Raw genomic sequence first — 72,089 nt, forward strand, 5'->3', positions numbered from 1 at the left:
AAAAGATTAATTCAGGTTTTTGGTGCTTATTGGGGTTCAATTGATCTTAAGTGATTATCATATGTTAACCACGAAAGGATACAAAGAAAGGCAGAAGAAAATAAACAGAGAAACAAAGAAGTCCCTACTCTCCAAGATCAGGGACAATGGGAAACAACATGCAAATAACTATATAAAAAAAAAAAAGACATATGCAGGAATATCAGAGATGATAAACAGAGAGAAAGACTGAGCATTAAGGGGGATTAGGAAGGGTTTTTTGTAGGGGGTGGGTTTTAGATAGGACTTACACTGACAGCCTTGGATCAATTTGATGAGCTCCCCCAATCAACCTGGTGGGCATTAAGGCATAAGGTTGGAGGCACTGGAAAGGCTCCTGACCAGGGAGGCAGCACCTTGCTGAAAGGACCCAGAAAGCTGACAGGTTACAAGATACTAAGTGGAGGGGGGAGAGGGAAGAGAATTTGAAGAAAACCTTGTTGAAAAAACTGTCCCCTGCAAGAATTCCTGAGTTGGAATATCTAGCGCCTACTTTCTTCCTCCAGGAAGATTCTGGAGAAGATGATCACCAATTAGATCACCCTGCTGCCGATGGGCAAAAGCTATAGGGCTGGGGGAGGGGGGCGAAGAGAGACCTGGACTTTAGCAATTCAGCAGATTACTCAGACCTTGCAGGTCCATAGGAAGCTACCCCCAACATATGTTCACCTTCCTAGGAAAGTCATGGATTAGTTGAATGCTTTTTGTGTTTCTGTATCTGCTCATGAATCCTTTGCATCTTAGGCATTTTTAGGAAAGGGTGTGTGAGAAATAATGGCTTTCCCATGCTCTATAACCATATTGTACATGAAATGTTCTTTGGGGAGTTGGGGACCTCGTTAGTCCCATTAGGGCAAACCTAGACATGAGCTGTACCTGAGCTTTATTTCAGAGGTTTCATGAGGATATTTTGAAGATTTCCTCAAACTAAAATTCCAGGATGGGGTCGATGAAACCAAGAAGGAGAACTGACCCGATGCGATTAGGTCCTCAAGATAAGATTGGGTTGCTGTGAGACCAGAACCTTTTTAGGAGGTGCCAGGATATGTTACACAAATGGGCTTCCCCTTAAGACAGTTACAATGACAAGGGCTCCCCTTTACAAAACAGATAAACTAGGCTGTAGTTATCCACATTCCCAAAGAATTCGTTAGAAAAGGAGTCGCAAGGTTTGTCATGGCAAGTTACCGTTACACATTTAAAACATAATTTAGTTAGCAAGCGTCTGGAATATGTCCTTTGCATAAAGCAAAAGAAAAGAAAAGAAAACAAACCTGTATTTGCATATGGTATAATTTTAGGAATATTTTTTAAAAAATCTAGTTATTTTTTGATTGTGTAAACAGCACTTTGTATAATGAAAATGTTGCATGCAATATTTTACCCAAAGAGAACTACTTTCTTTTTTGCTTGGATAAGCAATCAAAATTCAAAGACTTGGAAGCACTCAGAGCACCATAACAACCTATTTGTGTTTTAAATTTTGGTGCCTGTTCTACTTCTTGTGAAAAACCATTTTTATTAAAGATGTATAATTTCCGTAGTCCACTTAAAAACCCAAACCAGTTTAAAAATCAATTTAATATGATTTAAGTCTGAATTTGTGAAGACTGAAAACATAAAATATAGTTGTTAAGAAGGGGGCGGAATTTTGTCTTTTAGAAAGTTGTAGGAGCTAATTGACTCTAAAGCTGATGAGTCTTTCTAACTATTTCCTTTTATTCCCCTTCCACCTAGAATCATAAAAGGCTAAAACCAGAGGAATCTGGGACATCTAGTCCTACCTTATTGTTTTCTTTCTTTTACAGATGAGGAGATTGAGGCATGAAGAAGTTGACTTGTTGAAGGTCGCATAAATAGTTAGTGGCAGAGCCCTGGCTTCTGGCTTCCAGCCTAGAGCATTTTCTTCTTCTGCTGCTTTATTCCTCTCTTTTCTAATCAAGACCTGGAATGATACCTGGTTGGGGAATGTAGTACTTAGAAGCCACCATTTACTATAGGGTGAAGAGCTGCAAGGGATCCTGGAGATCATTTACAACAACCCTCTCATTTTATAGAAGAGCTTATTGAGGCCCAGGTAACTGCAGAGACTTGCTCAAAATCACCCAGTATTGTCAGAGCTAGGATTTAAACCCATAGACAAGGGAGAATCAGAGGAATGGAGTTGGAGAGAAAAGGTTCAAAACTCTTAAATGGTTATCTGAGTCCCCAGAGTGATAGGAATGTTGTGAAAGTTGGCCCTGTAACATGTCCTTTGATTCTCAGTGCCAGCACCCCAGGAATGGTTAAGAGTAGATTTCTTCAGTGAGATTACTCTCTCCTTAGTTGAGCTGAGATTTTATTTTGCTCCTGAATGAAAGAGCCCACTTGTCCATGGTCTACACTAATCTATAGTTTACTCCAGATTTCTATTTTACTACTTGCATGGATAAGGATGTTTGCTCACTATCCATGATTGTCTTTTGTGTCCAGTGGGAGGGAACCTAGCTGGCAAGCAGTAAGCCAACCGTTACCCTTTCAATCCAGGATAGCACTGCTCAGGACCAAAGAAAGTGCATTTTATTCTGACCCTTAAAATATAACATTATATCCTTCAATTGCAAATATCTGAAGTGGAGCAGATAGACATAATCTTAGCTCAACAATCCCACTAGAGACAAGAGAGTTTAGTGATGGCCTTTATAGCAGCTTGTTCGTAAGGGGTCTGGAGTTCATTTATTCAGCCAATCAATGTTATATAGCCAGTCAAAAATTCCCAGCTCTTCCAGATAATGAACACTTCCAAACCTACCTTGGAATAGAGTGGACAGGGAATTGAGCCTAAAGGACCAAGCTTGCCTGATTTCCATCTAAATCTACCTGAACAGAGATACAGTTCTCTTATCCTGCCTGTACAGGCATCAAAATGGTCTCGTAAAAGGGGGTCCTTGGTTAATTCCCCTGATTTATAAAAGTCAGCCTCAATCCATAAATCAGTATCCACTCCCAATTGCCCACAAAGGAACAATAAAACTTCCAAAGCTTCCTCTCTCTGGCAATATTTTGCTTGAAAATGCTTTATTTCCTTTCCTGAATAATCTTTAGTACCTTCAATTTACTGTCCCATATCAATATAACCTCAGGGTACTGTTTGAATGAATCCTCTAGGTCCCAGTCTTGGAGGGGGACCAAGGCTTGAACTGAGATGAATGGAAGGAGCCAGCATCGGAGGTATTCTTTTTCCAAACCCTCTCCTTTTCCCGAACGTCATCTGTACTAGTTCAGACTTCTTGGATCAACAAGATTAGGTTAAGGTCAGGACCAGAGGGCTAGCATTTATAATTAATTTATAATTTATATATAAATTATGTAATTTATATGCACAATTTATAAATAATTATAATTAATTCATAATTAATAGATCAACGTTTATTAAGTTCCTACACTGTCCTAGTTTACACTTTGCCCCTCCTTTGAACTCATAGCAACTATTCTCTGTATCATTCATTCGGTACTTACCACATCTTTACTTTTATAATTATAATTATATATAATTATATCTATATAATTATAATTATATAGATGTCTTCTTTCACACAACTACATTGTAAGCTTCTTGACCATAACATTTTTCTTTGTATCCCTCACAGAATTTAGTTTGGCACTCAGTAATTATTTATTGATTGATTTTTTTTTTTAACCAGGGACCAAACCCTAAGCCCAAAGGATGAAGGTCTGAGGCTAAAATGTTAGACATTAAGCAGGGAGTGGGGGAAGATTTGGGGGCCGTTGCATCTTATTTGCACCATCCTATTCTCAGGCTCAGTGGTTGGAGCACTGGGCCTGGAGTCAGAAACACCAGAGTTCAAATTTGACTTCTGACGCTTACTAGCTGTGTGACCCAGGGCAAACCACTTAACCCCTGCCTGCATAAAACTGGAGAAGGAAATGGCAAACCACTCTAGTATCTTTGCCAAGAAAACCTCATGGTCAGTTGGTCCATGGGATCACAAATAAATCAGTTACAACTGAATAGCAAAAACTCTCTAGAAAGGGCTTAGAAGCTTTTCATTTTTATTCTCATAATTGTGAGAGACAATCCTAAACCAATACCTACTTAGAAATACAGTTAGGTCCTGATCAACAAATCCTGTGAAGTAATTACAGGCATTTGAATTCTCACTATTAGATGTTACAATTATGTAAAATATGATCTTTGGTTCCAGCCCAATGGAAGTATGCAGTGTGAATCTGAATAATTCAACCACTTCTCAAGATTCATTATTTGAACTAATGGGATCCTAACTATAAATGAGAAGAACAAAGGCTCCATCCTAGAGACTTGGAGAGCTTGTCTGGAATCCATCCTTCTTCTCAATGCATAAATCTGTTGGACAGCATCTCTAAGAGATGGTCATCCAGGCACTGCTTAAACAATTACAGCCTGGGGAATTCACTGTTTTGTTAAACAGCCTGTTTCATTTTTTGATCGCTTTAATTATTCAGAAGATTCTTAACATTGAGCCAAAACTACCTTCCTGTAAATTCCAACATTTAATTGATCCTAGTTCTTTACTGGGGAATCACACACTGTACATTTAACCCTACTTCTGCACTCATACCCTGTGAATTCTTGAAGACAATTATCAAGCCTAAAGTATATTTCCTCAGTATCATTATCCCTCAGGTTTTTCAACCATTTTACATATGGCAGTTTCTTTTTCTTTTTTTTCTTTTTTTTTTTTGGCTAGGCAATGGAGTTCAGTGACTTGTCCAGGGTCACACAGCTAGTAAGTGTTATGTGTCTGAGGCCACATTTGAACTCAGGTCCTCCTGAATCCAGGGCCAGTCCTCTATCCACTGTTCCACTTAGCTGCCTCTTATCTGGCAGTTTCTAAACTTCTCAGGATCCTCAGCTCCTCTCCTCTGCACCATCTCTAGTTTGCTTGTATCTCTTTTAAAGCATGGCGACCAGAATTGTTTACAATTCTTCAGAGACGTCACTTCTCATCTGGACACTAATTTTTATCAATGTAGTTGAAGATTGCAATAAGTTTTTTGTTGTTCTTGTTTTTGATTTTTGCCAAGTCACACTCCTGGTTCTTACTGAGTTTGTGGTTAACTAAAACCCCCAGCTCTTTCTCATATGAGATGCTATCTTTGTCTGCTCTGCCTTTCTCACCTACAGACCGCCTGGCCTTTGCCACCTGCCCTGATGCTGACCCTTTATATATAATCTTTTTGAGAGCAGGGGCCACTTTGTTTTTTATGTGTATCTTTAGGGTTTAACACAATGCTTATATAATAAGAGTTTAATAAATTTTTTTAATGTGTTTATTCATTCATTTATTCTCTATTTGTGCAATTGATTTAGGTGGGAAAAATTAAGTACAAGACTTGTTATGTTGCTTGAATTTCATTTTGCTAACTTTACCCATCATTCCAGTTTTTTTCTAAATTAGTCGGAATCTCAGTTTTGGCATCCAGCACATTGTCTTTCTGTCTCAGGCCATCTAGAAATATAATAACTATGCATTCTACCTCTCCATCCAAATTATCAATAGAAATACTAAACAGAACAAGAGAGAAGACAAAGGAGTGTGGCATACTCCTGAAGACCTCCAATTGAAAATATATTAAAATAATAAGAGAGGGAGGAATTTAAGAGAGAAATATCTTTAAGATATATAAATTTTGTATTTACAAACATTGTTGGGCTTTTTATAAAGATCTTGTAAATTTGGATTGCCATCTAATTTTTGTTTTTCCCTGGGACTTTTTGTTTTGTTCTTTGCTTTTCTTTGTAACTCTGTAGCTCAGTACAGTGCTTTGTTCACGTGGAAATCATGAGAGACTGTGTCACATGTTTTGGAGAAATCTGAATATACTATATTAAAGTTTTTAACTATTCTACAAATCCAATAAAACTAGCCAAAAAGAAAATGAATTTAGGTTTTTTTTTTTAAAGAGTTCTCCTTTCTAGTTAGAGAAATTGTTTTCATTTCCAGGGTGTCTTTCATGCATAGTATAACTTTTCCTTTTCTTAATATCCTGCACTGCTCTTTTTAACACTCTGAATAATGCATTTGTCTTCTTGTCCTTTATTAGGGATAAAGAGTAGGTACTAGACCTGTTATTTCAGTGTTATAGGGAACTCCCAGGTGAGGAAACTCTTTGACCAATGCAGGTACAAAACCTTCTAGGTAGCTAGGTAGTTAGGGAGACTCATCTTCCTGAGTTCAAATCTAGCCTCAGACACCTACTAGCTGTGTGACTCTGGGCAAGTCACTTAACCCTGTTTGCCTCAGTTTCCTCATATATGAAAAGTGCTGAACAAGGAGATTGCAAATCATCCCAGTATCTTTGCCAAGAAAATCCCAAATGGGGTCACAGTGATGACTGAAAACGACTGAATAACAATGTGTGTCTCAGTTTCCTCAGCTGTAAAATGAAAAAGTTGGAATTGATGACCTCCAAGATCCCTTTCAGTTTTAAATCGATGATCTTCTGCCCCCACGATGAAGTCCCTTCCAACTCAGGAGTCAAATGTAAGAATTCTGCTGGCTCCATCTCTCCTGGGCCTGGCACCAGCAGTAGTTGTTCGTGAAGAGGACCATGTCTTACAAGTAAATTGGATTTAAGTGAGGCAGGGCTATTCAAGGTCACCAACCTCACTTTCCCCGGGAGCCATCTGGGTCCAGGGGCAAGATATAGATCAAGACGACTGGAGATGGCTACCCAAGAAAGAACCCGAGGCTGAGCCCCGCCCACTCCCGGGCCGCGTTCGGTCTCCCTGGTAACCCCAGAAGGGGAGGACAACAGTGCAGAGAAAGGCAGAGGCCGGAACCGACTCTGGGCTGCCAGGTGGGCGTCCTTCAGACCAATTGCAGGTAGATTTGGGCAGCGGCTGTGGAGGATGCCGGGCACAGTGCAAAGGCGGAGATGAATGCGTTCCTTGCTTGGGGTGCGGGGTCCTAGGGCTGAGCAGGTCCGGCCTGCCTGGCATCTGTTTCCCCGCGGGGACTAGCCCAGTGCCTTGAGGTCAGGGACCCCATGGGCAGCGGGAACGTAGTTTACCCGGAAGGGGTGAGCTGGCGATTGAGCCCCACATAGGAAACTGCAAGGACAAGTTAAGCCACCTCTGAGCAGGGAAATGGTCCGCGATGGGTTTGGGGTCAATGCGAATCCTGGAGGACTCCACCTGATTCCTACCTGGGGGACCTAAGGCAAACCTCTTCACCTCTCTTGACCTAGCTTTCCTAGTTTGCAAAATGATGATCCCCGGGATTCCATCCCGATCAATTAAACAAGCATGTAGTAAGTTCCTACATTGTCTTCAAACTTAACCTCAGTCACAATGTTCTCACCTACAAAATGAGACTAGTGATAGTTCACAGGATTGTTGTGAGGATCAAACAAACTAACATGTGAATTACTTGCAAAATGGAAAGGGGTGTGTGTGTATAAAATGTCTTAGCTGGTAACTAACTGTATGACCTTGGTAAAATCACTTATGTTCCTTGGACCTCAGTCTCTTCATCCATGAAATAAGGGGGGTTGGCTTAGAGGGCTTTTGAAGCTCCTTCCAGCTCTAAATCAGTTTTTAAAAGAACTCCAGAGAAGAAAATACATAGCATCTGGAGCTGAAAGACACCTCAGTGGTTATCTAGGCCAAACAGATCATTTTACAGATGAGGACCCAGAAGTGAAGTGACTTTGCCAAAGTCACCCAGGTAGTAAGATTCAGAACATAAACAAGACAGATGAAGTAGCACAGTGTTACAAAGATGGGGGGAGGGGGGGGAGGGAAAGGGAAAAGAGGGGAGAAGATGGGAGGAGAAGGGAAGGCAGAGAAGGGGAGGAGATGAACGGGAATCCAAGAGGACAAGAGGGGAGGGCAGAAGAGTGGAAGGGATAGAAAGGGAGGAAAGAGGAGAGTAGGGGATGCAAAGGGAGGGTGGGGGAAAGGAAGAGGACTAACCTCCAGAAACTTGAATTCTAGTTCCAGAGTCTGTGATTCTTTGTGCCATTACAATTCCGATGCCCTGGGTCTCGGCTTGGGTCGTGAGTGAAAACAATTTGTAGTTACTTGTCCTAGTCAAGTGTCTGAAGGAAGTCAGGGGATATTTCATTCATGAGTAGTATTAAACAGATTGGCAATACTTTGTTCATTTTATAGGGATTGACAGAGGTTACAGGATTTAGAGCAGAAAATTCAACGCCCTCATTTTACAGATAAGGAAACTGATTTAGAGAGCTTGAGCAACACTAGGCCAGACATGAACAACAGAGCAGGGAAGTCAGAAGGTTACAGATCCAGCACTATTTCCTTCATGTGACATTTCTGCCTATGGGTTGGCAGTTGTGATGCACCTAACCCTGATAAATATAAAATCAGGAAAACACTTAAGGAAAACAATGTTAACCTCACAATTCTTAAGAATTTTATAGTCTATGAGGCAACATCTTTGACTGAAAACCTCTGGTCCTTCATAGCAGAAGGGTGGCCCAGGTTTCTCAAAAGCCATCCCAGTGAAAGGCACAGTCTTACAGTTCCTGCCAAGCCTAAAGGGCTTCAACTATGAATCTGGTGATGAACTGTCTGCTCTTAGAGATCCAGTCTCTAACATTCCTAGAAGATCATTACCAAGTTAGATACAAGGTGATGAAATTATAAAAATTTTTTAAAAAATGGCCAGACTAACTCTTGAGAACTTTGTACTAAGAGAGGTTTTGAGCTATATCAGTGGAGGTATTATTAACAGTGCTAAATCACAGATCCTTGATATATTCCCCTGATGCAAGTCATTATACCATATTATATAGGTGAAGAGGTAATAATGGTCTTAAGGTACAGGATGAACATATTGTTTTGGATATGACCAATGTGGGAATTTATCTTGCTTGACTATATTTGTTACAAAGGTTTTGTCTTTGCTTCTCCTCCCCCCACCCATGGGGGAAGATGGGCGAGAGAGAGAAAATAATGCTTATTAATTTAAATTTTTTTTTTCCAAAAAGAGTTTATGAACAGCTGGCCACAGGCTATGGTCTATTCCCTGAAGATGGAGCTAAGTTTAAAAAGACTCATGACCAGAAGGTTGGTCATCAGGTGATGATTTTGGGTGGGGGTGGGAAGGTCAAAGCGACTTATGAAAAGCAACTAAGAAAACTTGGGATCTGTGTTGGTAGGGAGAGTATGGAGTTGACAGATGCCATGGACTACACTTTACCACTCTTCCTTAACATGAGTAATGTGAACAATTATATTTATTAGACGGATGTCAATATTTTGTAATTAAACGGTGCTAACAGAAAAAGCACTGAGTCTGAAATCACAGGACCTGGTTCAAATCCCACCTCTGAGGTTCACTACTTGTGTGACTTTGGGCAAGTCACTTCTTCTCCCTGTGTCTCAGTTTCCTCATCTGTAAAATGAAGGGAGTGGAATAAATGGTCCCTGAGGTACCTTCCAGCTCTAAATTTGTGATCCTAAGAGCAGTTGGAGTAGGTTGAACATATAGAAAGGAATGCCGTGTTGGTGACAACACAATATTAAGGGGCTTATCCTGAAGATATTGGAAAGATGGGTATTAGTAGCCTTTATTAATTCCCCCACCTCCACCATGGGATTCATCTAACTTGTGAATGAGCATCTAGAGATTTTACCCCTGGGAATAATAATTTTCATGGAGCATTTCAATCTTATGCTTCACATTTTGACCAGTAGTCTAGATACTAACTTGCATGCTGACTTTCTGAATATGCTGAACGTGAGAATTTAGAAGAATTTGAAAGAAAAGCTAAGTTAGAATTGTCAAAGTTGTCCTAAAAGCTCCATCTATTCATTTCTCCTAATTCCTCATTAATATAAAATAATTTAACATATGTAAAATGCTTTGCAAATTTTAAAGTGCTATATGGTTGTTGTCCTTTGTTCTTGTCCTCAAAGAGGACCAAAATGACATCACTATGTAGGGGTCAAGGTGCAGTGTGTCTGACTATGGCTGATCAGACCGGTACGAGCTCAGAAGACTCTACTACAGATCAGACACAAATAGTCCGTGTGAATATTTGGAGTGGAGATACGTCCAAATTTGTGCTTGTCTCATGTTTCTTTTAAGCTACTGCAATTCTGCTTTGCTCATAGAGTACATACAGCACTTTCTTTGATGCAAGCATGCCATGCTAGGTGGTCCTTTGCCAGCGTCTCCCTTGTCTCACAATCAATTCCAAAATCCTTCCGAGAGATGGTGAGAGTGTCTTTGTATTGCTCTCGGGTAGATGACCATCTTCCAGATGAAGGATCAGCTTATTAAGGAGGACTCTGGCAAGAATCTTGCCAGCAATGACTAAGAGAGAGACTCCCCCTGTGATTGTCACAGGACAATCTATTTCCTTTTCCTGTATGGAGATGGAGGCATCCTTGAACTCCTGCGGGAATGCTACATAAATGCTATTAGTATTATTAAATGTGATATTAGAGATTGTTGTAGGATTTTTATTTTTTATCTTTTAAAAAGTATCTCTTTCTTTTATACAAGTTCCTTTGGTTTCCCAGCAACTCCTCCCTAGATTACATGCTTTTGTGTCAATTATCATATGTATTTATTGCGTAAGAAATAGAGTAACATGCTTCAAAAGAATTTTATGATAATCACTTATCATTTAAGCAATAGGAAGAAATGATTTTGTCCTTTATGGTCCAAATTTCTGGAAATGTTGTTTCCTCATCAATAAAACTATTTATTAAAAGCTAGTGAGGATGGCGAGTATATAATTGATGCTGTTCTTTTAAAATATTATTGTGGAGAGAAAACTGAAGATGAAGAAATTTTTAAATATAAAATTTAAAACTAGAATTTTTTATTTTACCAGAATGGCTTACAGTCAAGCTGAATGTGTTATAAAGAATATTATTCGAGAAATAGGACAAGAATGTGCACACTATGGAGAAACTGTTTCTGAAACTCTTGTGGCTTTTATGGTAGGAATAAAATTAACATTTTTAGTATTAATATTTTATTCAATTATGCTTTAAAACTTTATATGTTCCTAGATCTTGCTCAGTTTAAAATGTATTAAACAGCGGGGATATGGAGGAGGGATATGAAAGAAAGAAACATCTTGAAAGTATATAAATTATGTATTTACAAACCGATTTTTTAAAAAAGATTTTATGAATTTGGATTGCCATCTAATAATTGTTGCAGGGACTATTTTTGTCATTCTTTATTTTTCCAGTGCTTAGAACAGTGCCTGACCCATAATAAGTGATAAATGACTGTTGATTGGCTAGGTTATGTTCTTTCACAAGAAATTTTACTTATTTTTTTAAATGTTCATTGACTCAGTGTTCGTGTTCCAGTTATCTATGAATAATAAAAACATGAATAAATGAAATATACAAATAACCCACAATCCCAATTTTAGACATGAATTTTTACCCTCTTTCACTACCCAACTTTCCTGAGTTAATATTAATTTAAAGATAGATTATCAGATTTTATTTTTATCCCTTCCTCTTTCTACCTTGTAATAGTATAAATATGGGTAGAGAAGCCATAGTTCTGAATAATATACCAACTGAATAATTAGCCTCTATTTATCAAGAGTCAAATGTTATAACAAGAATAAAGACCAAATTTATACCCTGGTATTCAAGGTACTTCACAACTTATCCCCACACCTACTTTTTCAGCCTTATCTCACACTACTCTCTTATATATACTCTGTGCTCCAGCACTGGATTATTGGATTACTCCTTCTTGTTCCCTGAATACATGTGATAAGCAAAAACAAACAAACAAGAAAAACAAAAATATTCCTTGCTGTCAAGGAGCTGAAAGGCAGGGGAAGGTTAGGGGTAAGGAGTTGGTAGTGGGGGGTTGGGAATTGTGACTTAATCTGAAGAATGAAGGATGGCTAGTCTGGGTACCTACTCAAAATGGAGGTTCCAGGAGAAACTCACCATTGAGAATAGGATGCTGTAGGAACAGAGGGAGAAGGCAAATCAGGCATGTTGGCAAAGTCCACAGAGTGTGTCTTTCTTTGTTCTTGATGTTTCCCTACTGTACAATGCCTATTGTATCCAACCCATTTTTCAAGGTTTCACTCAAATGCCACCATGATGTTATCCTTGATTTTCCATGATTTCTCCCTCATCTGATCTCATTGTACCTTATGACCCTCTTATATGCTTATCATATTCTTACTTGTTTTATATTTATATGTGTACAGGTCTTATCTATCTTAACTAGATTTTACATTCTTTAAGAGCAAGGTTGATATCTTATTTATCTGAGTGTCTCCCCCTCAACTTTCAGTACGTTGCACTTTGTAGGACTTTAATAGACTATGTGTGAATGACAAAACCCCAGTCTCTCAAGAAACATAATAAACAGATTTCATCATAATCATGTCATTTATTAAAGGCTTTTTTGTTATCCTGTAGGTGAAAGCTGTTGTTTTGGATCCAAGCAATGGCTTCAACATGGATCGAAACCTCACAAGATCTGATGTTCAGAAACTTGTTAAGGTGATTATGACTTAAATTCTCAAGTTTGGGGGCATATTCTCATTCTGTCTTACCTTATAAAGATGTTTTACTATTACTTTAATATCAACCTAATAGCATAATGTTAATATCTCTCGACATTCATATAATATTTAATGTTAAAAAATTGTCAAACTAAATTGCATTATGATCTGCTATTCTTTCAATCAATATAATTTTATGATTCAGGTTGATACTGCTTGTTTTCTAAGGGGAAAGCTGAAATCAAAACAAAATAATCATCAAAGTTTAGAAATGAAGTGGATATGCCTGGAAACCAACTTTGGAAACTGAAGAAATAAAGAATCAAGACATCTTTGATTTCTTTCATGTTAACTCTTAATCATTTTGTAAAAACAGATTAGGTGTCTCACCTATGTTTCTAAGATATTATAAATCTGAGTCTGACCTTCATGGGATGTCTGAGAAGCAGGCAGAAAAATTTGTCTAGGTTTTACACAGGAGAAGACTTTTTTCCACTTTCTTCTCAACCAATGGTACCAAAAGAGGGCTGAATACATGCACTCTGCCTGAAGCATATGACATGTGTGCAGAGATGGTGTAGAAGTCAAGGAAGGGGCATTAAGGTGGAGATCTGGAGATTTTGTTGCTAAAGTGATTTGGCTATAGAAATCACAAGATCTGGCATACCCCAGGGCTGATTTCTGTTCATGGAAAAGTAGTTTCTCACATTCTATGGACTGGTAAAATGACTGTGACGGTAGCTGACCAGTTACACAGGAATTCAATGGAGAATGTAATCAAGACATCACAGGAGACTTCTCAGACTCAGGAAGGTGTGTTTTTCCATTCACCTGAGTTGTAAGGGAAGACTTTATAGCCTACTGTAAAAAAAAATAGACACATAAACAAATTAGTGAAATAATTCATTATTCACCAATAATAGAGTCATTTCTTGTTTTCCTTTGTGTTAACATACAACTTAATCTAGAAAGATAAGATCTGAAGTTGTGAACTTTTCTATTTAGAGAAAAATCACATATGTTTCAAAAAGTGTAGTTCAGAGACACTCATGCAATTTTTTTTTCCTCCCTAGATATGTGTTGATAGATTACTGGACAAAAAACATCCATCCCTGGACACAATTAAGATGCAAGTTTACTTTGATATGAATTACACAAATCGAGGTAATGTGTCTGATACCCATTTTTCATAATGTTCTGTTAAACTATATATAATACATTATAGAATTATATTATAGAACAGAATATTGTAAAATAGAATTATAGAATCTAAGAATTGGATGATATTTCGAGAATCATCATGTTCAACTTTGTATATGACCAAAAGTGCTTTTTACAGGATTCCTCCAAAAGTATTGTCCAGATTCTGCTAAAAGACCTCCAGTAAAGGTGAACCCACTACCATCTTGCGTCAGCCCCTCCTAGTTTTGTGAGGAAGCTTTTTCTTCTATCTTATCTTAAATATGCTTCTGTGCACCTTCCACCAACAGCAACTAATTCTTCCCTCTGGGATCAAACTGAGCAATTATAACCACTCTTCTCGATACTGGCCCTTTAAATACTTGGAGGCAATAATGCTCTCCACCCCAAATTCTTCTGCAGGGTAAACGTCCTCAGTTCCTTTAATTGATCCTCACACGGGCGTGCTCTACAGCCCCCTCACCATCTGGGTCACCCTTTTTTGAATGAATTCTAGCTCATCTGTCTTTCCCCAAATGTGATGTTCAGAAACGAACACAAGTATGACATGAGCATTACAGAGGATAGCAGAACAATCACCTCCGTTGTTCTCCACATTATTCTTCCCTTCATGATGTAGCCTAGGCTAGCATTAGCTTGTTTGCTGCCACATCACTATTAACTCACATGGAGCTTGCAGACCACTGAAAAACCTTTAGATCTTTTTCAAAGGAAGGAGGGAGGGAGGGAGAGAAGGAAGGAAGGCAGGCAGGCAAAAAGGAAGGCAAGCAGAGAGGCATTAATAAGTCCTATCCTAAGTGATTTGCAAATATTATCTGATTTGATCCTCACAATACTTAGATACTTTTATCATCTCCTTTTTATACATGAGGAAGATGAACCAGAGGGAAGTTAAATGACTTGCCCAGGATCACACAGGTAGTAAGTGTCTGAAGCCAGATTTGAACTCAGGTCTTTCTGATTCCAGGCTGAGCACTTCATCCACTGAGCCACAGGAATGATTGTCTAGCATTGTTTCCCCTATTCTTACACATCCCTCCTTTGCTCAAATCCAATTCAATTTGTAAGTCATGTTATCACCTTCCTGATGTCATGGTCCTCTTTGACAATGACTACACACAATAGTTCCTCTCTCAAAGGAAGTGCCCCATCCCTATTAGATTCCTTCAAATGTCCAGCGGTCTTTCTTTTCTGTGTCCCATTTTTCTACCCTCCTGGTGAGAATTCCCTTCTATTTCTTTGAATCTTTTTTCTTCATTTTTTTTCCCTTGAACCATTATTTCAATTCTTTCAAGGAACACAATTCTCTCTTATAATCTGAAAAGTAGAAATGTTTTCTTTTGGCCTCTTTCTCCTCAAGAGCACAAAGAACCTAGCATTTTACCCATACATATATATGGCAGAAACTGAAGTAGAGTTTTTTGCAGATCACAGAAAAATTATTCCTGCCCTCCGTTCTCACTGGGACCAAGTGCCTCAGTCATTTGTCTTCTTTCTTATAGCTCTCTTGTCTCATGCTTGTATATAGATGTGGCATCCTGCCTACTTGAGACACATAAACTATGAATGTCATGAAGTGTATCCACCTACTTTCACGGTACCCACTGATATCTAAGTTATCATTTCCTTAGCTATTCATATTCCCTTAGATAATAGGTAGTAGAAACATAATTTCTTTTTCACTTTGTAACAGCTTTAAATCAAAAAAAAATTATTTGGTCTTCTATAAACATTTTCCAATTTGAAGGTATGTAATGATGTGGGAAATATTAACAAAAAGAAACATCAGGTACCTCTTTTAGTGTTAAAAAGTAGTGCTATAATTATAATAATAATGTACTATTAAATGGAATGTCATTATCATGAAATTTTCACTTATGCTTTAATTGAAAATATTCTTTTATCTTTGTGGGCTTTTATTTTGAAAGACTAACGTCACTTCACAAGAATAGAAAATATTCCTTACAAATGAAAATTGTCCCAACAGTGGAAATTCTGATTAAAATATGGCTTAGTGGAAAGAACACTGGTTTGTAAAGGAAATGTTGGGAGAGGAAATGATTGGTTTAGTGGGAAGCACCTGGACTGGGAGTTAATCTCATGAACCTGTTTATAAGATGAAGATTTTGGAGGAAATGATCTCTAAGATTCCTTCCAGCTCTAACATTCTATGATTCTCAGATTTGTGTTCATTTATGTTAGTTAATTTATATTAATTTAATGTATTCCTTGTTTGGATTATTTTCCAATGACTTTATCATTTAAATGATCTAACTGAAGAAAAGTGATCATGGAATAAATCTGGTTACAAATGAGATGTTTCTTTGCATTTGCAAGGTGGTACTATTTAGAATAGCCAAAGAACCAGCTGTTTTTGGTAGCAAGAGTGAAAAGAAGTATGACACAGTTGGATGTTAATAATTTGTGGGTGGTGGTGGTGGTACAGAATTAGATTGTGATTTTAATGGTAGAGAGAAATACTCAAGTGAAAACCCGGTTGGCTAAAGCAGACCAATACTTGCTCTGGAACTTAAAAACTTAGATAATTGCCTGGGGTTTTGAGGGGTAAAGTGATTTGCCTGTAGCTATGTAGCCATTATATACCAAGAGGGGGACTTGAATTCAGGTTTTATGACTCTGAGGCCAGCAGCCATGCTGCTTCCACCTTGTCAATAACTGCCATCATAATGATAGTGTAGGGGACTGAATGCTTAATTTGGGGGCATCATGGTATTATGAGAAAAGTACTTGACTGGGAATCAAGAGATCTGATTTCCAGTCTTGTATATGCCACTGTCTGTGCGACCTTGAACAAATCAGTCACTTCTCCTTTGTTTCCTCATCTGTAAAATGTGAGAATTATAAACTTCCTAGGCCTCAGTTCTCTCATCTTTAAGATGAGAGGTTTTGGATTAAATTGCCTCTGAGGTGCCTTCAAAGTATAGATCTGGGGTGTGCTGGAGCTGACTTATACCTGCAAGAGCTGAGTGTTAAATTTTCAGTGTGAATATTCATACTTTAGAAATTGGCAAATGCTGCAAATTGGGCTTGATTTATTATTTTGTTGATTGCCTAGACTTAAGAAAGTGATAGAGAAAATGTTAATAATGCAGATTAAACTTAAAAATGTGTCATGAGTACAACTTTTTCCCAAAGAGCTAGTTGTTAAACATTTACCAACACACCACTGTCATAATCCTATAATCTCAGGATCTCAGTGATTAAAGAGTTAAAACACATAACCTCTAAAGTCCCTTTTGGCTCTAAAATCCCATATTTCCATGATCTTTGATTCATTTATGATAATAAGTACCATAAATTATGAAGTTGGCCAAAGGCATGATTAGTCATGCCACGGCCTAAGTTTCTTGCCACATATATTGCATGGCTTGGACAAATGACAAAAGTAGAATGATGTGATATTGTATTCTTATTGGTATTCCATGGAGATTGTCTTTTTATTAGAGATTTTATTGTTATTTTATATTATTTGTTATTTGAGTTTTGAGTCTGGTATGCGGGCATCCACCATGTTTTATAGTACAATAAGCCATGAAATTGGAGTCAGAAGACCTGTGTTCAACACTCAACTCAGATGCTTTAGCCATGTGACTTTGAGCTAATTACTTAACTCTTAACTGCACCTCAGTTTCCTCACTTTTAAAATGTGAGTAATAACATTCTACTCAACAGAATAACAATTACCTACTCGATGGAGGGTACTATAAGGAAAGTCTTCTACATGTCATAAAATGCTACACAAATGTGAACCATGATTATCTTGCCAAAATACATCAGTTAAATTGCTGTGAAGAATAATCTGGTAATCACTTCACCTTGACACTATGGTTTGTTTTTATTTTAAGATATAAGGATTAAGAAAACATGATGTTAGTCATGAAGTAAAAATGCCACCCCAAGCCAGTTTCCCCCAAGCAATACTTTTTTTATGTGAAAATAGGAACTAAAATATTAGTCATGTGAAAGATGTTTTCTTTGTCCTTTTCCAGAGGAATTTCTTGACGAACATCATCGAGTGCTAGAATGCAGATTAAGCATTGTTAGCAGAGAAATCACTGATAATAGGGCCCGTTCTCGAGAAGAATTAGAGAGCCTCTACCGGAAGATTGTCAGCTATATATTACTACGTTCGGGTCTTGGATCCCCTACTGATATCAAAGTTGTCAGAGAGGCAACAGGTCAGTAATATAAATCTTTTACATTCCTTGGTGTGGGATGTGGGGGGTAGGGGGGAGTAAGATAATTTTGTCTTTATAATAAGTGCTTAATTGCAGTCTTAGAGATTTAATCCTCTTCTTTATCCACAAAAGAAATAGAGAATAAACAGGAAATGAAAGCTCATCTATTATAGCTCTCTCAGTGTATATCAATTCTAACCCTAAAGAATCATTTCTAAGAAGTAAAATATTGTTATCGATCATTTTCTTAGAGTCATAGATACTAGGTAGATTAAGGTAATATGGATGGGCAAGAGTTGTCTTGTCACCTAAAGTGGGGGAAGGACAACAGTAGTATCCTATTGAGTATTATATTGCCAGGAAATGTGTCCCTGCCTTCCCCCTTCCCCCTGCCACTTCCATTTAGTTAAAGTTATAACATATGGACTAAATTTTGCCTTGCTATCTTACTGGTTCCATGGTTTTATCAAAGTACTCACTTTGATACAAAGTATTCCCTCCTTCACTACAAATTGAAGTCCTTCCATGCTTTTCCATCTTAGATGATTCTTGTTCATGTTTTCCTGTGAATTATCCATAGAGGTTCTACCCAATGTATTGAAGGCCTTCCTTTTGTTCTCTTAATATCTTAATGTAAATATTCTTTTAATAGTTCAGTGTACTCCTTGGGTTATTCATCTGTCATCTCATTACCATTACTTGACTGGGCAACCTCCCTTTCTGATCAGATAAGCCTTAAATAATATCTTTTACTACACTTCTAACATGCAAGTCATCATTGGTAATGTGGCAGCCTGTTTATGTTTGCCATGTATCTTTCCATTGTTATTTTAGGTGTTTGGAGTTTTAATTCCAAGATTCACAATTATATAGCATCACCAAGAGAATATTGAAGTTAGAGAGAAAGGTCTTTATGGAAACAAATGGTTCAGGATCATTTGAAAAAACTTAATAATTTTTCAAATGTGATCCTTCCCAGTCAGCTAATGCTACTTAATTCTGGGCCTGACTCATTGTCTTTCCACAGCATCTGTCTATTATATACACATACATCCATGGATGAACTCCGTGGATTATTTTCTAGCTTTATTCCAAGATCTGAGCAATATAAAAAAGCTGTTTTGTTAGCTTTTGTTTTATTTTTTATAAATCAACTTTGTTTTTCTAGTATGGGTAGTTATATAAACCTCTTATATGTTACTCTGGATTTTGCTGAGGATACCTTATTATTGTTCTGGGACTTGATGCAATAAATTCAATATAAGTGAATAGACTTTTTTGAAGAAATTTGCCATCAATAGGAAATCTATTTGTTCAGATCTCATACAGGACTTCCTCTATTATACCACCTAATGTATATGTAATGTGATATAAATATACATTGGATCATTGAATAATTATCTCCACAGCCACCACATCTGTCATAGTGTCCTGTGTGATTTCAAGGTATACCTTGGTGATATCTTATCTGGGAAGATATCTTTCCAGATATCTGGGTGATATCTTATCTGGTGATATCTTATCTGGGAAGAGTCTTCAAGGCAGTTTTGATCTGCTAATTATTTTAAAGCACCATCTCTTTTCCATCCTTTTGGAATCTTTTCTTTGATTTATCTTGAGAATTAATACTAAGTAACTTTAAAATTGTTTTTCCTGAAGCCCAATTTTTTTTCTGTATCTTTTTGATTAGGTACAACTACTTTTTCTGATTTTATCTTTTTACTTGCCATTAATATTTCTTCCCAAAGTACTTCAGATACTGAGATTGCAGAATCTAAATGTAGAGGTTGCATTATCACCAGTAAAGACAATATATCACTATAAAAATACCAGTGGGTATATTCCATTGCACATTTATTTGTTACCCTCTTATTCTGCCTTCTACAAAAATGTTCTTGAGATTATCTGGCTTAGATGGATTTCATTCCAGTCACTCTGGAGGCTCATTTCTCCTCAACTGCTTTTTACTGTTTTCTGGATTGATACTGCTTGTTGATCTCCTTGATACTCTTCCACCATTCTCCTCTGTAATATTTTAAATGTGGTATTGACATTTTGGTTGTTTTTTTTAATAATACTTCCTTTTCATAGGAAGTGTTATTAAACTTTTATTAACTACCTACAGTATGCAGAGCACTGTGGTAAGAATTAGTAGAGATACAAGGTTAGATAACTATAATAAATGAGATCATATACCCTCTCTTTAAACAAAGAAAAACCTCTAAGCAAAACCAAATGACATAGTAATTTCTTCTGACAATGCATACAGCATTTCATACCAACAGTCTCCTTTGTCCTTCCTGAGGAGAGTGAAGTGTATTGCGTCATCCGTACTTTGCAACCAAGATTGGTTATTTCGCTTAATCTGAATTCTGTTGTCTTTTAGTGTTGTTTCATTTTCATTATTGTAGCTATTGTATATATTATTCTCCTGGTTCTTCTTTCTTTGGATTAGTTCCTACATGTCTTCCCTTGTTTTTTCTGAAGTCTTCCTATTCATCATTTCTTACAGAGTAATAATATACCATTACATTCATATACTGGGCAGCTAGGTGGCTGGGCTGGAGTCAGGAAGACTTATCTTCCTTAGTCCAAATCTGACCTCAGACATTTACTAGCTGTGTGACCCTGGGCAGTCACTTTACCTTGTTTGCCTCAGTTTCCTCATCTGTAAAATGAGCTGAAGAAGATGTTGTCTTTGTTGTTGAGTTGTTTCAGTAGTATCCGCCTCTTTGTGACCATTTGGAGTTTTCTTGTCAGAGATACTAGAGTGGCTTGCCATTACCTTCTCCAGCTCATTTTACAGATGAGGAAACCGAGACAAAGTGACTTTCTCAGGGTTACACAGCTAGCAAGTGTCTGAAACAAGGCTTGAACTCAGATCTTCCTGACTCTAGGCCAGGCACTCTATCCACTATGCCACCTACCTTCCTGGAATTTAACCATTCTCTAACTGAAAAGCACCTACTTTGTTTCTAGTTTTTTGCTACTACAGAAAAAAAAAAGTATTGCACTGAATGTGACCTTTTTTTTTATTTGTTTGTTTTGTTTTATCATTGAACTTCTTGGGGATATATACTCAGTAGTGAGAAATAGCTGGGTGAAAAGATATGATCAGATTACTCACTTTTCTAACATAGTTTCAAATTGTTTTCCAGAATAACTGGGCCTATTCACAGCCTTTTAAACAATATATTAGTAGTGCCTGCTTTGCCACAGTCTATCTGACACTGGATATTTCAGTCTTTTATCATTTTTGCCAATTTGGTGGAGGTAAAGTGATGTGTGGGCATGAGACTTCTGAGTAGTTTACAAGATTTTGGCCTCTTTCGTCTCTTAAGCCCAAGCCAGATTTTATGACAGAAAGGTTTTGTTGGTTTGTTTTTACAATCCTAATTCTTGCATTCAGTTCATCAAACATCAGGGAATATATTGATTAAACTTATAGGGTTCAGGCAAAGTTATTCATATGATTGCTCAAATTTTTTTATCCTTTACAATGAATATTAGCAGATAAGATACAATTCTTTATGGTGGCCTATTTGACATTTGTTAAACATATTAACTATAAAGTGCCTCTTCTTACTTTTGTTTGTACCAGGAAACCAGCTTCACTAAATCTTTTATTTGCCTCTCAAAGAAGAGCCTTTTTTGTTTAGCTGCTATCACTTTATACCCTGTGGTTTCATTTGTAGCTTGAATCAATATTGATAATGATTCCCTTTTTGTAGTAGCATAGCTAGTATATACTAGTATAGTAGTATTTAGTGTAACTCACTTGTCGTGGAAGAATTATTGCTCCTTAAGAATATCAAAGGAATAGGTTAATACTTGCAGACAGCTTTAAGGTTGTCTATCATTCTTATTAACTTACGCTTCCATTTATGCTATTCTGTCACTATCACTGAAGAAGGGGATTGTACAAGAATGAGGAACATTTGTTGTTTTTCTTCATTTTATAGATGACCATGGCTAAAAATACATACATTAACCAGGTAGTGGCCAACCTTCTGATCATGAGCCTTTCTGTGCTTATCTAGGTCACTCATTTCAATTCAACAAACTTTTATTAGCTACCTGCAGTATGCAGAGCATTGTGGTAGGAATTAGTAGAGATGCAAGGTTAGATAAAACTAGTTTCTGCCAAAATGGAGCTTTCAGTCTAATAGGGAAATAAAACACACGGAGGTAACTGTAATGAATGAGATCATATAGCAAGGATAATAAAGAGCTACAAAACAAAATGCTATTGAGCTCTAAGGTAGATAAGGTTGTTAGATGACAAGTGAGATCAAGGAAGGCTTTCTGGAGAAAGTATTTTAGTTGGGCTGATGTGGGTGAGAAAGTGAGGAAGGAGAAGGAAACACATCAAGTCATAAGAAATGGTATTAGCAAGGGCATAGGAAGTAGGAAATCAGATTTTATTTGGGTGACAGAGAGTAATCTAGTTTTTTTTAGAAAATAAAGTATATGTATAAAGGTAATATGAGATAAGGCTGGAAAAATAGAGAGAGAATATTGCTAGATTATAGAGGGCTTTGGGTATCTGATATGGTATGGAGATAAAAACTATCATAAATTGTATGTCATATAAGATGTAGTATGTGGACTATGCTATATGAAATTCCTATTCCAACAATTCTCATATATGGCTGAGATTAAGTAGAATGGGATTCTTGACTGAAATGAAAATCTGGCCAACCAGGGGAAGTAAATGATGATTTCCTGATTTGAACTACTAAAAAACTCTTTCTGCTAAGAGAAGAACATCTGATAAACTTCATGCACTGCAGACATTAATTTTTTAAAAAGAGAAATAAGAAATCACTAGGGAAATTAGTCATATTCTAGGTATGATTTTGACCTCCAGCAAGAAAATGAATAGATCCTTGGAAGAAAGTGGCCAAGTTGTATTAGAACTCATGATCAATGGGGAGGACAAAGGCAAACTTAGATGGATGTGTACTCTAAACTTTAGGATATAGGATTTTAGAAAGTTCAGAGGAAAGATAGCTGTGATTCCATGTCCTGAACCTCTCAGCTCATTTAGACTTGAGTCAGCTCAAGAAAAACAGGAAGTTCTGAAGAATGAAATTCTTTAGCAACTATCAGTGATTCTGATGAGAAAGAGATGAAAAATAAAAAGGTGTCTAAAATATGAGTACGTCTACAAGGAAAGCTTACTGCTAGATTTTTATTTTTAAAAGGACATGTAAAAAAGATGGAAATGAGAGCACCTAGCTGAGGATGAAGACAAAAATTGGCATGGCTCTATAAGCACAATATAAGGAAGGTTTAACTTGCAAAATGCTAGGAAAAAGAAAGTCTATAAAGGGAGGGAGGTATATGGAGGACAAGAAGAACAAGTGACTTATTGCTTGGGGTGGATGAGGAGAATGATCACAAATGAAAATAAAAGGCAAACTTCTCCTTTCTCTTTATCAAGAAGAATGATAATCAGACTGGGCATGATAGAATTAAAACTGTTAAGAGGAAACTGAAAGCCAAAATAAATGAGAAGTTAGTCAAAGAGCACCTCCCTTCCTTAAATGAATTCAAGTCACTTGGCATGGATGAATTCCATTTGAGAAAATTGAAAGATGTCACTCATATAATAATTTCCTCAAATATATTTTTTTCCTTCAGGGATAAGCTTGATCATCACAATTATAGCATTCAGCTTTGACTTTTCTGGTATTGTTACTTACATTGTTTTAGACATTATGTATATTTTCCTGGCTCTGCCTACTTTTCTTCATCAGTTCATTCTTCTAATGCTTCTCTGTAGTCTTTGTATTCATTGTTTCTTACAGTACAATAATATTCCATTACATTCATGTACCATAATTTGTTTAGTCATTTTCCAGTCAATGGGCATCTTCTTTGTTTCCTTTTTTTTAATTCCTGTAACATAATAAACATTGTCTAATGAGACATATTCTCTATGGAAGCTATGTACCATTTTTAATATTTAAAGACTCATACTGTATTTTCACTCTTTGTATAACTTCCTCAACACCTTTTTTGCTGAACTAACATATAGGTAATCTTTGTGGAATCATGGAGAATAAGAGATGAGTCAATGCTGTCTTGATTTTCAGAAGTAGAAAGAAGATGGATTCTTCAAGTTATAAGCCAATAAGCTTAATGTTAATTCCTAGAAAGAATGTTTTTAACAGATTTTTCAAACAGATGATGTGAAAACACTCAGGAAAGGAAGCAGTGATTCCCACAATCCAACATGATTTCATTAAGGACAAAACATGACAGATTAACTTTATTTCTTTTTTTTAATGAGTTTATTTACAAGAGTGGCACATCAGTGTAATACAGCATGCCTGGATTTCAACGATGTAGTTAACAAAGTTTCTTATGAAATTCTTATGAATAAGAGAACTGTAAGCTTATTGATGTAATCGTTAGGTGAATTCAGAAATGGTTGCATGATTGAATCTAAATAATGCTAATTGGTGGATCAAAGTTGACCTGGTCTATGTGTTTCAGTGTTCTATACTTGACCCTAATTTTTTTAAACATTTGCATTGTCTTGGATGAAGACTAATTGGCAAAAATCTGCAAAGGATAGTGGATATGTCAGATGACAAAGTTGGGATCACCTCCAAAAAACCCCTCAAAAATTAAAATGATAGGTCAAATAAGTTTAGATACAATTTAACAGGCAAAAATGTAAAATTCTGAAATTAGCTTTTAAAAATCAAGTAAACATTGTACAATTTTGAAGAGATATGACTCAATAATAGACCAGTCCGTATTAGAAAGAACTAGGAATTTTAGTGCACAGAAAGTTCATTAGGAGACAGGGGTTTGATGTGGCAGCCAAAACAGGTAAAGTGATTCCAGGTGCTGTTAGTAGAAGGCTAGTTAGTGAATAGAAGGAGAATGGTGATTGTTCTCCCACTTCACTAGGCAGACTACATCTGATATACTTTATTCTAGACATCGTATTTTAGGAAGAACATTGACAAACTAAAGTGCAGTCAGAAGAGTAAAGTGAAGAGACTTAAAACTATGCCACCAGAGGACTGGTTTAAGTAGCTAAGAATGTTTAAGCTAGAGAAATGAAAACTTGGGGCAGGAGGCATGATTATGATCTTCAAACATATTTGAAGGGCTGTCCTATGTCATAATAATAATAGTTAGCATTTATATAGCACTTTAAGGTTTGCAAAGCCCTTTATGTTACCTTCTGGGATCCTCACAACAACTTTTAAGGTAGGTACTATTATTATCCCCATTTTATTGATAAGGAAACTGAGGATAAGTGACTTGTCCAGGATCACATAACTAGTAAGTATCTGAAGCAGGATTTGAACTCGGGTCTTTCTTGATTATTCTGCTTGGCACTGGTGGGCAGAACCAGAAAAAAATGGGTAGGTAGATTTCAGCATTTATAAAAAATAAGAAGAAAGAACTTCTTTACAATTGTCTGCTTCAGGAGGTAGTGAGTTCCCTACCATTGAAGGTCCTTAAGCAGGGGATGGATCATCAATTCCCTCCATCAACTGAGAAATAGCTGAACAGTTGTGGTATATGATTGTGATGGAATACTATTGTGCTGAAAGAAATGAAGAGCAGGATGATTTCAGAAAAATCTGGGAAGACTTACATGATCTGATGCAAAGTGAAGTGAGCAGAACCAGAAGAACATTGCATGTAGTAACAGCAGTATTTGTATCATAATCAACTGTGAGTGACCTAACTTTTCTCAGCAATACAAGGTCCAAGACAATTCTGAAGGATTCATGATGAAAAATGCTATCCATTTCACCTCCAGTGAAAGGATTGATAGAGTCTGAATGAAGATTGAAGCATACTTTTTTTTAACTTTATTTTCCTTGTTTTGTTTTGTTGGTCTGTGTTTTCTTTTGCAACATGGCTAATATGGAAATGTGTTTTACATATCAAATTGCTTGCCTTCTCATGGAGCAGAGAGGGAAAGGAGAGGAGAAAATTTGGAGCTCAAAATTTAAAAAACAAAAGTTGAAAATTTTTACAAGTGGAAAAAAATAAATATGAAAATTCTCCCTTAGGAAAAAAAAAGTTCCTTTTCTGTCACCCACTCAGTTAGCCATCTTCTGTAGCAAAGAATGAAAAAGAAAAAGGAAAAAAGTAATTCAGTAAAATTAACCACATTAACTAAATCTGACCAAAATGCATTGTTTTACACTCATGTCTCTCCCCACTTCTACATGAGAATGAGGAAGGTAATTCCCTCACTTTTTTCCCTTTGGAGACAAGTGCTTGGTCATTCTAATTATAGCATTCTATTTTGATTTTTGGTGTTATTATTTACATTGTTATAGTCATTGTGTGTATTTTCCTGGTTCTTCCTGTTTGTCTGTATCAGTTCATTTCTTCTCATGCTTCTCTGTATCCTTCAGATTCATGGTTTCTTATAGCACAGTAATATCCTCTCACATTAATAGGCAGCTAAGTGGAGTAGTGGATAGAGGACTTGACCTGGAGTCAGGAAGACCTGAGTTCAAATCTTGCTTCAGATACTTACTAGGTATGAGACCTTACTAGCTATGGACAAGTCACTTAATCTGTTTGCCTTAATTTCCATAACTGTAAAATGGGGATAAAAATAACATCTTCTGGGGACAGCTAGGTGATGTAGTAGATGGAGCACTGGCCCTGGAGTCAGGAACACCTGAGTTCAAATCCTATCTCAGACCAGACACTTGACCCTTACTAACTGTGTGACCTGGGCAAGTGACTTAACCCCAATTGCCTCACCAAAAAAGGAAAAAAAATCTTCCTCCTAGGTTTGTTGTGAGGATTAAATCAGGTAATATTTATAAGTGCCTGCCATGTAGTAAGTACTATATAAATGCTTGTTGTTATTTTCGTCATCATTGTTTATAAATGTTTATCAATGTTGTTGTTATTTTCATCATCATTATTAGTAACCGCAATTTGTTTAACCATTTTCCAGTCAATGGGCATGTACTTTGTTTCTACAAAAATGTCATTCTAAATATTTAACAAATAAGTAAATAAACAAACAAAAAAATCAATACATTGGCTATGTCTGAAAATGTATGTCATATTCTATTATGGTCTACTATCTCTCTCTTGCAAGAAGGAAGGTGTTCCATTGATTTTCTTTTTTACAAAATTACATCTTTTATTTTTATATCACCTTGTTCACACACACACACACACACACACACACACACCCCAAAGTAACAAATCATCTGACTCTGACAATATATACAACATTCCACATCCCTAGTCACCCACTTGTGCAAAGAAAGGATGGAGGTATATTTTCTCCTTCAACCTTTAGGGCCAAGTTTGATAATTTAAAATTACATAATTTTGATTTTGTTGTTGTTGTTTCCATTTACATTGTCGTAGTTCTTGTGTATATTGTTCTTCTCATTCTCCTTATTTCTCGTTGTATCCAGTTTTATGTTTTCCTCTGTTTCTCAGTATTCTTCATATTAATCATTTCTATGATGCACATTCCATTACATTTATGTACAATAAGTATTTGCTGTCTGCAGATTTTTACTGTTACAAAAAGTCTTACTACAAAAATTTTAGTGTATATGGGACCTTTCTTTCTGTTTTTGACCACCTTGTGATTTGTGCTTCGTAGTGGGATCTCTATGTCAGAGGATATAGACATTTATATCACATTTTCCACATTACTTCAAATTGCTTTCCAGAATGGGTAGGCCATTTCACATCTCCACCAGCAGTTCATTAGTGTGCCTGTCTTTCCACAGTCCCTTCAACACTGATATTTATTGCCATTGATTTTCAGAAGTGCAAATAGTACAATTCATGCCTGTTACATAATAAATATTGTCTGATGAGCCATGGTCTGTCTGGAAATTACATATCATTTTAATATTTAAAGACTCATTATTCTACTATTATTCATGCTATATGACTGTTTCAACACCTTTTAGCTGGAAAAAATAATTTTATTTGGAGTGTATCTTAAATCCACATTTTTCCCATTTCTTTTTCCAATTTGAATTTTTGTGTATGTTTTTTTTTTCCTTTCCTCAGCTGCTCTACAGAGTGTTTTTCCTCAATCTGAACTTGGTACTTTTCTATCCCTTTCCAAGAAGGACAAAGAGCGTCAACTGAAAGAACTCACCATGATTGTCACAGGAATACGGCTATTCAACAAAGACTGTGGAAAGGGAGGAGAAGGCATTGATAATCGTAGGTATAAGGTTAAATTAATTCTATAAACCTATCATGATTTATGTAAATTTTATTGTAAATATCATGATTTTGTAAATTGTTGTAAACAAGATTAAAGTTTATCTTGTTCAGTGGCTAAAATGATGGGATGGCTAGGATAGTTAAAGCTCCTTTTATCTGGTACCCCAAAGTGACTGCCAGACATTTGCCAGGAACCTGCCATTTAAAGAACCTACTTCACTAATGTAAATTAGTCATTTTTGTAGATACACTATTTTAGTGTGCTAATGCCTACTGATTCAACTATTGATCCAATTTCTTTTTAAAATGTCAAATTTACACACAAGCTATTTTCCTTCTCCAGCATGTTCTCTAAAGTTATTTCACAAGATCTTTGTATGGCATCATTGATGGCATAGAGAAATAGAGATACAGAGTGGGTATAGCATAGAATGTATTGCCTGGAATCTAGTAGGTGATTACTAAATGCTAGTTGATTGATTTAAAAATTTCCCATTGAGCATACTGACAATATATATGTAAAGAAGGTGGATTATAGATAAACTAAATGATCCCACTTGAATAAGGCCTCATTTATCTGTTAAAAACTGCGGGAAAGTTAGAAAGCAGTCTGGCAAAAATTAGCTTTAGACTGACATCTCGCACCACACCATTCTTGAAATGGATACATGACCTGGATATAAAAAAGGTCACATTGTAAGCAAAGGAGGAGCAAATATGGAAATACTTTTTGCAGCTATGGATAGGGAAAATCTCTTGGCCAAACAAGGGATAGAGTGAATCATGGGAAACAACTTGGAAAATTTTGATTTCATAAAATTGAAAAGCTATTGCCCAAACAAAACCAATGCAATTAAAATAAGAAGGGGAGCAGTTAATTGGGAAACATCTTGACAGAAGTTTCTCTAATAAAAGTCTGATATCCAAGATATATAGGGAAATGATTCAAATATATAAGAACATATATTATCCCCAATGGGTAGATGGTCAAACTATATGAATAGGTAGTTCTCAAAAAGCAGTCTATTGACATTGTATAAAAATGTTTCAAATCACTAGTAATGAGAGAATTGCAAATCAAAACACCTTTGAAGTTCTGCTCCACGTAACTAGATTGGCAAAAATGACAAAAAAAAAGTGACAGTTTTTAGAAGGCATGTGCAAAGAAAGGTACCCTAATGTACTGCTGATCGAGCTGTGAATTACTCCAACTTTTCTGGAAAGCAATTTGAAACTATACTTCTAAAGCCACTGAATTAATCTGGTATGATGGTAGCCCCACCAGACATGAGTGAAGGGACAAAGAAGCATTTATGAAGCATTTACTATATCCCAAGCACTGTGTTAAAACACTGGGAATAAAAATACAAAAGCAAGTACTTCCCCTTAAGGAAGAAAACAAACATTTATTGAGCACCTACTATGTGCCGGGCACTACTAAGTGCTTTACAGATATCATCTTTTTTGATCATCACAGCAACACTGGGAGGTAGATGCTATTATTATCATTCTTATTTTACAGATGAGGAAACTGAGGCAGATAGAGGTTAAATGATTTGCCCAAGGTCATATAGCTAGTAAGTGTTTGAGACAGAATTTGAACTCAAGTATTCCTGACTCCAGGCCTAGCACACTCTCTAATATACCACCTATTTGCCTTTATGTTCTCACATTCTACATTCTAATGGAGGTGATAGTACATACAGGAAATAGTGGCCAGACAGTCATTTTTTTCTTTGTTTGTTTGGAAACTACAGGAATGGTGAGTAAAACCATGGGGGAGCAGATTAATCCATCTTTTCTGGGGGCAGTAACAGACAGAGTTGTTTTGATTGTGTATCCCAAACCAGAAAGCTGGAGGAGAAAGTGAAGGAGCAAAGGCATGCATGCATTCAGCAGCAAGGTTGCTTGTGTGAAGATTATTGTTGAAGGAAGCGAAGCAAGTACAGAACTGGGCTTAAATGTAGTGGGAGAATTAAGGTGACCACCAATGAGGGCAGGACCTTTTGTGGTTTTCCACTTTGGGGTTATTATTCTGACCATTAGTACTGGTTGTAGTAGGACCTGTGAGACCAATTTTTTTCCAGGTGCTCCATAATTTGTTTGAAAAAATAGATCCAATTTAATGGTTATAAAGAAACTAAGTTTTCCTTTTTTTTCTCCTTTCTTTAATCTGTTAGACTGTTTATGTGTTGCTATTAATCATTTTTTTAACAGTGCCAGCTATTCTGAATGAAGCTATTCCAGCCACCACCCAACATATTGATTCACAACTGCAGACTTCCCAAGAACAGGCGTACAGGTACACAGCGATCTTGGAGAAAGCAACAGAAAACCCACTCCTAATGAAAGATCTTGAGCCCTTAATGATAAAAGAAGCCTTGTTTAATCTGAGACAATATGAGGTTTTCCTTAATATAATTTTGGTGAGTTGTTACAATATCTGGCGTTCTCAAAGTTAACAGTATAATTTGTAGAGTTTAAGCGGGGGTGGGAGGTGAGGGCAATCAGGGTTAAGTGACTTGCCCAGGGTCACACAGCTAATAAGTGTCTGAGGTCATATTTGAACTCAGGTCCTCCTGATTCCAGGGCAGGAGCTGTATCCACTGTGCCACCTAGCTACCCCTAAAACACCAATTATTAAGGGGGCATTTGCAATAGTTATGCTGTGTTTCTATGGACCAAAAATAAATAGGTAAGTTGTAATTGTACTTAATGAAGATATCACCCACTGAACTGAATCTGTATAACTTTAGATTCTTCAAATGTGTCAGTCTCTGTGATCATGGCAAATGTGAGAAAGACTGGTGAAAATTTATTCCCTCTGATGTTTTAGGAACTTATTTATAGGTCCAGGCATTCTGACTAAGGCTAGAAATCTAATTTGAAATTTGATTTACCATTCTAAGTCTTCCCCAAAGCTTAGGCTTTCACAAATGAGTTGATAATCTACTGATATAAGAAATTAAACCCAGTGTATGGTTTATTGGGCTACAGATTTTTAAAGATTTAATTTTAAAAAAAAATTTAATTAACAAAAGTCTCTTTCTCTCCCTGCCATGGCGGGGTGGGGAGGGGAAAGAAGAAAGAAAAGAAATACAAAAACCTTCTAACAAATATGCATAGTCAAGCAAAACAAGTTTCTTCATTGATCGTGTCCAAAAAAAATGTCTCATTCTGCTCCCTGGGACTGCAGATTTACTGACCAAACTCTATTTGAATTGAACTGAACACACTTTTTTCCAGATGAGCTAGCATTCCACAATTGTCCTGGGTAGAGTGGAAAGAACCTCTGCACTTGGACACTCCTAGCTTCCCTGTTTACTAGTTATGTACAGCTACTTCAGGCAAATTCTTCTACCTCTGTGAACCCCAGTAAAACTGGTGCTTATACGTATACTGCTGATCTCACAGTTATTGTCAGCAAAGTGCTTCATAAGCCATGGAGTGCCGCATAAATCTAAACATATACACATGCACACATATACACTCCAAATCAGCCCAGTGACTGTCTTTGTCACAGTGAAGTGTGGAATTATGGAATTACAGAACCTCAGCACTGAAGGGACATCAGCCTCTATCTAAGTTAATCTGTATATGAGCAAACATCCTCCTTATACCATTCCCAACAAAGCCTTCCCTTGGAGACCTGTAGGGAGGGGGATGGCAACCTCTTGAAGGAACACATTCTTTGTTTCATGCTATGAAGTTTTTCATTGTATCTGACAAAAAATGCCTCTCTGTTACTTTTCTCTGTTGCTCCTAGTTCTGTCATCTGGAACCAAGCAAATCAGTTTAATTGCTCTTCCATGGGATAGCTTCAAATACTCGAAGAGATCTCTCAAGTCTTTTCTGTTTTTTATTTTCTTAAATTCCAGCCTAACATCCCAGTTGCTTCCATTGATCTTTATTTCGTATAATCTTTTTGTATGCCTTCTTTTCATTTTACTTCTTTCAGTTATTCTCAATTCAAATTTTCAATGCATATTATTATATATTCAATTATTCAATATATTTTCTCCTTCCCACTTCTCCTCCTCCTCTACTGGGGAAAAAGAAAAAGAAAAACAAAACCATTGTAACAAATATGTGTGGTCAAACAAAACAAATTCCCACATTGGCCATGTCCAAAAAATATACGTCTCATCTTTCATCCTGAGTATTTGACATGATTTTAAGGGTTTTCACTATCTGATTCTTTCCTTTTGATACTCAGAAGCTCATTGACTTAGAGATGAAAGAAGCTATACAGACCGTCTAGTCCAGAATGTCATTTTATTGATGAAGAAACTAATACCCAGAGAGGTTGAGAGGCAATTTTTTTTTTTAAATATACTGCCCAGAATGGATCAAAACAGTCTGGATGTTGTCTGAACAGGGCAGAGTGCAGCTTGATGGGTTATCACTTCCCTAGTGTTGAATACTGTGTCTCTTAATGTAGCCTAAAATTAAATTTTTTTGTTTTGTTTTGTTTTTAGCTCTTTTATTAATCAGTTCATATTGAACTTGCCATCCACTTAACCTCCTGGATTTTTTCTTGATCTATCTGATGACATTTTCTTCATCTTGTACTCATGAAGTTAATTATTTTAAAACTCCACATAAAGAGGAATTGTGGGAAGGTAGCAGTACGTTTGGACCAATAGGAGCCCAGATCCCTTACATATACTACTGTAAAGCCCTTATTAGCAGTAGTCCAAATTCACAGTAGACAAAACTAAAAACAACAACAATAACAACAACAACACTTAGGACTTCAGATGCTTATATATGCATAATCTGTTTGAAACTGCAGTTTAGGCTCACCAAGATATCAAGTTCAATCTAGAAAGCTACTTTATAATAACTATGGCTCATCATTCTGTAACTAACTGTGTAATGATGGACAGGTCATTTAGCCTCTCAATGCCCCAAGCAACTCTTACCTTACATTGCTTATCTCCATCTATGGAAGCAGTTTCCATACTGGGAGGTGTCCCCCACACTACTGATGAAATTCCTGTTGTAGCACCCCCAAAAGAACCAATCATAACAAACTGACTTCATTTTCTTTTTTTTCTTTCTTTTTCTTTTCTCTTTTCTTTTTCTTGACAGTTGCTGCATTCACAGATCAATGCCTTGTATGCCTATTTTGTAGTTTACCGAGTATACACAGTTTAGTGACCTTGGGAGCATAGTTACAAATTGCTTTCCTGAATGGCTAGACCAATTCACAAATCTACCAACATTAATGTGCTTGTTTTCCCACAACCAGCCTCTCTAACATTTGTCGTTTTCTTTCTATCTTTCTTTTTTTTTTTAATATCTCTGCTAACCTAAAGAGTGTGAGGTGGAATGTCAGAGTTGTTTTCATTTGCATTTCTCTAATTATTAGTGATTTAGAGCATGTTTTCTTGTGATAGCTTGGATTTCTTCTTTTGAAAAAACTTGTTCATATTTTTTGACCACTGGGAATTAGCCCTTGTTCTTATATGTTTGAATCAGTTCCATATGTATTTTGGCAATGAGACTTTTTTCAAAGAAATTTGCTGCAAAGTTTTTATATTCTCTCCTTCAAGGTTTTCAGGCAAAGTATAGATGGTCACTTGCTGGGTATTTTATGAAGTGAATACTGTTTAGGTAGTTTGGACTATTAAATGACCTATTAAAAGACAAATTATTGTCTTTGTATAAATAATTTTCTCTCCCCTATTTCTGCACACTTACTTGCATATGTTCATACAAGTCCTTAAAGGTTCCTCTGGACTGGTCTCTTTTGCTATTTTTTTTACAGCACAATAATATTCTTATATTTATATGCTATAATTTTATTCAGCCATTCCCCAATTAATGACTCTCCTTTCTCACTTCTAACATGCAACCAATTGCCAAAATTTATCAATTATACTTCTACAATTATCTTCCCATTTATCCCTTTCTCTCCCCATCTCAAGTCTATATGACCAGTCCCCTGGTTTAGGTCCTCATCAGTTCTAATTTGAACCACTCCAATATCCTCCATGTCCATGATTTCAAGTACTTTCCTCCCCTTAGCTATCCTCCAAGCAGCTGTCAAAAATCTTCCTAAAAGCTACCTTTCCAACCTTTCATTATATAGCTCATTTTTATGAATTCTATGTTCTAACTGGACACACAACTGTTCTTTTGGTGTAAGACTTTACTTCTTTCTTCCATGAATTCTCATAGGCTAAAATGTAATCCTCCATATCTCTGACTCTCAGAATCCTTTTCTTCCTTCAAACCTCAGCGCTTATGCAACCTAAGGTTCCATGTGAAACCTTACATAGCTCAATGCTTTGCTTAGTAAATTTTTTGCTGAACTTAATTGAATATCCAATGCAAAATCTAATGGACGAGGATTCCTTAAAGATGGTGTGATTATCTGAATGTTAATATTTGTGGATTCCATTGCATACCAGTGCACTCATTACACTGAGCCTTGGAATGCAACGAGACCTGCTTAATATTATCGTTGCTCAGTCAAGGGTAACCAGACTAGTAATCCACACAGGAAAAACCACATATTTGAAGAATGCATGTTGAAAGCCCTTTGACGTCTATAATCTCACTTGATCCTCTCAATCTTATGAGGTAGGCAGGAAGTAATTATTCTCACCAGGGTTGTACTGGTGCATTATGTAAGAAAATACTGGAGGAAGGAGAAAAGACTTGAAGCAGCAAAAAAGAGAGAGGATAGAAATGCAGGTGACATTCATGAATAAGAATTTTTAAATTGTCGATGTAAACAATATTATTTGATATTAAATAATAACTCAGTTTTATAATTTTTAAACTTTCTAATTTAAAAAAAATTCTTCCTTTCTGAATAATCATATTGCCTTAAAGTTAATCGTCTTATATTTGAGTCAGCAAGATATATATTGTAGCCATAGGAGCTTAAGAATACAACTTCCCTTGACTTTTTCACAGTCTTTCCCCCAAGTAGACATATACTTCAGGAAGGGACCTTAAGGATCATTTAGACTACTCCTCTCATTTATTTATTCATTATTGTTATTATACTTTCATTTAGGATATTCATCTTTTAATTCACCTTTTAGTTAATTTTTAATTTAATTTTAATTTAATTAAATAAAATTTAATTTAATTAATTTAAACAGGTGATAAACCTGTACCTAATTATTAGGGTCCAGAATCACCATTTGGAAAGTTGCCTAGAAACATCTGCTGTTATAAACCTAAGCCCTGCTAAAAATTTCTCTTCCAAATTGTTACAGCAACTCTTAAAACAACACTTTCTCATTCTTCTATCTGAAACCCACTTTCTTGAGTCCCTGGCCCTAGCAACTCAAGTAAGTGGATTTCCGTTTCCTCAGTAAGCTTTAGTCCCAGCCCTCTAATTTGTTATTTTAAAAAAATCAAATAGTTTATATAGTATTAGAATTAATTATTCTTTAATTGTTTGGTAGACTTCACTTGTGAATCCATCAGGTCCTGGGAATTTTTTCTTAAGGAGCTCATTTATAGCTTGTTTAATTTCTTTGTCTAAGATGGAGTTATCTAAGTAATCTATTTCCTTCTGGGCAATTTATATTTTTGTAAATATTCATCCATTTCACTTAGATTGTGTAAAAGAGCTCCTAATAATTGCTTTAATTTCATCTTCATTGGTGGTAAATTCACCCTTTTCATTTTCGATATTAGTTTTACACCTCTTTTGAGATAATTTTCCCATTCTACCATTCCCTTCCCCTTCTTCCAGTGGATCCATCTTTCTCATCCCTTAATTTTATTTTTTAAATCATCCCATCATAGTCAACTCACACTCATGTCCTATGTTTATGTATACTCCTAACTTCCTTAATAATGATAATTCTTAGAAGTAACAAGGGCCATCTTCCCATGTAGGAATGTAAACAGTTTAACCTTATTGAATCCCCTATGATTTCTCTTTCATGATTACCTTTTTATGCTTCTCTTGAGTCTTGTAGTAAAAGTCAAATTTTGACCCTAGTCTTTTCATCAGGAATGCTTGAAATTCCTTTATTTCATTAAATATCCATTTTTTCCCCTGAAGGATCCTACATAGTTTTGCTGAGTAGGTTATTCTTGACTGTAATTCTAGTTCCTTAGCCTTCTAGAAGATCATATTCCAAGCTTTTTGATCCTTTAATATAGAAGCTGCTAAGTCTTGTGTTATCCTGACTGTGGTTCCACAAATTTTTTAATACATACTTTTAGTTTTCAACATTCATTTCTGTAAGATTTTGAGTTCTAGATTTTCCCCTCCCCCTTTCAAGACAGGGTGCAATCTGATATAGGTTATACATGTACAATCATATATTTCCACATTAGTCATGCTATAAAGAAGAATTAGAACCAAAGAGAAAAGCCATGAGAAAGAAGAAACAAAAGAGAGAGAGAGAGAGAGAAAATAGTAAGCTTTGATCTGCATTCAGACTCCCTTGGTCTTTCTCTGGATATGGATAGCATTTTCCATCATGAGTCTTTTGGAATTGTCTTAGATCCTTACATTGCTGGGAAGAACTAAGTTTATTAAAGTTGGTCATCACACAATGTTACTGTTATTGTCTATAATGTTCTCCTAGTTCTGCTCACTTCATTTAGCATCAGTGCATGTTAAGTCTTTCCAAGTTTTTCTGAAGCTTTCCTGCTCTGCTCATCATTTCTTATGGAATGATAGTATCCCATTACATTCATATACCACAACTTATTCAGCCATTCCCCAGTTGATAGGCATCCCCTCAATTTCCAATTCTTGATGGCTCCACAAATTTGCATTGTTTCTTTCTGGCTGCTTACAATATTTTCTCCTTGATCTGATAGCTCTGATAATTTGACTATAATATTCTTGGAAGTTTCCATTTTGGGATCTCTTTCAGGAGGTGATTGGTAGTTCCTTTCAATTTATATTGCACCCTCAGGTTCAAGCATATTTCCTTGATAATTTCTTGAAATATGATAACTTGGTTCTCTTTTTGATCATGGCTTTAAGGTAATCAAATTTAAATTAAATTAAATTTATTAATTTAATTAAATTTAAGGCAATCAAATAACACTTAAATTCTTAAATTCTCTCTCCTTGATCTATTTTCTAGGTCAGTTGTCTTCCAGCTGAGATATTTCACATTTTTTTCTATTTTTTTATTCTTTTGATTTTGTTTTATTGTGTGTTGATGTCTCATAGAGTCATTAGTTTTCATTTGCCTAATTCTAATTTTTAAGGATTTTTTTCAGTGAGTTTTTGTGCCTCTTTTTCCATTTGGTCAATTCTGCTTCTTAAGGAGTTCTCTTCAGTGGATTTTTGTGTTTCCTTTACCATTTGGTCAATTCTATTTTTTTAAGGTGTTATTTTCTTCGATATTTTTTGTGACTCTTTTACCAAGCTGTTGACTCTCTTTTCATAATTTTATGCATTACTCTCATTTCTTTTCTCAATTTTTCCTCTTGCCTATCTTATTTTATTTTTAAAATGCTTTTTGAGCTCTTCCAGGAATTCTTGCTGGGCTTGCGTCAAGTTCACATTTTTCTTTGAGCCTTTGCACGCAGCTGTTTTGACCTCATTGTCTTTTGAGTTTGTGTCCTGATTTTCCTTGTCAGCAGAGTGACTTTCTGTAGTCACGTTCCTTTTTTCTTTTTTGCTCATGTTTCTGCCTATTTTGTCACTTGGTGTTCTTATGTGAGAGTTAGGCTTTGCTCCAGCAGTGGACTGGGCACTGTCCCAAGCTTTCTTGCTACTGTTTTCATAGCTAGCTCTGGAGGTCTGTAAATTTTTGGTTCTTCCAAGGTGGTATGATCTAAGGAGAGGTCTGGTCACTGCTTTCCTGGCATGTGCTCTGGTCTGTGAATGACCATAAGCACTCTTCTCTGCCCAGGAACTGTGACTCAGGCCCTTGCTCTCCTGTGGCCTCAGAAGCTAATGCACTAGTGTTCGTCTTCACACTGGGACTGTGACCTGGACCTGTGTGTAATCAGTGCGACAGAGTCCTACATCCAATGGTAGCAAAGGGTCCCCTATAATCTCCATCTGACTAGTTGTTTGACCCCCTTACCATCTCTGGACTGAGAGCTCTTGAAGCTGCTAATGCTGTTGCAGCTACCTCCAAGGCCTGCTCCTGGCTTTCCGGGGCTGGGCCTGTGCTGCATTGTATTCCAGGCCCAACCACCACCCAAGTGACAGACCTTTCCTGCTGACCTCCTCAGTTATCTTAAGCTGGAAGATTTTACTCTGACATTTTGTTGGTTCTGCAACTCCAGAATTCAGCTTTTGAGGCATTATTGCAACGTTGTTTGGAGGGAAATATGGGAGAGTTAAGGTGAGTTCTTGCCTTTACTCTGCCGTCTTAGTCTAATTTGTTCTTAAGAAGCAGATTAAGCCCTGCTAAAACTTCAGTCTTTCAAATTGCTACAGAAACTTTTAAAAACAAATGCAAGAAAGCATGGGTCACTTTTTGCTCCTCACCTGTGGAGAGCTTGATGAAGGCCTATGATTTTGATTGTCTCTCCCTTCAGGGTTGTTACCAGCAATCTTCCAAAGCCCTACCCATGGGCATCAAAGACCCACACCCTGCACCCCCCCAGATTCATCTTCCCTTAGAAATTCGACTGTTAAAATTGATGGTGACAAACACCAAATGACACCCTCAATTAATAGATAAGAAAAATTAAGCCCAGAAAAGTTGTGACCCATATAAGGCCACGTGATGAGTCAGGAGCATGTCCAGGACTAAGTCATGTTCCCCGCTTCAGTGTCAGTCTCTTTACACTACCACTGGATAGTAGCAAGTGAAACTTAATGTGACTGGCTTTGTTTCACTGGGAAGTGGTCTGTTAAAGTAATATTCTCACTTTTTAAAAAGCAAGACAGTCGTATTAGTGAAACATCTGCTTGGATCCTCATCCCCCGCCCTAAAGGCAGACAGCATTCTTTTTTGTTTTTTCAACTGATTTTGGAACACATTATTATTTTTCAAAATATTATTGTTTTTCCCCTAGATATGTGATCTTAAAATTTATTTCAATGTAACTTTGTGATATCTTAGAGTAAAATGTGTTTCCATAGAAACACACACCAGTTTGTAATAATGATGCAATGGAGAAAAAACAGGATTTAAATATAGAAAATTTTGTTTTACAAATAACTTTTGTCAACAGGCAATCATGGGGCAGCTAGGTAGTGCAGTGGATAGAACATCAGCCTTGAAGTCAGGAGGACCTGAGTTCAAATATGGCCTACTAGCTGTGTGAACCTGGGCAAGTCACTTAACCCTGATTGCCTTGCCAAAAAAAAACAAAACAAAACAACCCTCAGAAAACAGGTAATCACAACGTTATGAGACTTCTGTGAAAACCAGGTTTGTGACAAGAGAAATTAACATGCATGTGGAACCCAAAGTGTTCTCAGGCTTTACAGAAATTAACATTTTTATAATAGCAAGACAAGGGAGTAGGGGATACCAGGGAGAGGTATGACCAGGAGGGAGAACTGCAGCAGAAGTGGGAAAAAAAGAAAAGACCACTCCTTACAGGGAGGAGCGAAGTGATGGCCAAAATTCTTTTCCCTTGGGCATTGCTAGACTATGAAGACAGGAGGGTCTGCTTATCTGCAAAGGATCCCAGCTGCACAAGCATTATCCCAGCCTGGCACAGACTAGCCGGTGCCTGTCTTGTCGCCCAAGGACACACAGGGAGTCCAGCTTGGGGTGCAACAACAAATTATGTCAGCTCAAGGGGAGCTTCATCCTCAACACATTCAGGGCCTCCTGCATGCTCTGGGTCCAGTGTTTCTGGAAAATATGGCAGCTCAGGTCAGGGGACCCCTTAATAGCCCTTAACACTCTCTAGGAAGGTCACACTAGTATATCAAGGGTTCCCTGTATACAATATAGGGAAAAGGTGAAGAAATTTTGTTTCTCATGAGATTTTATATTGTAGATGAGTTCTAAACTCAAAGTATAATAATCTTAACACAAAGTATGTTGTCTGTCCAGTCTGATATAATTACTTGTGCACAAGAAGTTGAAATGATGATAAAGCAATTAGCAGCACAAATGGAACAATTAAAAATGACTGTACAAGCAAAGACTGCTGTACCAACATCACAAGTCTATGTAAGTATTCCATATATCAGCTTTTCCTCATTTTAATCAATTTCCTTTGAAATATCCCCTTCAAAAGTAAGTTAAAAAAAAGTAATAAGGTGCGTCTGTAATGTTAAATAGGTAAAGATACGCTAAATTATTTGTGTTTTGATTCTCCCTTTTTTTCATTCATTTTTTCATTCACACCTTAAATGTTACACATTTTACAAGATTATCTCCTTTTGTGTGCTTCTGCAGGATTTAAATCCGTACAAGGAAAGAGATGTACCTACTTTCTCTTCTAGGGACCTACTGGATAAGAACCGCTAGCTCAGTAGTGATGGATGGCTACTATCAGAGGTAGTCAGTCCACCCCCTCAATCTCTACTAAAGGGCTCATTTGAACTCTGGACTGATTGACACGACTGGTTCAGACCCGGAGGAGCCTTACCATATAAAAGAAGGATCAGGAACTGTTTCTCATGCTCTCTGGAGCCCCAGAGAAAATCCCCAGAGCTTAAGTTTGCCTTATGTCTAAAATGTCTCCCCAAAAGGGGCAGTGGAAAGGTACACAATGTGTGCAACGTACAGTGTAGACCAGATATCAGATAGCTATTTATTTTCTCTACACAAAAGAAATGCTTTACATTCACAAGGCCTCAATGCATGTACTGACAGAAGAATTTAAGCAACAGCAGCAACTTTCCCGACGGATTGAGACTTAAAAATCTTCAAAGCATAAGGCAGTTTGTATTACTACTAAATCATCATTTCACATTTCACCTTGGCTCCACACTGTCCAATCAGTACGCTCCAGGTTCATATTTTCCATTATCCAGGCCTGGGATGGCTCCTGTCCATGGTCATCTTTTCATCCAAGCACTGTAGCGGATATAGAGAGGGCGTCTTCTAAAATATAGCTGGCGTCTACTGAGGACCCCGGATCCTCTGACCTCTTGAGTTCACAAGAGTTACATTATTTGTCCAATAATGTAGGAAAATCCCAACTTACAAAGAGGTTATGTTCCAATAAAAAAATGAAGCTGAATGCTGTATAATTATAATAACCAAGGTTGGCCCCAGAAATGAGGGCACCTCCTTCCCTTCACTCAAGAGGTGGGAGATCTCAGGGATGGAATGTTTCATGTACTATTAGATAGAGTCAGTATGCTGATTTTGCTGAACTATTTTTTTTTAAAACTTAACAAGGAAATGCTTGCCAGATATGGAGGGAGGACATGTTTATAAATTAATGTAATGGGAAAAAATAAAAAATTTAAGAGACTGAAAACAAAAGGTATCAATAAAACACTAATTTAAAATTTAATTTAAAAAAAAAAGGAGTTGAGTCCAGCCCCCAAAGTTGTACATGTTAGTTGTGGTTCAGTCACCTAAGATCAGGAGAAAGTGGAAAAGGCAGTGAGGCTCCCCAAGGCTCAGGGTCAGAATGCTCAGCCAAGCATCTAGTCTATCTGCCACATAGGGGCAGTTGCCATGCTGCCAGGTATGTAAGCCACTGTCTTCATCTTTCATGGAAAGTCTCAGGGTTACCTAATGCCACTTAGAGAGCTAAAAGAAGAGAGAGGGCAAAGTCCAAGGATGTTCTGAAGCTGGTACGAAACAAGAGAGCTGAATGTTAAATTTTCCATGTGAGCTCAAATATTATAAATTGGGGCTTGACTTACTGTTTTGTTGATTGTCTAGACTTAAGAATGTTATGGAAGGAATATTAATAATGTATATTAAACTTTAAAAAGTGTGTCATACATCCATTTTTCCTCCAGAGAGTTAGTTGCTAAAACATTTATCAACATACCACTGGCACTCTCACTTCCTTTTTAAGGTTAACTGATGGAACCCCTCTTCCTAATTTAGTGGCTTATTTTGCCCATTACAATTTCAGCGCAGCTTCTCCCTCTCCTTCACCCTTCTCGGTGGAGGAACAAGGGACACCCAGTTTTCTGCATTGTCTCAAAGTGACAAGTCCTTCTGAGTTGAGCTCATGTTGTCTTAGGAACATCTACTAAGGAAACTCAGAGCACACTCTTTTGGGTACCACTCCCATAAACACTGGTATAAAGGAATTCCATGAAATTTGATCATTTCTGAGGTCTCTTCCATCTCTGAGATTCTATGACTCTCAGTCAGGCCCAGTTAACCTCAGTTCCTTTTTGACAGGGTTATGCCGTATCTTGACTCCAGCGAGGCATTTTAAAAAGCTTTTCTCATGAAATTCATATGGACAAGATGGCAAAATATAGACTGCATGATAATATGAGTTATTTGAAGAATTATGCTTAAAGAGTGTTGATTAATGTGCTATAAACTAAGAGGGGGGTTTCCAGTAGAGACAACAGGTTTTTTTATCCATGACTTTGAGGAAGATGTGAAAGTGATGTATAAAGACACTAATTTAATGGGATTGAAATAGTGGCACTTTAGAACTGCTACATCAAAGACCCAACCAGCGTATTATTGGACTAGCTCTCATCAGCTATCACTACACTCCCTAATTTGATGTCCTAAAGCCAAATCCCTTTTTCCCTCTTCCTACTCACTGACAGAGATGAACAAGTTCAAGTATAGGGATCCTGGGTCTCCTAGGAAACATAGAGGGAGGGGTAGCTAGCTCAAATCCTGCCTCTGACACATGACCCTTACTAGCCGTGTGACCCTGGGCAAGTAACTTAACCCCGATTGTCTCACAAAAAAAAAGAAAGAAAAAAAAAGAAACATAGAAGAAGCATTCACTATTCTGGACCCAGATCCAAACGAGCAATTTTAGAGAGACATACATTAATGCAGATAATCATAGAAATGTTCCTGATACTGTAAACAAAGAGGTCTGTAGTTCATGTGGTCCCACAGGTGTTTCTGCTAGAACAACAAAGGCAGGGCAGCTGAGCTGGGAGGAACAACAAATGAACAGTCAGTAGAAGGATCCTGAGAAGGATACCAGCTTCCAGGACTGTAGGAGTGTGCACATTACAGCAGGGAAGAGGAAGGTTTTCCTTCTTTCTTACCGTTTGAAATGAATTTTCTATGAATCTTATTTTCCTTATGAATTTGTTTAATCTTTTTCAGTAATGAGTTGAAGATTTCTTTAAAAAGTGTATGTATTTAAATAACATTTATTAAATTTAAATATGATGAAATGCAACTTTTTCATTTGTGTGGACCAGATTATGTACATATTATATTGGCATAGTTTTTTTTTAAGGCTTTTAAAAATATACCTAAAAGCAAAATTTGCTCATTTGCAAATGATAGTTTTTTTTTTAATTTTCAATGATTAACTTGTAATTAGCTTGTAATTATTATAATATTAACTTGTAATCTTATTATAAACTAGGTTAATTTCCCCCCTCTCTCTCCTCCTCAGCCTATATTTATTGCACTTTCTGGCTTGTGGACCAGCTTTCAAGATGAAACTGTATTACTTAGTGTTCTGAGTAATTTAACCACTCACCTTGGACCATTCCTAGGAACTCATGAAAATCTTTATAATGCTCAACTGATTCAAGACCTTCTGGAAGAAGTGGAAGTAAAAACTGATGTATTTCGGATAAAAGAAAGCATGGGTATGAATAATTGCCACTTCTCTTTCTTTTTAAAAAACTTCAGCATAAATTTACCAATCTCTTTTTTCTCTAATCTTCTTCTCTTAAAAAATTAAAATTTCTTGTTAAATACTGTTTTTGAAGAACATACTTATCATCCAACCACACTGTAAAGGTATGAGGATTTATGATATAACCAATTGCATTCAATTAAATTTATTTATTAATTTAGGTTCAAATTAAGTATTTAAATGTGTCTTAACTTTTGGAGAAGGTCTATCTGGGTCAGTAGTTAACTTTTATTTTGTTAGCTACACTGTCTGTAGAGCCAAAGGGCACAGTTGAAATGCATTTGTGGGAATGTTCACATTATGGATTGATTGGTACTAATATTATTCTATTTAAAAAGGGAAATTGGTAATTTATCCTAAAAGTTATATTGAAATATTCTATTTGAATAAAAATATAAAATTAAAACAAAAGGCAGCCAAATTCATTCACCCAAAGAAACTATTTTTTTTTATATAAAAAATTGTCCTGAATAAGAAATTGTTATAAATAATTTAAAATAACAATGGCAGAGTAATCATAAACAGCTAATATATTGCAGTTGTACATACTAGAAAATATAAAATATGAACTGATATCTCCTTATATAATATTTAATTATTTTCATAATTCAGTGGACAAATTGTTGAGCAAACATTGAAATAATCATGACAAATATATTTGATCTTCCGGAAAAAATAAAACTTAAAGATTCCAAAAATCAAATTTCATAGAATAATAGAATTTTAGAGGGAGAAGGGACCTTAGCCATCACTTAGTGTTTTGTTTAGCCATCACTTTTGTTTTGCAGATGAGCAAAATGAAATTCAATAGGTTAGGACCAGCTAAAGGTCCTTCTGGTAGTTTTGTTTGAGTTCTCAATTTAGAATTTCATACCCCTATGGAAAGTCACAGTAAAGTATTTTTGGAGCCCTCGAACATAAGTAAATTACCATCTCCAGCCATCCTGATCTATATCTTGCCACTGGACCCAGATGGCTCCAGAGGAGAAAGTGAGGTTGGTGACTTTGCACAGCCCTCCCTCACTTAAATCCAATTCATTTACAAGTCATGGCATTACCTTCCTGACGTCAGGGTCCTCTCTGAGAATGAAGGATGAACAACAAATTAAACAGTACATTCATTTCTATCAAAACTGCCATTAGAATTACAGATCACATTCCTCATGGCTTCAACTCTGACTTTTCTGCTGATTATACTTCAAAATACAGTTGTAGTCCCAAATTCTCACTGAAATCTCAGTCTTATTTTTCTTGCTACCTACATGAAATTTTCTCATGGATGTCACTGCAAACACAGTATATCTAAAACTGAACCTATTCAGTCAGTCATTTGGCTGCAATTTATTGAATACCTACTTTGTAAAAGGTACTGTGTTAGATGCTTCAGGGGATATAAATGAGAACATGGTGTGGTTTCCAACCTGGGAGAGCAAATATTCCAAGATTAACCCCTTCCTGTTTCTTCAACCTTTCTTCATCCATGACCTTACCTTTTCAGTTATTTCCTTTCTCCTTTTCAGCAGCTTCTCTCTGCTCAAAAAATCTATGCAAATCCTTTGTATCTTAAAATGTTTTTTTCCAATTAACAAGCATTATTTTCTCTCACTCCCATCTCTCCCCAATCCCCGGGTTTGGGTATGGGAGGACAGGGAGAGCAGGGGAAGGAAAACAAAACTCTTATAACAAATAAGTGTAGTCAAAGAAAATAAAAATTTGAAAAAAAAGTTTGTTATAAAATTCTAAAAAATTAGTACAAAAAACACGATTTTAAAAATTAGCCTATTGAGTCAGCCTCTCCAGGCTTTTTAAATATATTACTTTAATATTTTTATGTTTAATAATTTACTTTCTTATCTTTATTTTTTAAGGAAATCCCACATTAGGCATATCCAAAAATGCATATCTCATTCTACATATTGAATCTATCACTTTTCTGTTAGGAGGTGGAAAGCATGCTTCATCATCACTGTTGTGAAATCATGGTTGGTCATTGCATTGATCAAAGTTCTTAAGTCTTTCAAAGTCTGTCTTTACAATGTTGCTGTTATTATATAAATTGTTCTCCTGGTTCTGCTCACTTCATTCTGTAGCAGTTCATGCAAGTCTTCCCCAGGGTTCTCTGAAACTATCACTTCTTATGGCACAGTAGTGTTCCACTGAATTCACCTATCATACTTTGTTCAGCCATCCCCCGATTTATGAGTAGCCCTTTTGTTTCTCATTCTTTGCCAAGACAAAAAAAAAAAGTTACTGTAAATATTTTTCTGTGTATAGGACCTTTTCCTTTTTCTTTGATCTTCTTGGTGATAGGCCTACTAATGTAATGTATCTGTAAGTAAAAGAGTACACAGATAAGAAACTTTCAGGGCCTAATTATATCCCATTTACCTTGAAACAAAAACAATACCCCTCTTAAGACTATCATGTTACCCCCTAAAACTTCTTTCCTCCAGGTTAACTATCCTTACCAAGTATCCCATGGTCTTGAGTTGTCTTAACTGTCTCTGGATATTCATTACTTTGCTCACATCCTTCCTAAAATGGATCTCCAGAACTGAATGGAATTGCTTTTATGCTTATAGTCTGTATCATATAATTTGCATCCTATTATATATTGCTAATCCTTTATATTGTTCATTTTAACACTTTATTCTGTGAGCATGTATAATAATGCCTTATTCTTTGACTGTTTCATATTACCTTATACAAGACTATCTCTTCTCTCCCCACAAACCAGATGGTAAGTTCTTTTTGCAAATTGTGGTCAGTATAGCTCTAGGCATATAATAGGTACTTGTACAGGCCGCACGCTGACCTTCTGCCGGCCGCACGCCAGTACCCGCTCCTCCTATAAGGAGCACACTACCAGAGTCATACTCACACTCAAGTCTTCGGTCCTCTGCTGGATAACCACACAGAGACGAGCCATTGGGAGGTGCCAACACCAGAGCTTTATTCAGAGGCCATCACAGCAAGCCATCATAGCAAGCCCAAGCAGCAAGGCCAGAGCAACAGGGCAGGAGCCAGGAGAGAGAGCGTGAGTTCTGACCACGCTCGTTCCTAAGCACCTACTTAGCCCCTCCTCCCCAGCCCGCTTGCTAGCCAATGATTGTAGGGTCAGATACCAGAAGGGGCTGTCTGAGTTTAGCACACCAAGGGGTAGGGAGTGACATAGGAGGCTAGGACCGGATACAGGGAGGAGACATCTGGGATTGGCGCATAGACAAGAGTACATGACCTAGGAAGTCAGACTCAGGAGGGGTCTGGGGTCAGTGCTGCACAAAGGGACCCAGGAAGTCAGGAAGGTCACAAGAGGCGTCTGGGGATGACGTTGCATATAGGGAGGGGACCAAGCAAAGGGAACTCAGTCCTCTGCCGTCCCACTCCCACGTGGCACTGCCCCTTGCCTCAGGAGCTCAAGCTCTGGCTACTTCCTTGTACCCAGCTTATCTCACATAGCACTGCCCACTGCCTCAGGGCTTCTCCGTATCCAGCCCATCCCAGTTCACCACGACTCTGCCTACCACAGCCCCTGCCTCGACTTCCAAAATACCCAGATCTTACCCTACTCTTGCCACAGCGCTCAACCTGGTAGCTGCCAACATCAGACAGTCCCTCACAGGTACTCAAAAAAGCATATATAAAATTCTAGACCTAAGAGGAATCTTGAGGCCATCTAAATCCAACCTTATTATTTTACAGATAAGAAAACTGAAATTCTGAATGATTAATTGACTGTAAAGCAGGTAGTGACAGAAGTAGGACTATATCTCAGGTCTTCTGACTTTGAATTCTATGTTCTTATCTTGGTATCTCTCCCCATAATTTTTTAAGGTAGACAAACACAATGTAATCAAGGAAAATGCAGTCTTTTCGTTATAAAAAATTTTTTTTCTCTGCATTTCTTTAGGAACCAGAGTAAATGCAAATGATTTCAAGAAAGTAGATTGGCTTTTCCCAGAAAGTACAGCAAATTTTGACAAATTGCCAATTCAATACCGGGGATTTTGTGGTTACACATTTGCAGTAACAGATGGACTGCTCCTTCCAGGTTTGTACTTGAAAATAAGCATAATCCCAACTGGTATTTGCATATAGCACTTTTACATATATTATCACATTTGAGTCTTACCACAGCGATGTGAGATACATATTACAGGTGTTTGTATCCTATGGAGGACCTGGTTTAAATCTCAAGAACATTAAGGAAATGAAAACCAAAACATGAAAGCAAAAAGAACTTTTACTGAATGTGAATCAGCTCATGTTTCCAGTAGCAGGGAGAAATCTGGTGCAAGACTTCCATTCCCCTTCCCCTTCTTTCCCTTTTCCTTTTCCACCCCCTATCCTTTCCCTTCCCTTCTTCCATTCTTAGAGTTTAGCTACATTTATGTAAACTATGCCTCTAAAGAAATGTGACTGTCACATTGCAGAAGAAATATTTAAAAAATGTTTTAGAAAATGGAACATCATTAGAACTCCCAAAGTAATTATTTGAAAGGATAATATTCATCTGGATATTTAAATTCTGGTGTATTTTTTAAGTCTGGCACATTACGTTACGGCCTCATTTATAAAGATCTTTTTATAGGTCATATTCCAATAAGGAATCCAAAATTTTATTGTTTGGAATTTTAAAAGAATATGTATGTTAGTGGAAATTATATTTGAAACTTGTTGAGGTTGAAACTTCTTACAACCTGGCAATAAGCAAATGAAAAGAAATGTTTGACACACAGTGCTTATTAAATTTCTAATGATAAGAAGCCTCTAGGACTAAAAGCATTTAAGTCTTGTTATTTCTATTCACTTTGTCCACCATGGCTCTTGAATGAAGTTTGTCTTTTCTTCATTCTTTGTATTTGTACCATGCCACATAATTGGATATTATATTTTTATCATTATTATTATTATTTCTATTGAAAAGAGAAGTTGCTATAGTCCCACAAACTGGAAAATATGTTAGTTGTATTTAATTTCTAGTAGATAATTTTATTATAATTAAATCAATGAATTATTTGTAATATTGATTAGCTATCAAGAAAACAAATGGCATTTTGGTCCACTGACCCACAAGAGAACAAAATAATATAAGACTCATTTGGAAAAATTTTAATTTTGTTTTGTGAGTAGGCAGGAAGATATCTAGAGGATAATTCAGAGAAATCTAGCCAGAGAATGAATAGTAAAGAGAAAAAGGAATAATATACAGATAGATAAATATACTCAGGTACCCAAGGCAAGACCCTTTCTCCACATCTGGTCCTAAGAAGATCCAGGGTCCTAGAGGATTCTGACCTCAGTGAAAGTCAGTCTCTCTCTCTCTCTCTCTCTCTCTCTCTCTCTCTGTCTCTGTGTCTCTCTTTCTCTCCCCCTTCTCCCACCCTCTCCCCCTCATCTTGGAGTTTCAGGGAAATCTCTTAAAATTTAGCAGTGTTTCAGATTTAGATTCTCCCCTGAAAGAGGTCCACAGGATCTCTTTTAGAAAAAGGCACTGAATGTACAATGTGGAGATCAATCAACTAAGGAGGATTTATTAAATGTGTACTAATGCTTGCTTCTTGGAAGGAAAGCTATGACAAATCTGGATGGCAGACTAAAAAGCAGAGACATCACCTTGTTGACAAAGGTCTGTATACTCAATAGCAACTGTTTCTGTTTAGGCCAGAAACTCTGAGGGTCTTCCCCTCCCAGATTGATATTTTTTTAACTAGGTAAAAGAGGCCATTTTTTGTCTCATTTCTTACCTAGCCTCAATCACTGAATGGGCATTACCTCAGACAAACTGAGACCTGAGAAAGAACTTAGCTTAAAAAAGGCCAAGGTCTCCCACTGCATCTGGAGCCATCTCCAGTCATCCTGATCTATATCTTGCCACTGGACTCAGATGGTTCCAGAGGAGAGAGTGAGGCTGATGACTTTGCAGAGCCCTGCCTCACTTAAATCCAATTCACTTGCAAGTCATGACATCACCTTCCTGGTGGTCCTCTTTGAGAATGAAGGACAGACAACAACAATAACAACAACAACAACAATGGTTTTTCCGGTAGTAACATGTGGCTGTGAGAATTGAACTTTAAGGAAAGCTGAGTGCTGTAGAATCAGTGCTTTCGAATTGTGGTACTGGAGAAGACTTTTGAGAGTTCCTTGGACAGCAAGGAGATAAAATCAATATTTAAAGAAATTAATTCTGGCTATTCATTGGAAGGATATATACTGAAGCTGAAACTTAAATACTTTGGTCATAAAATGTGAAGATAGGCTCATTGGAAAAGACTTTGAAGCTGGGAAAGACTGAAGGCAAAAGGAGAAGGGGATGGCAGAGGATGATATGGATAGTCATGGAAGCAATGAATATGAACTTGGACAGACTTTGAGAGATAGTGGAGGACAGAAGGGCCTGACATGCTTTGGTCCATAGGGTCACGAAGAGTCAGATACAACTGAACAACTGAACAACAGCAACAATAAAGTGTCAGGCATTATACGAAGTGCTGGGAATATGAAGACAAAAGTGGAATGGTCTCTGCTCTCAAGGAGGAGGTGAAACAAGTCAAATCTTGAAGGAAACCTGAAATTATAAAAGGTAGATATGATGAAGGAGAGCATTCCTAGCATAAGGGACAGTTAATGCAAAGGCATGCCAATGGGAGATGGAGCATTGTGAGTGAGGAACAGCAAGAAGGCTAGTATGGCTGGATCATAGAGCATGGGTTGGGGAGCAATGCGTAAGAATGTTTAAAAAGGTAGGAAGAGGCCAGGTTGTAAGAACTTTGAATGCCAAGTAGAGGAGTTTGTAGTTGATCCTGGAAGTAATAAAGAGCGACTGGAGTTTATTTAAAGGAATTATATGGTCCCACTTGTGTGTTAGAAAAATAACTTTGGTGGCTGGGTGGAGGATGGAATGCAGTGGGGAAAGACTTGAAGGAGGAGGACCAATTAGAAGGCTATTGCTGTGATACAAGTGATGGGCGATGATGGCCTGAACTAAAGTGGTGTCTGTGTGTGAGTGGAGAAATAAGGCCATTTTAAGAAATGTGAAGATAGAAGTAACAAGATAGGGCAACTGATTTAGTAAAGATGGGTATGAATGTGGGTAAGGAGTTGAGAATGACAGTGAGAGTTTGAATCAGAGTAGCCAAACAGAATGATGCTAGCTAAGTATAATGAATAACTTTTTATCAGCATACATCTTCAGTATTGCTGTAAATGTCTGAGCAGGGGCTTGTAGACTACTTGTCCAGGGTTGTTCTTGAAGGGCTACTAGATTGGGGAGAAGGTTGGATTAGGTGACTTCTAGGATCTCTTCTAACATGAAGACTCTAGTATTTGTTTCAAGAACATTACATCTTAGAGTTTGAAGAAGGTTAGTAGATATTTGAAAAATGTTTGTCATAAAATTCTAAATTAGAAAATTAAAAGTACAAGAAACGTGATTTAAAAATGTAGTCTGTTGAGCCAGCATCTCAGGGCAATTCAATACTTTAATATTTTTATGTTTAATAACTTACTTTCTTGTCTTTATTTTTAAGGAAATCCAACTATTGGAATTTTGAAATATAAAGACCAATATTACACTTTCAATTCCAAAGAAGCTGCATATGCTTTTGCAGAAAATCCAAATAAATACATTGAGATGATTGGAGAAAAAGCAAAAAAAAGTGCAGAACTAATTCAGCTATTGGAACTTCATCAGCAATTTGAAACTGTGATTCCATATTCTCAGGTAGGTGCTATTAACTATCCACACCAAAGGCAGAAATAAATGGAGCCTACACTGAGTACAGGAAACACTACAACTCTTGTTTTAATGTTGTTTTCTTCCTGATAGAAAGTTTTATTCCAATACCCTCACCTTATAGCTTCATATCTACCTGATTGTCTCCATCATCTTCTGTATGATAGATTTTGCTAAAACTTAAAATTCCTGGCCTAACCTTTAAGGTACTTTATAAACTGGCTCCACTGGACCTTTCCAGATGTCTTTCCCAGTATTTCCTCATAGAGTCTCTCCATTTCATCTAAACTGATTTATATGTCTTTTCTGTAGGTTTTTCTACAAGTATTTCGTATTTTCAATTTTTGATTTGTCTTGTTTTGCCTAGAAGTAGCATTCATTAAATGAAGTTTTGTGTGTGTGTGTGTGTGTGTGTGTGTGTGTGTATGTGTATTAATGACAACTCTCCATTTCTTCAGGTCAAAATGGTTGACAAACATATAAAACCAATAACAAGATGTGAGAGTAGCACACAGACAGATGTACACATAATGCAGCCAACAATTGAAAAAGGTTATGAATGGAACGAATGGGAGCTGAGAAGAAAAGCTATAAAACTGGTTTGTAGCAATGTTGTCTGACATAGTATTTTATGGGTTCATTAAAAGTATTTTTTTGGAGGGTAGGGTTGAACTACTATTTTTTAGAATTTTTGGAGGATTGAATGAAATGATTCCAGTAAACCAATATAAGATACACTGAGAGTTCTTTACTAATTTATAACTAATTATATATAGTATTATCTAACTAAAGTTTTCCTTCTGATGACAAGCAGGTAGAAGCCCAATGTTACTTTCTCCTTTTGCCCCCCCCAAAACTAGTATACAAATGTACTATCCTTCATACAAAGCAATAATGCTATCACCCAGGTATGAACTGTGACTAAATCCTGGCCCTGTTTGAAGCATGCCAGTTCACTTTCTGTCATGTCATATTTAAAGCAATCTCCTCTCCCTGCTTTGTGGATGAGGAATTTAGCCATAAATCTTTTCTCAAGGCTTATACTTACATGTCATTAATAATTTTCTTCATAGAATTGGACGCATATATGTCTTACAGACCCAATTAGAGTATAATTTCTTTGGAGATACCCAAATCATTTAGAAACCATCTTATCTTGGAAAATGTTGAACAACTCAGCCTCTTGTGAAATCTTTATCTGCTTAAGTTGAGAACAAACAAGCGGTTATTTACACAGAATTTTAGAGCTTGGTGTTACTATTAGTTGATGAGATAAGGGTATGCCTGAAGTCAGGAAAATTTGTACTTCTTATCTAACTGATAAAAGTCTTGGGATACTTCTAAATATCCTTCATAATAGTCTCTTCTAGATATTTCCTCCTAAACGTTCTCCTCTAAGAAAAGATTGATATTTACCTAAATTCTGACCTTTATCTAAACTGCTAGTATAACTCTAACCCTGTTGTTGAAGGGATGGTCAGTAAGAAGTTTTGCTTGGATTTGGTTTTCCCATGAGTTATGATGGATCCTTAACTTTTGGTCATGCACCTTTAACTTCTAAGATTTCTATTTTCAAAAAGAGATTTCTCGATGCTCGATTCCTCCCAGTTACAAACTCATTTAGAGTTGATTCTCCCCATGAGTTTCATACTTGGCCTTCTCCTCATCGCTTTGCCTTCCCTCTCATCCTTTTACCTACTGATGCCTCTAATGGATGGCTAGTACAGTTCTCTGCATATGGTGGACTCTTTAAAAAATCCTAACAGATCCCTGCTAGGTGATGTTTGTCTTTGGTACTTTATGGTTTTAGATTTGTAGATTCAATTTTCAGAGGTAGATTCACTTCTCAAAATGTCATCCTGCAGTTGAAGATCCTGCATCCATCTGGTATGGTTGTGTAATCTGAACTACCTGGCTTTAAGCTGTAAGGGGAAGGAGAATAGTTGTAGAGGGGTGGAGAGATGAGAGACAGGAAAAAAAATTATTCTCATGCATTCCTGTTCTATGTTTTTTAGAATGTAAGTTTGTATTGAAACAGCTAGACAGACAATAGTAACATTAAATTTAGTAACTATAATAATAATTCACATTTATATAGTGCTTACAGAATGCTTTACTTAAATTGTCTCCTTTGATTCTTATGACAATCTTATGAGGTAGGTGCTATTATTATCCCCATTTTACAGATTAAAAACTGAGGCTGGGGGCAGCTAGGTGGCACAGTGGATAGAGCACCGGCCCTGGAGTTAGGAAGACCTGAGTTCAAATCTGGCCTCAGACACATGATACTCACTAGTTGTATGATCCTGGGCAAGTCACTTAACCCTGATTGCCTTGCCAAAACAAACAAACAAACAAACAAACAAACAAACCAAAAAAAAACTGAGGCTGCAAGAGGTTAAGTGACATGTCCAGGGTCACACTAGTTTCTGAGGCAGGGTTTGAACTCAGATCTTCCTGCCTTTACGTCCAGCACTCTAGCCACTTCTCCATGGTAAAACTTATAGAACAAAAGTTTTAAGAAAATGAAGCAAAATTTGGTATCTTTCTTGTTAATCTTTGGCTGTTGCCATAACAATCTAACCCTGCTCTTATCCCCAGAATTAGATGACAATGCTATGTTTAAAACTCAACCAAAGTCTTTATCTGAGAATTGGCCCCCTCCAGGGCCCTTTCACAATTACAGGGACCTCAGGCCAGGCTAATGTCAGAAGGCCTTTTTAGCTTCCCACTGATGATTAACTGTGGATACTTCAGTATAAGAAATCAGGCTTGAGTTAGCAAATGGAAACTCAGCACTGAAAGGGATCTCAGAAGTCCTGTAGTCCCTTCTATATCTGAAGAGGAAGCCTTTGTACAACATCATGGACAAGTGATCAATCAGCCAGTCCAGGGGCAACTAGGTGGCACAATGGATAGAGCCCTGGCCCTGGAGTCAGGAGGACCTCAGTTCAAATCCAGCCTCAGACACTTCACACTTACTAGCTGTGTGACCTGGTCAAGTCACTTAACCCAATTGCCTAGCCAAAAGAAAAAAATATATATGTAAGGTGCAGCTAGGTGGCACAGTGGAAGGGGCAGCTAGGTGGCGCAGTAGATAGAGCTCTGGCCTTGGAGTCAGGAGGACGTGAGTTCAAATCTAGTCTCAGACATATGACAATTATTAGCTGTGCGACCCTGGGCAAGTCACTTAACCCTGACTGCCTCAGCCAAAAAAAAAAAAAAATTTAAAAAAGCAATCAGCCAGTTCATTTTTGAAGATCTCTCCTGAGTGGGAACTCATTACCTCCTGAAGCAGCACATTCTACAGATGAGTCTAATTGCTAAGAAATTTCCCTTATACATTAGGCCTAAATCTACCTCTCTTCAACTGCTATTTATTATGCCTAGTTCTGCCCTTTGAAACCAATCGAAACGAGCCCAATTCTTCTTCCTTGGGGCAGCTTTTCAAATATTGGAGGGACTTACCACGAGGACCCTAACTCTTCTCTTCTTCAGGCTAAACTCCCCTATTTTCTTCAACTATCCTTGTTTGACATAGCTTTAGTCCCCTCATAATCCTGATTGTCACCCTCCAATGGCCTTCTATTCTGTTCTTCCTAAAATACAATGCCTAAAACTCAATGCTGGTAGTCCTAGACTGGCAAATCTGGGGAATGTTACAGATATAAAATGCCAAAGTTTCAGACGTTGCCTGACCAGGACAGAGTATGAGGACTGTTACCTCCCTCAATGTGGGTACTATTAGAACATTAAAAAAAAAACCAAAACACTGCTAGACTGGGCCACAGGACCCACTCTCTGCCTGAACCACATGCATGGGTTCATGCACATTTGCAAATGGACCTCTTTGCTCTGGACCCATGCATGTGGTTCAGGCAGGGTTCAGTTCTGATGGAGTCTGACCTCTAATGAAAGGGAGAACTAGCTTCCCTTTTCTTATGCTTTTTTTGGCTTGTTAAACACCTATTTTAGCTTCCCAGGGAGAAATTAGAGAACACATATGGTCAAGGCACATAGGTAGAGGGGCACACACATAAGGAAAATGAGTGGCTATGCCATGTGAATGCAAAGCCACATAGATAGAGGACATGTGAGTTCAAGGCACAAATACAGAGGGACAGCTCATACTTCTGATACTGTAAGGTGATTAGTGTCTTCTGATTCCATCCTTATGGAGATCCCTGTGGATCTCCACTGGATGGGTTATATCTACTGAATTCACTACCTCCAAACAATGCTGTGTCAGTGAATGTGTTGTCTCTGCTGAATGCTGCTAGGCATGGTTCCACTGGGCAAATGGTGATACCACTTCTCTTTACTTCCAGCTTCTAGATTCAACTAAAATCCTTTGCTATAGTGTTCTCTCTTCCTCTTGGGAGAAGGCAAATAAAATTAGGGTGTGTGTGTGGGGGGGCAGAATGACATAACTACAAATGCCTAGTGGTCCTTCCCTTCCTGCTTTATGGTACATTTGTCCATCTTTTGGCTTCCCTGACACACATGAGGATCCCTTTCTTCCTCCTCAGATTCTTTTTCCTGCTTTGTTTCTAATTGAAACATTACTTCCTTTCTTTCAAGGAAAAATTCATTCTCCCTGATAACCTTGAAAGTAGAGGCACTCTCTCAAGACAGTTTCTAATAGATAGACAAACCTGCATTTTGTGACTTTTTAGCTTTTATCTGTCATGGGCAGAAATACGAACACAGCACACTTCCAAGTCACAGCAAAATCCCTCTGTCCCACAAAGCAAATCCTAGGCTCTCTGTTATTCCTTATGGAAAACTTACGTGGTAAATGACAGAATCTCCTGAGGACAGCATTCTTTATTTATAGCAAGCTTCTTGCTTTTTCTTTTAAGATGACACTAACTTTCTCCACTACCCTTGATTGGCAATTAGCAGCTTCCTACCAAAGCCCTAGTGGAAACAGAAACTGCCTGAAGTTGCCATCTCTTAGAGGGTCTTAAGATCTAATTGCCAGCCATTTTGCCCCTCTTCCTACATTCTCTGATGACCAGATGTCAGAAACCTCCTTTCTTGTTGCCTTTCTGTGGGCTCCCAGCAAAGAATTTATAAATGGCAGGTACTTGCTTGCTGAGCTTCCATTGATTGGCAGTTAGCAGCTTCCTGCTAAAGACCCAATGCAAACAAGCTGTCCACAGCTGTTGTTTCTCCTTCATAGACTGCTACTGCAATCATGCTCACACATTTCAGCTTCCTCTGAATCCCTCTTTCATGTCTCTCAAATAGCAGAAGGAAAAAGACAATCCATATAGTTACATCTTTATGCTGAAAGCATTAAAAATGATAATTATTTTTTCTTTTTAATAAAAAAGGAGGTAACTTTCTACTCTCTCTTTAAGAGAGAGGACCTTTCTCCATTCAAATAGCTATCTTTAGGTATAGTTGTTGGCTGGGTGTTAAGCACATGGAAAAGCATAGATCCTAGAACACTCACCCAAGAATTTATTCCAGGCTGACATTGTATACTTTGAGTCCAGCTGTTTAATCAATTCCATGTCCTCCTAATCGCCATATTTCCTAGACCACATCTCTTCATCTTGTCCACAAGATTAGCATCCTCATCACCATTACTAATGTGTACAGCAGGTTAAGGCTTCATATGCATTATCTCATTTGAGCCTCACAATAATTCTGAAAGGTATATTAATTATGAATATGTCCACTTTGCAGATGAGAGTTTTTATGACATTCTATTTGGCCAGGTCTATGCCATTCTGCCTTGTTACCTGTGCCTTATAGAATTCCTCTCTATCTTTAAGATATAGGTCAAGCAGCAACTTCTGTATGAAGTCTTCCTTCATTCCCCAAAATGGAAGTGTCCTCCCTCCCAAACTCCTTGTATTTAACTATTTTGTGCATACTTGATTTATTAACTTTATATTTTATGTATTTTATAGTTAACTATTTTATATTTTGTATATATTTTGTAGCTTATATTTTATAGTTAACTATTATCTCCCATACTGGGATATAAGATCTTTGTGAGTAGAGGTTGTTTCATTCTTTGAAATTGTGTCCCTAGTGTCCAGCACAATGGCTGGCACATAGTAGGAGCTTAATAAATGCTTAATGATGAATTCATTTATCAATTGAACACAGTGGGATTTGAGTTCAATCTAGAACTCTTCTTGTTATACATACTGCTGGAAGGACTTTGTTAGATGTTTTGCATTCCCCCTTCCCAACTATTAGCCTAGCAATGCTGTTTAAAAAAAAGGAAATTAAATTAGTCCTTCTAGGTGAAGCCATGCTGATTCTTTTCGCTCATGTCTTTCTTTTCCAGGTGTTTACTAACCAGTCCTTTAATAATATGTTACTGAATTTTGCCAAGAATCCAAGTAATTTGCAGAATCCCTATTGAAAGATAGGGATGATATTTATCCTTCTTCAGGCCTATGGCCCCTCTAGAAACTTTCAAAGACCATTGAAACCGTTCAGCAGTTACGTCCACTTGTTCCACTGGTATCGTGAGATCTGTAGTTCATTTGGGCCTTGAGACTTGAACTTATTAAAGAATGCATAGGTGCTAACTATCTTTCTACTTATCTTGGGTTTCATCTCCCTATTACCATTTTGGTTCTATTCTTTCCCATCCAAAGATCACACTTCTTGGAAGAGAAATGGAAGCAAAATTGAGCACATCTGTCTTCTCTCCATTTTCCTATGTCATCGTTCTATTCACTCCGAGAAGTGTGTTCCTTTCCTTTCTTTGATCCCTATATTTTCATTCATATATATATATATGCCACTTTTTTGGTACTCTTAATTTTCTTTGTCATCCTCAGCTCATTCTGAACTTTAGTGATCCTGACATTCTCCTTGTAATATGTGACTTTTCTGCTCATTCTCTATTACTTGCTCTTGCTGTACATCTTCTGCACGTGCCTTTCAAAAATTCAAGTTGGTTAATGCAGTCTATGCATAACCATATTGGTTTCTTTAGACAGCTCCCCCTTTTCTCCCTTGGTGTATTTGTCTTTCTTTAGAATTTCATTGTTTAAAGTTGTGGTATATTAATGTAATGGAATACTATTGTGCTATAAGAAATGATGAGCAGGCAGACTTCAGAAAAACCTGGAAAGATTTGTGTGGTCTGATGCAGAGTGAAGTGAGCAGAACCAAGAGAATGTTGTACACAGTTATGGCCACCTTGTGTGATAAATAATATTGATAGACTTAACCCTTCTTAGCAATGCAAGGATCTAAGATATCTCCAAAGGCCTCATGATGGAAAATGCTATCCACAACCAAAGAAAGAACTATGGAATTTGAATGCAGATTGAAGCATACTATTTACTATTTTTTTTTCTTCTGTTGTGTTTTGTTTTCTGTTTTTGATGGTTCCTCCTATTGGTTCTAATTCTTACTTACAACATTGCTAATGTGAAAATATGTTTAATAGCAATGTATATATATATATATATATATATATAGCCCATATCAGACTGCATGCCCTCTTAGGGAGGGAGGGGGGAGAAAAATTTTAAACTGAAAAGCTTATGGAAGTGATTGCTAACACATCAAAATAAATTAATAAAGTTAAAAAAAAAGAATTTCATTGTTGAGAGTTTTCCATTCCTCCTGGGATGACTTCCTCTGCAGACTTTTAGGCAATGAGACCCAATTTATTCATTCATTCATTTGTTTTTAATTCTTTGAAAGCTATTTTCCAAAAAAGTACATGTCGGACTCTGCCCTGACTTTCTCTCCTTAATCACAGATTCTAAAATAAAATGTTTACTTTCCCATTAAGGTTTTCCTCATTTCTATTCCAGTAACAAGTTCTTATTTTGGCAGTCTCCCTCATTGTTCATTCCACCTAACCTAGGATGAAATTATTAATAAAGCTAAAAAAAAAATCAGGTGTTCTCTAATAGCATATTGGCAGAGATGAGCTTCAACAGATGTTCAACAGATAGTTGAAGTTCTTCATTGTTACAAATGCCTCTGTGACATATCATTTGAGTTCCAAAGCATGTGAATGAAATAATTAGAAGGCTTTAGACTGTGCAACTTTGTAAATTAAAAAAAAATATTTTAACATGTAAGGTATTATTTTTCTGGCTTCTAAGGAAGGGGATATTTTCTTTTAACTGATTTAATTTTATATTCTAGATCTAGTAAATATTATTTTTAAAATATTCATTTTTGTTGCTGTTTTTTCTATAAAGATCTGAGAGAATTCTGTGGCAAGAATTACTGCTGATAAATAAATCTGTTTTAAAAAAATAAAAAAATCATGAATCAGACTGATTATAACTAGTAGATGATAATGCTTGTATGAGTTTTGAAGAAATGTTAATTCTTCCCTTTCTCTTCATTTGCTTTTAGGCTAATTTGCGTCAGAAACTCACCCACTCAGTACAAACCAACCTCAGTCACATGAGAAGAGAAAATTCAACACAAGTATACCCATTAAAGTCAAATGGCACACAGACCAAGAGAGAAAATAGTACCAGAGTACCCAGGCCCCAGATTTATATAGCTGGTCTCCGAGGCAGCAATACAGCATCACTCCATGCAGTCAAAGTAAACTTAACAAGAGCTGTTGATGAAACCTAATTGGAGAATACATTTTAAAACTCGATATCATACAATGATTTATAGTAAATATTTAAAGTCTGTCACATATATAAAGAGGTAAGTTTGGGGACATGCATTAACATTATTACATGATATTCATTAGATTTTCAGCTACGTTCATTCACTATAAAACTATGTTACTAGAAATTGTTTTTTCCTGTAACACATTTGTCATTCTATTAAATTGGAAAGCAAAACTCTTTCTCTGTCTATATATTTTGTTATAAGAAGTGTGTTATGATTCTTAAGAATAAAATAATGAAAGCAACTTGAGATTATTGTAAAATGATTAACAAATTTACAATATTTCAAAGCAGTTTTGTGAATCTCTTAATTTTCATTAGCATTTGTAATACAAGATACAATAATGTTCATTTATTAATTCAACTAGCACCCCCATTAGAAATTGAGCTTCTTGGGGGAAGGGAATATTTATTACCAACTCACTTTCCTATTTCCAGTCAGTTAAGTCTTTTCAATTCTACCTCCACAATACCTCTCACATTCACTCCCTTTCTTTTCTCCATTCACATGCCCACCACTCTAAATCAGGCCCTCATCAGAGAATGATAGATGGCATGATGAATAGAGATTAAGTGACAATTTAAGCCCAGGTCACAGAGTGTAAGAGGCACTAAACTATATAGCCTCCTTTATATAAGCTTTATTATTTCCCTCTGATTGATGAGATAATGAATCTAGAAGTGGAAGAAACTTTAAAGTCCATCTGATCATATTAATTTTACAGATAAGAAAGCTGAGGCCCGTGAACTTTAAATGAACTGCCCAAGGTCATATAGTTATAAGCATCAGAGGCAGATTTTGAAATCAATTCCTTTGACTCTAGAGTCAGTGCCTTTTCCCATGTACTTTACTATAATGCCTCCCTATGTCCAATGTATTGATTGTTTTGTTAATAGTGTAAAGTAACCTCACTGGGTTGGGGGGAAATGGAGACCCATAAGAAGAAGAAAAAAGGGCTCTTTAGACTATCTGTAGGACCCAGTGATAGTCCTTTCTAGGTTATTTATTATGTAAATAAAAGTCGCTCTATGTTTGATGCCTTCGTGGGTGCTAGCACACTGAAGTTTCTACGTTATACCTAGGTTAGGGCAAATGAGCTAGAGAGAAGTGAGAAGGTTACCAAAGTGATCTTCCATGTCATGAAAGAGACTGACCCAAGGATTCTGACAATGCTGATGGCATAGAATTAGAAGCAAAAGAATGCTGAACTTAATTTAAGGAGCTCTGATTTCACGGGTGTGGATCCTCCCTTCACCAACAAAAATGGAAAACCCTTAAGGTTTTTAAGAATTAATTTGACTTTAAAAATTCATTCCCCGGTGAACCAAACTAATGATGAATCCGACTTTAGTCTCCCCCTCTCCTTCCTAGATGTTTCTATGTTATACCCAGGTGGGGGCAAATAAGCCAGAGAAAAGCGAGAAGGTTCCCAAGCTGACTCGATATTATGAGAGATGCTCTGAGCTACGGATTCCAACAATTCCACCTGTCAGTTTGCATAGCCTTCGAAAAACCAATCAAACAGCATTTCTTCAAGCGCCTACTATTTGCAAGGCGCTAATCGCCGGAGATGCCTAAGAGCCACACTGGCAAAGGGGCTTAAGCTCCAAGTTTTATCTCCATGCTATACTAGTCAATTTCGATGGTTAATTAGGTCGGCAAAACAACTGGAAGTGATTAGTGAAGTATTAATTTAGAGCCTAATCGAATGAAGCGTCTGCATTTCACTTTTTTTTTTAATTAGTGAGGCAATTGGGGTTAAGTGACTTGCCCAGAGTCACACAGCTAGGGAGTATTATGCATTTCACTTTTTAAGTAACAAATTCAGAGTTTATAAGACAATAGCTTCTACTCCGAATAGATAAGACACCTGCTGATCTTCGGCAGCTGGGACCACAATTTCCAGAAAGTAACAGTCTTTCTGTTATCCTTTTTAAAGAGTTTCTCGGGCTTCTGGGAGTTGTAGTTTTTGGGACAACACTCACCAAAGAAGGCAGCTAGGCACGGATATTAACCGGTTGAGGCCGGGGTCGTGCACGAATCCCCATTTTGGTTCCCCCGCCCTAGCCCGCACCTGGGCACGACCGGGTTTTGCCCAAGTCCAAGCCAGACCCAGCGCCGCGGGGGCGAGGGCGTCGCTCTAGGCCGCCGCGCTCGGCTCTCTATGGTCTTCGGGCGCTGGTCCCACAGTGCATTGCGCAGAACCGGCACCTAGCGGAGCGTGTTTAGAATAACGTCAGTCCGTCCGGGGTTACTCGGCAGCGATGGCCGCCCCGAGAGGTGAGAGCCCCCGCGGGGGCGCGGGCGGGGGGCAGGGAGAGGCTCCTGCGGCTGCGAGCCTGGCCAGCGGCGCGCGGAGGCTGTTGGCCGGGCCGTCTGTCTGGGCGTCCGCCGGCTGACGGTCAGGGCCTCCCTGGAGCTCGCCCCGCCGCCCGCGGGGACAGCGAGGGGCGTCCTCGGGCGTGGGGAGGAAGCGGCCCCCCCTCGCCCCCGGTCCCCTGCGCCTGGGCCGGGGAGTGGGGGAGCAGGGGCAGTGTCCCCCCCCCGCGGGGCAGCGCTGGCGGGACTGCCAGCCCCTGGGCAGCTTGTCAGGGGTCTGGTAGGCGCTGGCAGGAACGTGGGGGCGCTTGCATTGAGCTCAGCCGACACAGGGACTGGGGGGACCCCGGACCCCCATTCTCACCTCCCGAGCCGGTGGTACTGGGCCGTACAGTATGGGGCGGGAGAAGGAGACTGGGGCCAAAAGTCCCGTCCCTCCATTTACTGCCTTCTGTTTTATGTCGCACCTTGGGGCAGTCTGGTCGCCCTCGGCTAGGGCAGTACAAAGATGTGTTATTTAAAGTGTGCAGTTTCTCTACACTTTCCTTTTCACCCTCTCCACCAATTTCAAATAAGGCCAATTTTGAAGTGCATTTTTTTTCTTTTTAGTGAGAATTGGGAGGCATTTCCATTCTGTCAGGTGTAGGAGCTGTTTCCATCAATGTTTTATCACGAAGATGCTAAGGAGAAACTTAAAAGGCATTTATACAACACACATTTAACAAAGTTCCTACTACATACATTGAACTGTGCTAGGTCCAGGGAGACAGAGAAATATAAATAAAACAGGATCCCTATCCTCAGGAGGGGTTGTGTGCGTGTGTGTGTTCACATACATATATGTATATATATGTATATATGTATGTATGTGTATATATATGTATATGATGAATTAGTATGGGGCAGGAGAGTAAAAAGTGCAGAGTGCTGTGAAATGAAAGGAGGGAGAGACCACTGTGATTGGAGGGTATGGAAGGAAGACTTGATGGAAGAGATGCCTATTGATCAGAGCTTGGAACTTGGAAGGGTAGGATTCCATTAAAGAGAAATGGAGTGGGGGAAGAGCTCCTAGTATCATCACTGTGAGCAAAGGTGTTGAGATGGTAAAGCATGGGAAGTGTTTGGGGGATACTTGCCTAATAAATTTTGGCTGGAGTATAGAGTACATATATGATGGGGAGTAGTCTGGAATCTTACAGGAGAGGCTAGGTCATGGAGGCAGTAGGTTGTCAAGTGAAGAAGTTTATTGTTTTTTATTCATTTTTCAGTTGTGTCCAACTCTTTGAGACCCCATTTGGGACCCTATTTCTTGGCAAAGATACTGGAGTGGTTTGTCATTTCCTTCTCTAGCTCATTTTACAGATGGGGAAACTGAGGCAAACAGGGTTTAAATGACTTGCCCAGGGTCACACAGCTAGTAAGTGGTCTGAGGCAGGATTTGAATTCAGGTCTTCCTAAATCCAGGCCCTGCGCTCCATCCACCTCACCAGTTAGCTTCTTGATTCATCGAGAGAGAGAGCCTTGTAAGATCTTGGAAAGTGGAGTGGTAATCATAGAAAGATTGCTCTGTCAGTTGTATGTATTGGAAGAGAGGAGATCTGGAGGGTTAAGTGCCTTAGCAGTAGTTAAGTGGTAGTACTGGCCTAAAATAGTCCAGCAACAGTGGAAATATCAGAGAGGGGATTGATCTGAGTACTTTTGTATAAATAGAATTGATAATCTTGACAGACAGGATTAGTAAAATGTATGGGTTGAGGGGGAAGTCAGAGATGATTACTGGGTTATCTATCAGTGTGAGAGCCTGGAAGAATTATGATACAATGTTGAAATCGAAAAGGAGGGGACTCTGGAAGAGTAGCAGGTTTAGGGGGAAAGATGATGAGTGAAATTATAGATATTTGGAGTTTAAAGTGCTAGTGGGTCATATAGTAGGCAGCTGAAAATGTAAGTCCACAGCCTGAGGAGAGAGGTCAAATCTGGAAATTTAGATGTGGGAGTCATTTGTTATTAGTGCTCTCTCTTCTCAGATTATATTGTGTATACTTATCTTTTAAAGTAGTGATTCCCCCCCTCAACACTCCCTCCCCTGCCCACACCAGTGAAATGTAATCGTTGCTGGGGCATTTGTTTTGTCTTTTTATTTCCAGTACCTGGGATACCTTCTGTAGAGTAGACGCTTTATAGGCACTTGTTGAATGAATGAGTTATCTTAAAACTGGTAGTTGAAGCTGTGGAAGTCGGTGACTACCAACTGAAATGGTATTTAGAAAGAAGAGAACTCCACGTACAAAGGAAAGAGGAGGAAGAGATGACAATGCGCATGGAATAGCAACAGTTAAGAGAGGAGGAAGAGAGTAGAGAATATCTAGTAGTTTCAGTCCTGCTGAGAGGACTGAGAAAAAGTTATTGTTACATTTGGCAGTTTGGTTTTATTGGTGACCTTTGAGCCTTGATTCAGTGTTGTGGCAGCAAAAACTTAAAATTCATATAGAAGTCACATAGCATTATAACAGCTTACAAATAGAGAGTTATTGCTAGTAAATATTTGTTGAGCATCTGCTGTACACAGCTGTGGTCTCAAAGTTACGAAGAGTTAAGTTTTGCTTTCCACATTAGGAATATGTTATCCTGTGGGAAGACGACAATGTCAATTTAGCTGACTAGGTTATTTTTGAAATTTTACATTAATAATCTGTGAGTGTAGTAAAAAATTTTCTGAGAATCTGTGATCTCATCACTGTGTTTTTCCTTTGTCAGGGAAAATTGCAGCTCATTGATTCTTTCTCATCTACTATGATTTTTGGCCATATCCTCCCGTAAATCAACAAGCTTGTTTTAATTGTGCCAAGCACTGTGCTTGGGTCTAGGGATATAATACAAAGAATGAAACAATTCTCATTCTCAAGAAGCTTATGTTCTGGGGGTAGGTGAGGAGGAGAATAAGTATGTATATAAGTATATACAAAATAAACGTAAAGAGATAACTACGGGTACAAAGTTAAGGAGGGCACTATGCATTGAGGGGAGGGAATCAGGAAAGGCTTCATATCGCAGTGTTACTTCATCTGCATCTTGAAGGAAGAAAAGGAATTCTTTGTGGAGGAGGTGAGGTGGGAGCATATGAGGAGCGGCTAGTGCAAAGGCGTGGAGATGGGAGATGGCGCGTTGTGTGTGTGAAACAGAAAAAAGGCCAGTTAGGCTGGATCACATTGAATGAGAAGAAAAGAATAATGTCCAAGGAGGTTGGAAAGAATAGGTTGAGGCCAGGTAACGAAAGACTTTAAAAGCTAAACAGAGAAGTTTGTATTTGACTTTAGGGATGAGAGAGAGCTATTGGAATTTATCAAATAGGGAGTCAGATCTGTGCATAAGGAAAATCATTGGGGACTGTGGAGTATGGGGTAGAATGGAGAAGAAACTTTAGTCAGGGAGACAAAGTAGGGCAGTTTCATGAGGCACTTAGCACAGTGCCTGGCATATAATAAGTACTTAAACAGTCAATAAATAAACATTTATTATGAGGCCAGAGGTGATGAGGGCCTGAACTAAGGTGGTGGCTTTGTGAGTGGAGAGAAGGGCCAGATTTAAGAAATGTTGTGAATGTAGAAATGGCAAGATGTGGCAACTGATTGGGATATATGGGATGAGGGAGAATGAGGAGTTGAGGATAATGTTAAGGTTATAACCTGGAAGATTGGAAGAATGCTACTTCCTTTGATAGGAATGAGGAAGTTTGGGTAAGGGGTGGGTTGAGGGAAAAGATAATGACTGTTTTGGCTGTGTTGAGGTTGGCATGTTCCAGGATATTTAGTTTAAAATGTTTAGCAGGCAGTTGGTGCTGTGGAACTGAAGCTAAAGGGAGAGGCTGGAGGTGGATATATAGAACTGTGAGTCATCTATGTAGAGATGATCATTAAATATACGGGAGCTGATGAGATCACCAAAAAAGGGAGTATTGAGAAAAAGAGAAGAGCAGGTGTGATAAGACTGATGAGCCAGCAGTTGGACTTGATGGCTTCTAGTGGAGAAGACTGAGAAAAGACTATCAAATATGGCAGGCAATTCAGAGATCTTTGGTAACTTTGGAGAGAAAAATTTCAGTTGAATGATGATGTCAGAAGCCAGACTGCAAAGAGTAAGTGAGAGGAGAGAAGGTAGAGGCAGTGAGAGTAGCCTTTTTTTTTTTTTTTTTCCAGGGAGTTTGGCTGAGAAAAGTGGGAGAGAGGTACAGGATAAAAGCTCAAATGGATTTGTTGTTTTTCAGGGATGGGAGAGACTTGGGCCTGTTTGAAGGCAGGAATAACACAGGAACAGGGAAAAGTTGAAGATTTGAGAAAGAGAGGAGCTGATGAAGGTTGCATTTTGTTGGAGAAGATGAGAGGATGGGATCAAGGGCTCATGTAGAGGGCAAGAAGAAGGCCACCTCATCATCAGAGACTAGGAGAGATGATCACGGGCTTTTGAGAGAGAGAAAAGGGGAGAAGAAGAAGGAGCTCATGAGAAATGGAGGGTTTGAATATCTCAAGAGTGAATAAATGCTTTGGGAGGTGTGAGGCATAGGGAGAGAAGGAATGAGAGGAAGCTGCAGTTACAGCATGAAAGGTGCAGAGCTGAAAGGCACCTCAGTGGACATCTAGTCTGACTTCTTCATTTTACAGAAGAGACAATTTAGTTTTTGGTTAAGGAAGTGGGAATGCTTGTGGGTAATGGTGGGTATGACTCTCCCTATTTGTGGTTGAGATAGAATGGAGAGAGTGGTCATGGGATTTTAGGAGGTTAAAGAATTGAGAGGTTAGGGAGTTTGAAGGATCCTGCAGAAAAGGTCCACCTGATGTGCTAGAGACCTTCCTCTAGGTGTTTTAACATATTATGGATTCCATTAGAGTATTTGGGCTGTGCATGTGCTATCCTTTTTCTGAGTCCACCTCTCTTTGATGATGTGATGCCCAACAAAGTTTCTTCTGTGCATATGTTAAAAGAGCAGGCACTTAAATGCTTGGTTGTTGATTGAAAAGCAAATAAGATTCCTTGAATAACAGTAAGCTTTGATGATCCTCTGATTATTAATATCAAGTGAGACATAGATGATATCCATCAAAGAGTCCAAATAGTAGAGGAATTTCCTGTAGGTTAGGGGGTTTTAACCTTTTTTTGTACTATAGATACTTTTGGCAGTATGGTGAAGTCTATGAACCCTTTCTCAGAATAATGTTTTTAAATAAAATAAAATGCATAGGATTACAAAGGAAACAAATATTATTGAAATACTGTAGTAAAAATATGCCAAGTATAGACAGTTTTTGCTTTATAGAAACTCTCATTATGCAAATTTGACTTTAATTAAAGAATTCTGAAAGAAATCCCCATTCCAAAAAAAACCCACGTTAACTTTACTACACAGTAACGCGCTCGCTCTCTCTGCTTCTGCCCCTTGACCTTGCACTCCTGGGCCTTCCACCTTTCCAACAAAAAAAATCTTTAAAAAAGCCTTAAAAAAAAACAAAAAAAAAAAACCCTCCAAGTAAAAGTAGCTTCCCCACCAGATAAGGACTTGGCTTGAGACCCCTCGGGCTGAGATTGGAAATCTTTGCCCCTCTACCTAGGTGGGTGGGTACCCACCTATGTGTCCAGCCCCTTTGTGTCTGTCTTCTTTGCTTAGGTGCCATGTGTCTGTCCCTGGCTGCCATGTGTCTGCACCCTTCTGCCTGGCCTCCCTTGATTCTAATCCAGCCCTGGCATGTTCTTCCTTCTATTCTTGCTTCTCTGTCCCTGGACCCTACATGTCCTTGAATGATGTGTCAACTCCCTCCCTCCGTGGGTTTGTCGGCCCCCTTCCTGTCTCTGTCTCTCCCTTCCTTCCCCAGCTCAGCAGGTAAACTCTGCATTAATAATTACTTAGGTGGAACTAGCATTAAGGAGGATCCAGAAAGGCTTCTTATAGAAGGTGAGAGAACAGAATTGGGTCCATAACAGAGCCCTGGAAAACACTCATGGTTAAAGGTATGACCTGGATGAAGATACAGCAAAGAAAACTCAGAAGGAACTGTCATATAGGTAGAAAAACCAGGATAGTAGTGTCACAGAAACCTAGAGAATATAAAGAGGACAAATAGCAGTATCAGAAACTGCAGAGAGGTCAAGAAGGGTGAGAAAAGGCCATTAGATTTTCAATTTAAAAGGTGCTCCTGTTCGTGTATGACACTATGTTCATTATATCAAACCCTAGAACATTGCAGAGCCTCCCAAATAACCACAGGATTGATTTTATACCTCAAGAGACCTTAGATGTCATCTAGTTCAATACTCTCATTTAATAATTGAGGAAACTGAGGCCCAGAGAGGTTAAGTGACTTGCCCTGGGTCACAAAAGTAGTGGCAGAGCTGAGATTGAACCCTGATCCTCTCACTCAAATCCAGCTCTCTTTCTACTGCACCAGTTTGCTTTTTAATTTTTGAGGTTCATAATTATTTAAGAGTTTAGCCTAACTATGCACACAAGAAAAACTGAGTGAAGAATATTTTTCAGACTGTGATATCAAGTTAGGTGGGCAACCCCATGGTACTGGTCCACATATATTTTGAACAGACACAATGGACAATAAACTGTGCCATTAATTGATTAAGAAAATACACTGAATTGCCTTTGGGAAACTGCATAGAGCTTTTAATGATCTCAAGCTTCTTCTTGATACAAAAGCCCATCTTCAAGTTATATGGTATGACTGCAAGCCATAAAATGCCAGTCTTTGAAGAATCATTATTGCACTTGGAGTTAGGAAGACCTGGCCTTTAATTCCTCTTCTGACATGTACTAGTTTTATGATAGTGGGCAAGTCACTTAATGTCTCTGAGCTTCATTTTCCTCGTCTGTAGAATGAGACTGATACTAGGGTTGCATGACTCTAGTGAAATAATTTCCTTAGTGCTCTCTGCAAACTTGAAAATGCTATATAAATGTCAGTTATTATGATAACCGTTATGAAGGGGCAATTGAGAGTCACATTATGGGTTTTGCAACACATTACATATGCATAGAAAAGTGGTATCGGGGAGATGTATGACTGAAAAAGACAGTGGTCTGGCCATGAAGCAAGAACATGAGATAACTGATGGACTTTTCCATTACTGTCCATATAATTTCAAGAGCTCTATAGGAAAGTCTCCAGAATGTTGGGTACCCCCTCTGTAAAACACTTGTGGGAGATCTTGGACAAGAATTGCTTAGTATGCGAAAGCAGAGATGGGTTATGATAGCTCTGTTGGAGGGAGTATCCACATTAATTAGGACATTGATGCATTTAAGTATTATTATTAGAGACTCCTTTCTCTAAACTTTTATTGATCTGTTATTGAATATTTATTGGGTAGAGTTCAGCCACAAATCTACCTAACTGTACTCCGTTATACAGTTTACATTCCTCATTATCTTGTCTGTATGACTATCATGAGTAACTATCATGCCTTACTGAAATTCAGTTATGCTGCATTTACATAGCATTTCCCTGTTCTACCATTCTAGTAACCCTATTGAAAAAACATGAGATTTGTTAGAAGAAAGGTACTTAGAAGAGCTAGCATGGATTTTTAGTGAATCTACACTAGATCTTATAATTCATTCTGGAATTTTGTTAGACATTGAATTTATCAATCTGTAATTTTCAGAATCAGTCTCTCTCTCTCTCTCTTTCTCTTTCCTCCTCTCCCTCTCTCCATCTACGTCTCTCCATCTCTCCCTTTCCATCTCTCCCCTTTCCCTTTCCCCTCTCCACAATTGAGACATTTACTCATTTAATCTTAGAGCTGTCTTTTGTTCACATTATCTCTCAAAGATCACTGGTTCAGTGATCCCATCTATAGTTCTCTATTATGTCTATCATCTGTTATAACATTCCACAATTAGCTCCAAGCCATGGACTTATCTTTTCCCTGTTCTTGCTCAGAACTTGCTCAGTCTTTTCCTCCCTAATTGTTACCATTTTTTTTCATAATCCTCAACTCATTGGATATTTTATTCTTTATGACTTTTTTTTTATAGCTCCGTGCAGTCTTTTTCCTTTTATTTTTGGACATGTGCCCTTCTCCAGCTTTTGCTTATGTCCTTTATGTCACATTCCTCTAATATTTTTAGATAGTGTCTTCTCTTCCTCATCAGTATAATTATTCTTTGAATCATCAGACTTTTGTTTTTGAGCTCCTTCCAGTCCCCTTGAGCCATCTTCCTTTTTTAGAATCCCTGGCCATTTTACCCGCTTTTATGCTTCCCCCTTTTCTTTGGCAAATTTGTGATTGTAAAAATTCCTAATTCTGTTTTATGCATGGTTTTAATATTCAAGATCAGCAGTTTTTTTTTAACGCAAAGTGTGGTATACAGAGTATGAGAAATTTTTTAATCTTGAAATTGGTTATACTCCCTAGAACCAAGGTTTATAAATATTTCAAACTGACAGTGATTTTGACTATCTTTAGTGCAAGCAGTGGAAAAATACTCCTTTGAAATAAACCAGTTATTTTAAATGTCATTCTTAATGTAATTCTTAAAAGTTGTTGTTTATAATATTCTCCATTAAATTATAGTTTTGTTGAATATGTTTTCCAGAAAATGTCAGTTTGATATTCAAGTTGTACTGCTTGACAGTGATGACCCTGGTGGCTGCAGCTTACATCATAGCTTTAAGATACACAAGGACAACAGACAAAGAACTCTACTTTTCAACGACAGCTGTGTGCATCTCAGAAGTTATAAAGTTATTGTTAAGTGTTGGGATTTTAGCTAAGTGAGTATAAACACTTTGCGATATATTGGAGTTATGTTTTCCTTCACATTTAAGATATTCTGTCTTTAATACACGTATAACTGTACTTACTAATTTATATTTTTAAGAGATGTCATTACTGGGCTTGATCTAATAAAGCTGTGGCGGGCAAATAAGGTATTTAATTTAATGAGATTTAACCCGATTCTCTGCTTAACTCTTCACAGGAGTGTACTCTCTCTGTGCCACAGCACTGTGGTGCTGTTCTTACCTAAATTTACCTTTCTATAGTCAAGGGTAGGAAACTCTTATATCCAAGAATTAGTTAATCAGCTAAACAGATCCAGTAGTTTGCTTCATAATTAGTGTGTATGAAAATGTATTAGTAATTACTGCAGAGGAAGTGAAGATAGCAGATATAGACCACTTTGGCAATGAAGAAGAAAAAGATTGGTAGTTAGTGGATACAGCAATAGAAGCAAGAGAAGGTTTCTTGAAGACAGGAAAAACCTGTACATGTTTGAAGGCATGCATAGAATCAATAAAGACAGAAATATTAACAGAAGAGAGGGAAAATAATTGAGTGAACCAAGTCTAGGAGTAGGGGGAGGGTGGGATGGAATTGAGAGTACAGGTAGAAGAATGAGTCTTGAATACTAGTAGAGACAGTTTTTTTTTTCTCCTAAGACTGGAGAGAGGGATGGGAAAATGAGTGTAGGGACAGAGATAGAGAGGGATGGGTTCTCTAGGGAACTCAGGTTGGATGGCCTAGATCATCAGTTAAGT

The 72,089-nt window shown here is 37.6% G+C and overlaps 2 protein-coding genes across 4 annotated transcripts in view; both read left to right on the forward strand.

Moving 5' to 3' along the window:
- Nucleotides 1–6,837: 6,837 nt before the first annotated feature.
- CFAP206 (cilia and flagella associated protein 206) lies at nucleotides 6,838–60,365 on the forward strand. Of its 2 annotated transcripts, XM_027856313.1 has the most exons (14): nucleotides 6,857–6,908; nucleotides 9,040–9,118; nucleotides 10,897–11,005; nucleotides 12,473–12,556; nucleotides 13,632–13,722; nucleotides 17,769–17,957; nucleotides 28,005–28,163; nucleotides 30,384–30,592; nucleotides 40,139–40,258; nucleotides 43,611–43,809; nucleotides 47,770–47,910; nucleotides 51,392–51,585; nucleotides 52,056–52,196; nucleotides 59,956–60,365. In XM_027856313.1, the coding sequence occupies exons 2-14, from the start codon at nucleotides 9,045–9,047 to the stop codon at nucleotides 60,184–60,186; spliced, it is 1,941 nt and encodes a 646-aa protein (XP_027712114.1). In that variant the 5' UTR covers nucleotides 6,857–6,908; nucleotides 9,040–9,044; the 3' UTR covers nucleotides 60,187–60,365. The 2 variants fall into 2 exon arrangements, with proteins under 2 accessions (XP_027712121.1, XP_027712114.1); XM_027856320.1 differs by lacking the exon at nucleotides 9,040–9,118 and having other exon boundaries at nucleotides 6,838–6,908.
- A 2,064-nt stretch (nucleotides 60,366–62,429) lies between these two features.
- Nucleotides 62,430–72,089, forward strand: part of SLC35A1 (solute carrier family 35 member A1) — a 41,515-nt gene continuing 31,855 nt past the window's right edge. For both annotated transcript variants that reach the window (XM_027855056.1, XM_027855047.1), the window contains exons 1-2: nucleotides 62,430–62,511; nucleotides 71,147–71,324. In XM_027855056.1, coding sequence (XP_027710857.1) covers nucleotides 62,496–62,511; nucleotides 71,147–71,324 — 194 coding nt within the window. In that variant the 5' untranslated portion in view covers nucleotides 62,430–62,495. The remainder of the gene's footprint in view (nucleotides 62,512–71,146; nucleotides 71,325–72,089) is intronic.

Source organism: Vombatus ursinus, unplaced genomic scaffold (assembly GCF_900497805.2).
Source record: "Vombatus ursinus unplaced genomic scaffold, bare-nosed wombat genome assembly UNPS02000582.1, whole genome shotgun sequence".
In the NCBI taxonomy this organism is placed as follows: Eukaryota; Metazoa; Chordata; class Mammalia; order Diprotodontia; family Vombatidae; genus Vombatus; species Vombatus ursinus.

What these genes read in the sequence shown, in the direction of transcription:
- CFAP206 (XM_027856313.1), top strand. Translation starts at nt 9,045, where the DNA reads ATGAACAGCTGGCCACAGGCTATGGTCTATTCCCTGAAGATGGAGCTA. An exon ending in ATGTTCAGAAACTTGTTAAG is followed by an intron (nt 12,557 to 13,631) that starts GTGATTATGACT and finishes TTTCCTCCCTAG; the next exon opens with ATATGTGTTGATAGATTACT. An exon ending in GAAGAAAAGCTATAAAACTG is followed by an intron (nt 52,197 to 59,955) that starts GTTTGTAGCAAT and finishes ATTTGCTTTTAG; the next exon opens with GCTAATTTGCGTCAGAAACT.